Source organism: Eptesicus fuscus, chromosome 1 (assembly GCF_027574615.1).
Source record: "Eptesicus fuscus isolate TK198812 chromosome 1, DD_ASM_mEF_20220401, whole genome shotgun sequence".
Lineage (NCBI taxonomy): Eukaryota > Metazoa > Chordata > Mammalia > Chiroptera > Vespertilionidae > Eptesicus > Eptesicus fuscus.
This window is the reverse complement of record NC_072473.1, coordinates 108,002,576-108,074,664: the sequence shown is the minus strand read 5'-3', so window position 1 is coordinate 108,074,664 and position 72,089 is coordinate 108,002,576. Positions and strand designations below refer to the sequence as shown.

At 42.6% G+C, this 72,089-nt stretch overlaps 2 protein-coding genes across 5 annotated transcripts; both read left to right on the top strand.

The window, feature by feature from the left end:
- Positions 1–4,121: 4,121 nt before the first annotated feature.
- On the top strand, positions 4,122–12,703 carry LOC129149453 (zinc finger protein 449-like). The gene is given in 6 exon segments (XM_054717672.1): positions 4,122–4,474; positions 4,568–4,591; positions 4,593–4,623; positions 6,431–6,626; positions 11,621–11,719; positions 11,988–12,703. Coding segments are annotated over 6 exon segments (1,419 nt in total).
- Positions 12,704–18,102: 5,399 nt separating this feature from the next.
- Positions 18,103–50,170, top strand: ZNF75D (zinc finger protein 75D). 4 transcript variants are annotated; one of them, XM_008161392.3, is made up of 6 exons: positions 18,103–18,367; positions 20,139–20,665; positions 22,121–22,313; positions 23,018–23,109; positions 23,695–23,821; positions 49,250–50,170. In XM_008161392.3, the coding sequence occupies exons 2-6, from the start codon at positions 20,219–20,221 to the stop codon at positions 49,957–49,959; spliced, it is 1,569 nt and encodes a 522-aa protein (XP_008159614.2). In that variant the 5' UTR covers positions 18,103–18,367; positions 20,139–20,218; the 3' UTR covers positions 49,960–50,170. The 4 variants fall into 4 exon arrangements, with proteins under 4 accessions (XP_008159614.2, XP_027994559.2, XP_027994563.1 ...); XM_028138758.2 differs by lacking the exons at positions 22,121–22,313; positions 23,018–23,109; XM_028138760.2 differs by lacking the exons at positions 18,103–18,367; positions 22,121–22,313 and having other exon boundaries at positions 20,620–20,665.
- The last annotated feature ends 21,919 nt before the right edge of the window (positions 50,171–72,089 follow it).

The following is a 72,089-nucleotide window of genomic DNA, read 5'->3' as shown; positions in this document are numbered from 1 at the left end:
ACACACACACACACACACACACACACTAGTGACCTGGTGCACGAAATGTGTGCACATTCAAAGGTGCTTAATTAGAGGAAAAATTTAATATTGCTATTTGCCTTTTCTCTATAATAGAAGTGTCAGAGATGAAAGAAAATTAATAAAATGTATATGAAAACCTTCCTCCTGTCAGAGTCTGGGGCACATCACGGGACCCAGAGTCAAGTCCATGCCCACCCACATGCACCTCAAAATCCCGTGAGACCCAGACCCGGCTGCCCCCCCCCCCCCACCGCATTAGGCTACATCCAGACCCAGCCAGTCCCACCCTTGTCAAGCCCTGCTGGGCAGGGGGCATAGCCTGAGGTCCCTCAGCCCAGACCAGAGCCGGGGGCATGCCTTCATCAAGCCCTGCCAGGTGGGGGACACGGCCTGAGATGCCCTGTCAAGCCCCGCTGAGTGGGGGACATGGCCTGAGGTCACTCTATCAAACCCCGCCAGGCAGGGGGGGGCACAGCCTCAGGTCCCTTGGCCCAGTACCAGGAGGGGGGTGCAGCCTCAGGTACCCCGTCAAGCTCCGCTGGGTGTGGGGTGCAGTCTGAGGTCCCCCAGCCTGGTGCTGAGGTGGAGGGTGTGGCCTGAAGTCCCCTGTCAAGCCCCACCTGGTGGTGGGCACGGCCTGAGGTCCTCCGGCCTGGTGCTGGGGCAGGGGGAGCAGCCTGAGGTCCCCTGGCCCAGTGCTGGGGCTGGGGGCCCCGCCTGAGGTCCCCTGTCAAGCCCCGCCAGGCAGGGGGTGCAGTCTGAGGTCCCCGGCCTGGTGCTGGGGTGGGAGGAGCAGCCTGAGGTCCCTTAGCCCAGGACCAGGATGGGAAGCACACCTTGAGGTCTCCCGTCAAGCCCCGCTGGGCGGGGGGCATGGCCTCAGGTCTCCTGGCCTGGCACTGGGGCAGGGGTGCAGCCTGAGGTCCCCCAGCCTGATGCCAGGGTGGGGGGCACGGCCTGAGGTCCCCTGTCAAGCCTTGTCAGGTGGGGGGCGCAGCCTGAGGTCCCTTGTCAAGCCCCATGGGGTCCAGGGAGGGCGTAGCCTCAGGTCCCTGCTGATTGCTCGTTAAGGCTCCTTATGGGAACTTGGCCTCAGCTGTGGGTGCAGCCATCTTTGTGATGGAGTGATGGTCAATCAGCATATTCCCTCTTTATTAGATAGGATGTGTGTGTGTGTGTGTGTGTGTGTGTGTGTGTGTATGTATGTATGTATGTATGGCTTAGAACAGCACCTGGTACTTAGCGTGCTGAACATGATAACTGTCCTTTGTTATTAATGCAGACCAGATCCTAGTGGCCTGCTCTGGGCAGTGTGTTTTTGTCATGAGAAAAATCCTGGGAATGCATATGAGGTTCCTGATGATGTTGGCTCAACTATACATACCTGAAGTGGAGAAAAATGAGAGATTGATAAGTTGCTGTCTTTGCAGAGCATGGCTCTTGCTAAGATGTCCATAACTGCAGGTGACTGAGGGTTACTAAAAGCTATGTGAACTTTCAGGTTTCCTCACTAGTATAATAAATATTACTCCTGGAATCTAGCTAGGAGATGATATGCTATTTTATTTTATTTAAATATATATTTTTGTTATTGATTTCAGAGAGGAAGGGAGAGTGAGATAGAAGTATTAGTGATGAGACAAAATCATTGATCAGCTGCCTCTCCCACTCCCCACAATGGGGATTGAGCCAGCAACCCAGGCATATGCCCTAACCAGGAATCCAACCATGACCTCCTGGTTCATAGGTCGATGCTCAACCACTGAGCTACGCCAGGCGGGTGATGTGCTATTTTAATAAATTTCAATGTAAATATCCACTGGCTCTAGTGCCTGCCACATTGGATAGAAGTTCTAGAGGTTTTATGGATCAGTTTGGACATTTTATAAACTTTTTGGAAATTGGATTCAGAATTGGAAATGTGCATGTAATTTTCTAGCAAGTGAGTCCATTGCTTTCATCAGATTTTGTTGTTGTTGCTTTATATTATAAGATGTCTCACAATATGTCAAAACTTTTCCTACATATAAATAAGTATATTTCTGGCAATGTGAGTGATTTTTAAACAATATGTCTAACATTTTCATCCAAAGAAATCTTTTTTTTGCCAAGATCACTTTTATTTAAATCATTGCATTTACATTTTTAATATACATTAATTTTCCTTTTTACAGTTTACATTCAACATAGTTTTGTATTACTTTCCATTGCAGAGCATAGTAATTAGACAATCATATATTTTAGAAAGTGTCCCTTCCCCAAATTTCCAGTACCCATTTAGCACCATACATAGTTACTGAAATATTATCGACTATATTTCTTATGCTGTAGTTCAATCTCTGTGATTATTTTGTAACTACTACCTGTACTTCTTAATCCTTCACATTTTTCACCCAGCTCCACAAACTGCCTCCTGTCTGGAAAACATGAGTCTGTTCTCTGTTTCTATGAGTTTGTATTTTGTTTGTTTATATTGTTCTTTTGATGTCACATAAGTAAAATCATATGGTATTTGTCTTTCTCTTACTGAATTATTTCACGTAGCATAATACCCTCTAGGTCCATCCATACAAATAGTAACATTTTCTTCATTTTATGGCTGAATAATATTCCATTATATATATGTACCACCACTTTTTTTAGAAAATAGTTCACTGATTTTTTTCTTTTAGAGAGAGAGAGAGAGAGGAAGAGAGAAGATAGGGACATGGATGGGAGTGCACAACATTGATCGGCTGCCTCATGCACCCACCCCCAACCTGGACTCAAGCCCACAACCCTAGCATGTGCCCTGATATGGAATTGAACAAGCAACCTTTCGTATGCAGGATGACACCCTACCAACTGAGCCACAGCAGCCAGGGTGAACCACCAATTTTTGTATCCATTCTTCTATTGATGTGCACATGGGTGCTTTCCATATCTTGACAATTATAAATAATGCTGCAATGAACATAGTAGTGCATATAGTCTTTCAAATGAGTTTTTTGGATTTCTTCGGATATATACCGGTATGTGGAACTGCTGTATCATAAGGCAATTCCATTTTTAACTTTTTGAGAAATTCCCATGCTGTTTTCCATAGTGTGTGCACTAATCTGCATTTGCACCAACAGTGCACAAGGCTTCCCTTTTCTCCATAGCCTCACCAACATGTATTGTTTGTTGATTTATAGATGGTAGCCATTCTGACAGGTGTGAGGTGTTATCTCATTGAGGTTTTAATTTGTGTTTTCTGATGATTAGTGACGTTGAGCACTTTTTCATATGTCTGTTTATCATCTGTATGTCCTCTTTGGAGAAGTCTCTATTAAGATCCTCTGTATATTTTTAATTGGATGATTTGTTATTTTTTTGGTGTCGAGTTGTATGTGTTTTTTTAAATATAAATTTTGAGTATTAACCCCTTATCAAATATATCACTGGGGAATATCTTTCCACGTTCAGTAGACTGTCTTTTCTTTTTGTTGAAGGTTTTCTTTGCTGTGTAAACACTTCTTAGTTTGATGTAGTCCCATTTGTTTATTTTTTCTTTGTTTTTCCCTCTCCTAGGAACTATATCAGAAAATATATTCCTAAGAGAAATGTCCAAGATTTTACTGTCTATGTTTTCTTGTAGTACTTTTAAGGTTTCAAGTATTACATTTAAATATTTAATCCATTTGGAATTTATTCTTGTATATGGTGTAATAAGATGGTCTAGTTTCATTTTTATTGCATGTATCTCTCCAATTTCTCCAACATCAAGCCCACAATCTGGTCATGTGCCCCAACTGGGAATTGAACCGTGACCTCCTGGTTCAGAAGTAGACACGTGATCTCTGAGCCACTTCAACCACTGAGCCACTCCAAGGGGGCCTTTTAACATTTTTGTCAGATTCTTAAAACTACCCAAAAGAATATTATCTACTACTTTAGGGCTTTTCTAAAAAGCAAGCATTTAAGGGAGATAAGGATCCCCTTTGATAAGCAATGCTGCTTCTCTCATTTGCACTTTCCTCAGCAGTAGGTATCTACCCCAAGGAAATACACAAAGAAACACATTGGAACTTGGGAATTTAGACAGCAGGTAAATTGTACATTGCTGGAAGGCAGCAATGATGACTGTCTTGGGTTCTGCAATCCATGCCTCCTTGAATCCTAGCTCAGTGTTTCAAGAGTATGATAATGACTCTGAAGTCTTCCGTCAGCGCTTCAGGCAGTTCCAGTACAAAGAAGCAGCCAGGCCTCGTGATGTTTTCAACAAACTCCTGGAGCTTTGCTCTGAATGGCTGAAGCCAAAGATGCGTTCTAAGGAACAAATGGTGAAGCTTCTAACTTTGGAACAATACCTAACAATTATGCCCCAGGAGCTAGAGACCTGGGAGACAGAACTATGCCCCGAGAGTACAGAAATAATTCTGTCACTCCTAGAAGAAATACAGATGAAACCTGAGACAACAGAGACAAAGGTGAGAAAAGAGTTTGGGATCTGGGGAACTAGACCAAAAGGGTATCAAAGGCAGGTGGGATTGGATCTGACATTTGTCTCTGTCATTCTTCTGCCCCAAATTTCTGCACAGTCCTTTTCATGTCTCTTCTGCTGGAGAAAACATATGGGTCAGTGGTTTCCAACCTCATCTTAGCCAATTCCCCTCTGTAACAACTATTTTGTAATGTCTCAGTAAATATGCTTAAATGAAATTCATAGATAACATAACCTACTTACAGTTACTCATCAAAAAACACTGGTGTTATGCTTTAGGATCTGTAGACCAGATCCACCCACGGCTGTTTTGTATACCCCTAAGCTAATAATGGATTTTACCAGTTAAAACATTGTTAAAAAAAAAAGAGGAAGAAGGAATGTGGCACACAAAGCCTAAAATATTTACTATATGATCATATTTACAATATGATCTTTGCAAACCAAGTTTGCCAAATCTGAGTCGTGGAATCAAGAAGAAATAGAAAGGAATAGTTAGGTAGTTTATTATAAACTAAAAAACTTTTCAGTGTTCACATGTCTGGGCTTGAGCACATCAGAATACCTGATGAAGTACTCAGATGCTTGCTTCTCTGCACAGAATCACTGTGAAGATGACAGGCAATTATTAAAATGAATCCAGCTTAAACACAATGAACAGTGCTGGTGCTGATTGTATGATTTTCCAAAGGGGAAACAATTGATGAATCTGACTAAATAGTAGTATAGTGTTTTTTTTAAAAACTTTAAAAAATTTATTTTATGTAAATTATATTTATTGAATGACTGATCAATAGAGTCATATAGGTTTCAAGTGTACATTTCTATGATACGTGCATGGTAAGTATATTGCATTGTGTACCCATCACCCAAAGTCAAATTTTGTATTCAATATTGTTTTGTATTAGTTTCAGATGTACAGCCTAGTGGTTAGACAACCATGTACTTTACAAAGTGTTCCCCCTGATATTTCCAGTACCCACATGGCACCGTACATAGTTATTACAATATTATTGACTATATTTCCTTTGCTGTGCTTTACATCACCATGACTTTGATTTCAAAAGGAGTGCTTTCCCAGAAAATGCAAGTCCTGCTAACATTTGCAAAAATATTTTGTGATTATGTGACCAACAGTGTGAGTTTCTTGACAGATTCTTTTTACGTACATGAATATTTGAAGGTAGGTGGGGCACAGGAGCAATTCTGCACTGTGCATTATCTATACTTACGTCTCTGCCCACTAATTCTGCGAGCCACCTCCTGCCATAATTTCAAAAACACCTCCTGGGAATGGTGACCCTGTCCTGTGAACAGAACCATCTAGTAAAACATTTTGGGACATACGATGGCTGAGCACAGGGCAGGATCTTTGGAGATGGGAGGAAGTACTTCTTGTTGGGCATTAGGGGCACTGGAGTCTTGGGTGTAGATGGGGCTCTGCAGTTAGCCTGTTTGAAGGACTCTTCCAAAGTTTCCTGCCTCCAGGATGGAATGTGTTTATGGTTTCCCTTCCTTTCTGTGTTTCCTTGTTTGGTTTTCTACAAGAGATTATTTTCTGCCTGTGGTCTAATCCTGCATTGTCAGTGTGGTAGGCACCAGCCAAGGGTGGGTCTTGAGAACTAGAAATGTGGCTAGTCCAAATTGGGATATGCTATAAGTATAAAATTCACACCCCATTCAGAAGACTTAGGGTGGACAATAAAGTAGGTGAAATATCTCATTAATAATTCTTTATACTGATTACATTATGAAATTATGATATTTTAGATATACTGGTTTAAATAATGCATATTATTAAGATTGACTTTATCTACTTATTTTATTTTTCATATGACCACAGGAAAATTGTTAATGACTTGGGTGGCTTGCATTGTATTGCTACTGGGCACTGCTGATCTACACTGATTTTAGAGTGATGGGTTCTGGCATTTCCTCCAGATTGATAGTCAGGAAAAGCTCTTGGAAGATCCAGCAGTAGTCGGAATAGCAGACATGATACCAAATACCCACCTGGAGGTACCTCCATTCCAAGCAATGGGAACTGTCCCCGAGGCCCCACTGGCAGATGTGTGGATCCCACAGGAGCCATGCTACGGTGCTGCTGGGGAAGACCAGCCCTTTCTGGAACCTCTTGGTAAGGCAAAGATTTTATTTCTCGTCCTTGATTTCTCTTTTGAGAGCTCAGGAGCTCTCCAGGGGTGGGGTTGGTTAGAAACACTGAATAATGGATGAAAATTGATAGCTCTTATAAATAGTAGTAGTAGGAAACATCCCTTGGGGAACAGCTGCCCACAATGGCCATTGTTAGATCGAACAGGATTCAAAATCTCTTAAGATAATGAGCCCACTCAGGAAGGAGTCTTTGACCAAGAATATTATAAAGGAAATTGAGGGGACTATGTGTGATATGAATAAAGATTAATTTCCCCAGCCAATTTTTATCAGTGGAATCTGTGGTGTTGTGGGTCCCACGGGCCTCAGTTGTTCTTATGGCATAAGAGTCCCATTCAAACATGATACCTTATTAATATACTCACTTCAGATCCTTTAAGAGGATTTAATTGCTTGCTGCAGTAAAAGGAATACGTATGTTTCCCATAAAAACCTAGACCAGTGTTTCTCTAGGAATGGTAAGCGGATCCTCCATATCAGGATCACCTTCGGAGCATTTTTAACAGGAGCTCCAGGTGAGTGCTGTACATACTACCTTTTGAGAACCACTGCTCCAGACAATACAAGAGTTAGTTCCGAGTGAGAAAGTCCAGGGGAAGAAAGGCTCATAGAAGTTCATGGATGTCTGGAGGGTGGTCGAGGTCTTTCCAGGATTTTATAGAGTGATAAAGCACAAGGTTCTCTGGGCAGACCCTGGGAGATATCAGCTTAGAAAACATCCTTATGTATGAATTCTAAAATCTGTTAAACTTGCGGGTACCTTGCCTGGGTTCCTTGCTTTCCCATGTCCTAAGTGCATGAGAATGGATATCCTTGACACTTGGACCCATTTGCTCTTGAAGGCAATAGAAATTCTAGCTGTGGTGCTTGCCTATGGTTTTCCTTCTCTCTTGTGATTTCCATTCCAAGTGCAATCTCTCTTCTCTGAGTGTCTGGCAGACAATGGGGAAGGATACATGTGAGACTCTGCCCTCTCCTTGGAAAGGATGGCTTGGTCCATTCCAGGTCTAAGAATAGGACCACATGTGATGTGTGCATTGCCACCACCAGCATAGAATTCAACTCATAATGCCACAGTGTGGTTGTTTGGTCATGAATTTGCCTCATTTTCTGCACTTATTCAATTTGTTCAGGTTCCAAATTTTGTATCTTTCTCCAGTAAGTGCTGGTGATGTAGAGACATGGACTGTGTCTTGTTTTCCATAGAGGTGACCAGGAGGAAAAAGCCCAAAGGACATCTGTATATCCATTAATGTCAAGCCAAACTATATAAAGTATTGCCATTTATATTCCAGTCTCTACCTTACCTACATCTCGGATCTGTTAACAAGTTTTTTAAAACATCTGTATTTCTGTGTGTATGCCTGCAACAAGTGGCAGAGTGTTGTTTTCCATAGAGGTGACCAGGAGGAAAAAGCCCAAAGGACATCTGTATATCCATTAAGGTCAAGCCAAACTATATAAAGTATTGCCATTTATATTCCAGTCTCTACCTTACCTACATCTCGGATCTGTTAACAAGTTTTTTAAAACATCTGTATTTCAGTGTGTATGCCTGCAACATACTAGCAAGTGGTGTTGAATTATACATCTTTCTGCATATGAGTTACCATTACATGTGTGAATTTTCTTCTCTTAGCAACAGTGTCAGATACAGAGATCACATATGATACTGAGAAATACTATTGCTCTTTATTTGAATACTTCAGTCTCCAAAGTACAGGAAATTCCAGTACTAGTATATCAAACAAGGGAGAAAGAGAATGATATAACAAGTAAAATACATCCATTAGGAGGAAAGGAAAGTACCCCTTTCTCATCACTGTTTAAAGTGATATGATATGCTTTGTCCTGTGGACTGGGAGGTCTCCATTTCTACCTCTTGGTCACCAAAGTCTCATCCTCCTTAATACTTGTACAGGGTCCAAGGTATCTGGGGGCTGATCTAGGAAGATGATATGACCAGGAGGTGGCAGTAGCACACACAAGCTTTGTTGGGCAACTCTGTCAGGTGTGCTTGTGGAGGAGGTCAGGGGCCAGAAGGAGAGGAAAACAAGGGAACTTTCCAGGCAGTAAGGGCTCAGAGGGCTGGCTTGCCTGTCTTGGTGAGGTCATAGCCCAGAAGCACACTGGGAGTCTATAGGTCAGGGAGTTCCAAAGGGCAGCAGCAGTTGGGGGTCCCATAACTATAAGGCTCCCATCTTTTCAGTGGCTAGCAGTTGTGGGGTGATGTTTTCTGAGCTATGCATAGGAGGCTGGCTCTCAGTGGCTAAAAATCTGTTTCTGGGGGCTTATTTTTAAATAATTGGATGTGTGAGAATTTTAGTTTGACACCTGCAGGCTTTTGAGTACGGAGTCCCAGGTGGGAGTGAAGAAATGAACAACCCGGGGCCCAAAGCAGAGAGTGCTCGTTCATGACCTTAGGCTCGTTTCCAGCACAATTTCTGGGGTGGTTACTGTGGCCTTTGAGGGTAGAGAAGAGCCCTGCCAGCAGAAGTAGGCATCAAGGCATGACTTCTGACTGATATTCACTCTTGACCAAAATGCCCTGGGGACAAGCTCTCAAACACACAGCATCTTTCCATGGGCATGTGTCAGCAGAACAAATATCTAGATTAGGTATGATTGATTAGGGGGCATATCCATCTAAAACTTTAATAGATATGGTCGAATGTCCTCCAAAATTATTGTAACAATTTACCCTCCGACCACAGCATATGAGTACTAATGTCTGCTCGCCTCCACTCACAGGCTTGCCTTGTGATGAGCGCCATGGCTGTTTCCCTATGTTAGCGTACAGAAGGAGGGCTGATATCTGTGAAAGTCTTTTGAATCAGTGTCCAGTTCATTCAGCATTTGTGACAGTATTTTATTGAATGTGTGAGTAAAGATGGGAACTGAGGTCGGAAGGGTGTGAGATGGATGAAAGGGGATGGTTAGTGTCCTTAGCTGGCATGGTCTGTGAGCATAGGTTGGGGAATGTAAACTAGTGATAGTGCCGGGAGCAGGGCTTTGAGAGTCCGGACAGTGGAGGTTGGGGGGCACCTGATCCTCAAAGATCTGAATGTTACAGAGGAGGGATGTGGGTGGGGTGAGGTTGGTAGCCAGTGACAAAGTGCATGAGGTTAACTACTACCAAGGAGCTCAATTTGGGCCAGCCTCTCTGAAAGCTGTCACCAGGGAGTGCTATGCTGGGGAGAAGAAGTAAGGTGACAGCTCTCAGTCCTCTTTGGTTGGGTGCTGCACAGAAAGGGGCAGCTGTTCTGATGGTAAGTCCATGAGACACAGCTGCCTGGTGATGATACTCCTGGCCGTGTTCTCATGGGTGCTAGAGTCTGCCTCCAGGGCTGCTTTAGTCCTTGACTAGTCTCTTCTTTCACTGCCTTTCACCTGAGAGGCAGGTGTCTGAGTTGGTTTCATGGTCACCTGTGATGAAGTCTACAGCCTGAAGAGTATCTCTATGCTCTATGTACAGGATGGGAACCACCATGTGAACACATCCTGCCACTCTGAACTGGTTTTCAAGTGTCTCTTACTGGGTATATTCTGGGCCTCAAAGTTTCTGGCACCCTAAGGCTGTGCTGCTGTCCACGCCCCACTTTTCAGATCGCTAGCACTTTCACTTGATGGCAGCTCCCTCTGATGCATGACCTCCAGTTTTATCTGACCTGTGCTCCTACCCTCTCATCCTGCGCTTACCTTTGAGATGCAAGCATGAACAAAAGGAAGAGTTGTATTTTAAATTATTTTCATTGTGAAAGTAGAAATAAGGTATTTTAGTCAATGTCCTGTGCTTTGATACAATGTCCTGAGTTAAATTTTCCTCAGCCAGGCGTGTGCCCACTCATAGTCTGGGAGCACTCGAGGGATGTCCGACTGTCAGCTTAGGCCGGCTCCCCCCTGCCTAAGCCAGCAGTCACTAAAGAGGTGGGAGAGGCTTCTGTCACTGCACTGCGCTCCCCAGCCTTGAGACCCGCTCAGAGCTTCTGGCTGAGTGATGCCGCCCATGTGGGAGCGCACTGAGCACCACGGAGCAGATCCTGTGTTGAGCATCTGCCGCCTGGTGGTCAGTGTGCATCATAGCAATCGGTTGTTCCGCTGTTTGGTCAATTTGCGTATTAGCTTTTTATTATATAGGATGTCCTTGTATTTCAATCTGAAATGAGCCATTTCCAACCTACACTTTATTGCAGATCAGTAAACTTGAACAGAGCCGAGGAAGGTGTCTGGAAAGAGGCAGGAGCCACAGCAGCTCTCACTGAGGGGGGCAGTGGTAAGACCCAGGAGAAGAGTGAGTGTAGAAACATCTTCTGGTTGTCCTTAGATTGACAGTGAGAAGCACTTTTTTTAATGATTATTTTGGCTAGTTTCCAGAGAATCAATTTCTAGACTTCTGCTGAAGCAAACATGTACAGATTATTTTTGCTGTTGCTGACCTACTTCAGTTGCCATTTTAACTTGAATTTCTCTTACTAAAATTATTCCAGTTACCATTCCTAGCCCCCACGCTTTGGCCTGTCTCTCTCTGCTTGGCAGTCAATAAGATAGTGTTTGTCAGTTTTAATAGGGTAACACTTCAGAAAGATTGAATTCACGTTCTGTCCCTCACCTACATAATTTCATTCTCAAAACAGATGTGGAACTCATTCAGTGCATTGACTTCACACCAGAATTGATTCACTTCCCTTCCATAGACTGGAGGAAAATATATTTGAAATGAGCACAATAGAATCTCCCCCCCACCCCCACCCTACCATTCGGGTCTTGTTCTTACTGGTATCCTGAAAAACGAAAAAGCACAACAAACACAAAGGACTTGTCAGAGGCTCCTGGTGAAGCAATGCTGAGAAGGTAGTAGGCAGATCTTGAGAGGCTATGTGTCCAAGAAGAGACCTGGACTCTGGAGAAACCTGTGTTGACTCATTCTACCCTTCCTCCCATCTCTCCTATGGCTAGAATACCTGTTGCCAAAGCCTGCACTCGAAGAGCCTTGGGGGCAAGAACTACGGGATTGCAAGGAACTAGATGAACTGGAATTTTTTGACTTCAACCTAGGTAAGTGAGGGTTCATGAAATGCTCGGGAAGAAACTACAGAAAAATTAATCTTTACTCCCAGGGTAACACGGTTTGGGATGGCACTTGGAAGTTTGTATCTTCCCAGCAGCATTGAGTATAACTCTTCTCAGTCACTAGCTCTCCATTCCTCTTGGAACATGGTGACATCTGCAATTTCTGTTCACAGTCTTCATTTTGATATTGGGAGAGAAAATGTGTCAAAGCGGAAAAAACTGGAGAGTATGTATCTATTTTCTGTTTCTTCAGACAGAAATGCACTTCTTAATCCCAATTTTCCAGAAGACTTCGAAGAGCTAAACTACCTAATGGGAAATCCCGCAGAGCAGCTACTCAGAGACCACACATGGCCTCTCTATGACCAGAATCCTTCTGCAGGAAAGAGCGCTGAGGGATCCAACCAGGAAGAACCTCTCAACCCCAGAGGCTATGCACAAAGCAGTGCCCCAAAGAAACTACACCAATGTATTCAGTGTGGGAAAGATTTTCTTTCCAAAAAGGTTTTTAAGGGGCACCTGAAAATTCATTCAGGAAACCTCCCTCATGGGTGCCCTGAGTGTGGGAAAAGATTCCTTCGTAGGTCAAACCTGCAAAGGCATCTTCGAGTTCACACAAGAGAGGCACCCTATAAATGCAGCGTGTGTGAGAAGCGATTCACTCAGTTGTCACACCTCACAGAACACCAGAAAACCTCTTCTAGTCAAGGAGTATCCACTTGCCCCGAGTGTAAGTTGCAATTTTGTAATAGAAAACAATTTATACAACACCTAAAAATCCACACAAATGGAAAACCCCATAAATGCCAGAGTTGTGGAAAAACATTTAGACGCCAAAGAGACCTTAATTTGCACTATGCGTCACACACTGCAGAGAGACCATTTACTTGTGAGTATTGTGGGAAAAGCTATAGGCAGAGATCCAGCCTTGTTTTTCATTCAAGAAACCATTCCAGGGAGAAGCCATAGAAGTGCACCAATTGTTCTACAAGCGTCCTAAAGAAAGCACACTTTAATATGCACTTTAGAGAAGAATTCTTTGAGAATTTCTTGAGGGAAACAGTTCCTAAGCAAAGTGACACGAATCTACCAAAGCTTTAACTTGCACTAGGCTGTCTTGGAAGAACAGTTTTGTTTGAGCTTATGCATTAGAACAACTTTGTATTTTGCTGTGTTTAAAACTCATCTTCCAAGGCACATACATTCTAGAGTATTCACTGACTCTTGCCACTGTTCTACACATGATTGTTTTCTGTCTAGGCAAGTCTTGTTTAATCTTTATGATGAAAATGTCTTTGTGCCCAGCCAACCACGATATCGGTTTGAGTAAGGAGCATATAAATGCTGGCATTCCTTTTGGTTCTAGGGTCAGTATTCCCATAGATGGGGATGTGCCCAATTGACCTGTATCTGTGCAATATTTCAGTCACGTGGAAATGGCTATGCTGTTCCTGTTTGATTGCCACTGACTAGTAGTTGGAGCACTACGCAGAAGCTTCCCTGACAGTGCCAACAAGCACTTCCCTTGACTCCCACTTACACTACATGTCAGAATCCCCTGTGCACCCACTGCTTTGTTTATGCATCATTTGAGCCTTGGACACAGCCCATTTCTGAAATGTGGAGCACTTCCAAAGGATAGGGGCAAGGGAAGATGTCCATCTCATAAAGTACTGGGAAGGACAGAGAACAGTACCCACCACACAAGTACTAGGAATAGTGAGCGGCTTATAGAAGGGTGGAGACCCTACCCCGAATGTACTTCCTGTGAATTCTGTGTTTTCTTTCTTTGCCCTTTGGAATGATGAAAGCATTGAATGCTACAAACTTTAAGCCTAGCTTGGATCACATGCCACAAAACGTATTCAATGTTCTGTTTGTGATTTTATAATTATTTGTTATTAGAGTTTTCATTTTATTTCCTTTCTGCCCCAAGAGTTGAACATTGTCGATAATTTCCTGTGAATTTTTGGTTACAATGCAAAGTTATTAATAAATTTGGTTCATTCTACTTCTGCTTTACGTTTAAATAGATTTTCTTGAAGACTTGTGTCCGATGACTGTGGAGGCTAAGGGTTCCTTTTGTAGGGTACTCCTTAGGACCCTAGGAGATGAATGGTTGTGCCATCAGTTTATACTGGTAGCTATTCACCTTCTCTAAATACTGCCAAAATGTACGACAGATATCTCTTCCCACTCCTTGGCTTCTGGTTTCACTCACTTACTGGTGTCCCTTGATGAAGATAATAGCCCAAGTGTTACATAGTTCAACTTATTACTTCCCCCTTTATTATTAGTGCTGTTTGAATTCTGGTGAAGAAACGTTTTGTCTACCCCAAGACCATGAACCTATTTCTACATTTTCATTTTAAAGTTGTATTTTTTTACCTTACACATTGAGGTCTCATTTTCTGGAGTTGGTTTCTTTTACAAATGATGTGAGGTAAGGTTCAAGATAACTTTAGAATGGAAGGTCCTTGCCACTTGAGATTTTGTCCTCGGCCTTAGGCTCTCAGCAAAAATTGAGATGCTAAGAGGGTGCTTTTGCCAGCCTACACATGGATTTGAGCAAGTGTGTTATGGACAGCATCCCAGGTGAAGGGATGTCTCATACAAAGACCTGATGAGAAGAGCACAGACTGGCTGGAGGGAAAGCTAGAGTGCTAGGCAGAGGCCAGGTAATGGAGGGTCTGGTAATCTAACTGATGGAGTTGGAACCTCATCCGGCAGTCTAGAAAAAAATCATAGACTCCAGTTGAGAAGTACTGGTGAGGTGTGCATTTTAGAAAGCTTACTCTGGCTCCTGGATGGGGATTAGGAGAGACAAGATGGGAGACGGTAAGATTAGTGAGAAGGCTACTGCAGAGGAGAAAGTGGGCTGAGCTAAGGGCAGTGGTGTGCAGATGAAACAGAAGATAAGAATATGGGAGGAATTAAGAGGCTGAATCCACAGTCTCAGATGACTGACTATATATGGGGCGGGGAGGTATGTGACAGCCAGCTCTGTGTCCTGAGCATCTGGAGTTGGGAGACTGGAGGAACAGCTCAGGAAAAGGGAATGAGGGCCCTCTTAGTCTATAAGTCCATGGTCACCCATTCAAACTCATAGACGTTTCAATCCTGTCACCCTGTTTGCTCTCTTGTACACTGTCTCCTGCCCACAGTGTTTCATTTCTTTGATAGTCTTTGGGTGCCCATTATGTTCTAGATAACATCATAGGTCAGTGATGGTGAACCTATGACATGCGTGTCAGCACTGACACACATAGCCATTTCTGATGACACGCGGCTGCATGCCGAGGATGAAACATTTGCTGCTCCTGAGGATGAAACATTTGCGACTAGAGTCTTGGAGTTAGTTTTTTCCTCAAAGTGACACACTACCCGAGTAATGCTCAGTTTTTTGGCGAAGTTTGACACACCAAGCTCAAAAGGTTGCCCATCACTGTCATAGGTACTGAGGATGCAGGGTCTCGGGCTTTAGGAAAATCACAGGTTAGGAAGACAAGACTAAAAGTTAAGCAGAAAATTCTTCATCAAGGTAGTAAGTCCCATAATGAACTAATATGTATAAGTTAATATTGGAGGAAGGTACAAACGTCCAGTTGTAAGATAAACAAGTACTAGGGAGGTAATGTACAACATGATGGCCATAGTTAACACTGCTGTGTGGTGTGTAGGAAAGTTGTTAAAAGAGTATATCCTCAGGGTTGTCATAGTCACACTGTTTAGAATCAGGGTAGAATGGTGGTTACTAAGGGAGGGGGAAATGGGGAGTTGCTACTCTGTGGGATTAAAGTTTCAATTATGCAAGCAGAATAAGTTCTGGAGATCTGCTCTACACACTGGGCCTATCTGAACAATATTGCACTCTGCACTTAAAATTTTTAGGAAGGTAGATCTTGTTCAGTGTTCCAAACATAATATAACTTTTTGTTAACTCTCACCTGAGGTTATTTTTCCATTGATTTTAGGGAGAGTGAAATGGAGAGAGTTGTGTGTGGGGGAGTGGGGGGGAGGAGAGAGAGAGTGAGAGAGATTGGTGTGAGAGAGACACATTGGTTGGTTGCCTCTGCACATGCCCATACTGGTGTGGGGGAATCAAACCTGCAACACAGGCCTATTCCTTTGACCTGGAATCAAACCTTCTGTGAGCAACACCAGCCAGGGCAATCATACTTTTTTAAAAAATAGAAAAGAAAATTACCAAGACTCACATTTACTGAAATAAAATGACATCAAACACACAATTATTCTACAAAATAACATGTCAAACTGTGTTTAAGGAGCGTGATTGATTGGCTTTTTAATTTTTTTCATTCTTAATGTGTAATTTTTAAGAATGTCATTCTTCATGAGTAATCATATCTTTAAATAACCTTATGGCACCTAAGAAATGTTGCTGTTATTCTGAATATGAGCTACAGTAAAAAGTCTCATGTCAGATCACTAAGGAGAAAGCAGTCTGCTATATGTCAGACACTATGTCAGATGGGTGAAAGAGATTTACATAGATTAGTGAGAGGTAGTCCCTTCCCTCTGGCTGGCTGTAGGGGACATGGAGGGCTGTGGCAAGACTTGAGGGGTGGGATCAGATTTTATCCTTCTGGTCCCTCGAGACATGGAGTCTAAGGCGCATCCTGATATCAAGATAGCCACACTGCTGTAACAACTGGCATGGAAGTCTCTGTCTTGCTCTCTACACTTTAAGATCAAACCCTAGTGCAGGGTCTGACATATATGGAACCTATGTCATGAGGTTAAAACCTATCTAACAATAATAAAGTAGTAATAGTTGAGAAGAACGTGCCAGTGAACCAGAAAAGTTTTTTAAAAACATAAAGGACAAAGAACAAACAAAAAAAACCCATAAAGGACTGTGGTTCCTAATCAAGGGAGGAGCCTGCCCAGGACCAAACTGCCTCTTACTAAAGGAGGCTCTGGACAAGCCTAGTGACAACTTTTGGGGCGGTGGCCCTCACCGGGGAGGTTCCCTGTAGAAAGGGCAGCCAGCAGCTGGAAAGTGATGTAGGAATAATCTGGACTAGCAACACTTTACTCAAGTCAGGGAGAGATTAAGCCCTGGCCAGTATCGCTCAGTAGTTAAAAGTGTTGGCCTGTGCACTGGGTCTCGGGTTCATTCCTGGGAAAGGGCATGTACCTGGGTTGCAGGTTGATCCAGGCCCAGACGAGGGCTGCATCTGGGAGGCAACCAATTTATGTCTCTCTATCCCTCCCTCCCACTCCCCCCACCTTCCCTTCCACTCTTTCTATCATCAATGGACTAGTGCAGCCATTATGGAAAACAGTATGGAGTTTCTTCACAAAATTAAATATAGAACTGCCATTTGACCCAGTGATCCCACTTCTAGGAATATATCCTAAGAGACCCAAAACACCAATCAGAAACAATGTATGCACCCCTATGTTCATAGCAGCACAATTTACAACAGCTTAGATCTGGAAACAGCCCAAGTGCCCATCAGTAGATGAGTGGATAAGAAAGCTGTGGTACATTTACACCATGGAATACTACGCTGCTATAAAAAAGAAGGATCTCTTACCCTTTGAGACAGCATGGTGGGACCTGCAGAGAAATATGTTAAGCAAAATAAGCCAGTCAGAGAACTATAAACATCACATGATCTCACTCATTTGTGGAATCTAATGAACAAAACAAACTGATGAACAAAACAGATCCAGAGACATAAAACCATGGAACAGACAGTTGAATCTCAGAGGGAAGCCAGGGGGGTGGGTGGGAAGAGATCAACCAAAGAACTTGTATGCATATATGCATAACCCATGGACACAGACAATAGGGTGGTGGAGGCCTGGAGTGGGGGGGGGGGGCGTTGCAGGCTAAAAGGGATTAATGGGGGGGGGGGAGGGACATATGTAATACTTTAAACAATAAAGATTTAACTTAAAAACAAAGATTTAAAATATGGGGGCTGGGGAAGGTCAATGGGTACAAAAGGAGATATATGTACTACTATATGTAATACTTTAAACAATAAATAAAATTAAAAAATAAAATGCACTAAAAAATGAAAAAATATCCGTGTGTGTGGGGAGAGAGAGAGAGAGAGAGAGAGAGGAGAGAGAGAGAGAGAGAAGAGGGATTGTGGGGATTATGGCACCCTTTGTCAGCTGGTCTGGAGACTCAATGGGATTAACTTTTTTTGCATCAGGGGCTGAATGGGAGAAGAAAGGCAATCCTTCTAGGTTGGAGGTTGGAAAGGACCCGAGGGATTGTTCCTAGCAGGCTGGGCTAAGACTGCACAGGTGGAGGAAGGAAGATAGATGGCTGGGCGTGGTTGTCACAAAGCCACCGGAAACGAGTCTTCCTTTTCCGGTTGGGGCCCGGTCTACACCCCGCGACCTTAAAATGGCGAGTCGGGGTACAGTCTTGGGTAGATAGAGGGAACGGATGGGAGACTGAGCTTCCAAGTTCCCTGCGCTTTTGAGTCTTGGCGCTCCTCTGGCCAGGCGTCACAGGCTCCCGACACCGCCTCCGCAGTGGCGCAGGCGCGGAGAGCTTTCTTCCCAGAGTACCCCGGAGGCGTGGCGACTTCAGAGTCTAGTGAGGAAGAGGGAAGTGGCGTCCACGGAGGCCAGAGCCGCGTGAAGGTAATCGAGAAGCCCGATTTTCCCTTTGCATTTGGTCTAGACAGCTCGAGAGATAAGGGCCGCACGTGCCAGTTGCAGCCTGCAAGGCGGTGAGGGGGTGGGGGTGGGGGTGGGGATGTGGGGGATGGGGGATGTAGCCTTCCCCAGTTCGCGGTGGCGTCTTTGCCCGGCGGCCGTCTGCCTGAGTTCAGGCAGGACCTTTTCTCTGTGAGGCCGGTATTCAGGTTCCTATTTCCACATCTAACCTCCGGAAGTGATCTCTTTGTACTCTGTGCAAATATCATCCAGGGTTGCTGCTGAAGCACACTCGGAGGCTGCCCACGTGCACAGGGCTTATTGTCACCCTTGTGGTCGACATAGAAGGTGTAGCGAATTAGTGGTGGGGGATGGGGCAGTGATGACTACCAGTGCACCCAGGGAAACTTTCCGGTTTTTGCTGGCTTATGGTCATATCCCTGGAGGAAGGGTCATTACAGCTTCTGCTGCTAAAAAATATAGGAGGTTGCCAGAGGGAGGGAGGATGGGAGAAGGGGGTCCTAATATGAGGTGACAGGAGAAGATTTTACTTTGGGTGGTGGACACATGGTCCTATATACAGACTGTGTAACTTAGTAATTGACACATGAAACCTATATGTTCATGTTGACTAATGTCACCCCAATAAAATTTAATACAAAAATAAATAAATAAATACATAAGTGTAAAAACAACAAAAAAAAAATCCACAAACAAACGAAATATATAGGAGGTGTCCCTGTACCTCCTCAGCCTGTATAAGCAGCAAAGAACCAACCATTTCTTTGAATACCAGTGGTATCCTCGAAATAAATTTGTTGCTCTTTTTGTGGATCACCTCAGGGAAAATCAGACTTTCCAGGCTATCCTCAGCCTTGCTTAAAGATCTGTAATGACCCTGAAGAAATGTAAAGTCAGGAGAAGGAGTAACTTTACTAGACCCTTCCTGTCTCAAGAAATTTAACCATCACTATTTATTTCCTTTTTTTAAAAATCTGCCATTTAGATATCTTATAAACAAATGGAAGTTTTTCCAGTAAGTAAACAAGAAATTGAATGCACAGTTACACATTTGCACAGAGTCCTTTATAAATTTCCCCTATAAGTACCAACAAAAAATGTTGTGGACATCTGGTTGCTTAGTCGGGGGATATTTGCTGAGAGGAATAAGGTTACTTTTTTTCCTGAATACTTTACTTCTTTTCTGATCTTCCTGTCTCAGTTCTCCTGCCCATGTTAATGTAATGGAAAGAAAACTATCAAATGTTCCATGAAGTAAAGGCTTCAGTCTTCTTAAGAGAATGAAGGGACATAGAAGTTATTTCCCCCCTGACTAAAGACAAAAGATTGAATGATCTGTTAAAATTTAGAGAAACTCAAATATGCCCTATTTGTGAAGATGGGTTAGGAAGAACACAGATTAAGTATTAAATAGTCTTAAAGCTCCTTTTAGCAAATGGGTGCCAGTTTTTTTCACCTACCAATTGTTCCTCAGCCTTTGAGCAAACAGTTTTCAGTTGACATCTGTATTCTCTGAGCTGTTCTTTGTTTCAAAGTTGAGTAACAGAAAAGGAGAGAAACATGTTACTTTGAAGTAATCTGCCATCATGAATGTCCTAATTCTTGGCAGTTGATTTTAAGGAGGAAGCAGGACAGAACTTTTCTGTTCATTCTTCTCTGATAATTATAAAGAGCAAATAAATATATATCATGTGGCTTTTATCTTGACTTTCACTTTTTTCCTCTCCTCCCTCAGTGCCCTTGGGGAGAAGATCCATTCATTGGTTTTGTACCAAACCTGACAAGGCCTCAGTTGTCAAAGGTGGCACCAGGAAAATGTCACAAATAGGAGAAAAACAGTTCCAAGAGCAAATTATGATGAGACATCTGAAGATGAATGCATGTTCATACCCACACGTGGAGTCTTTGTGGGAGACTAAGGAGTCTGTGAAAGAGAGCTCCAGTCAGAGTAAGAAATTCAGCCCACACATGGACAGTCTTGGTCTTGAGAATGCTCGCCAGCAATTCCGGAGTTTCTGTTACCAGGAAGCACCTGGACCCCTCGAGGCTGTCAACCAACTTCAGGAATTATGCCATCAGTGGCTAAAGCCAGAGATCCACTCAAAAGAACAGATCTTGGAACTGCTGGTGCTAGAGCAGTTCCTAAACATTCTGCCCAGGGATATTCAGAACTGGGTACAGAAGTATCATCCACAGAGCATCAAAGAGGTTGTGGCCCTAGTGGAATGCTTTCAGAGAGAACCTGGTGGAATAAGTAATGAGGTGAGAAAAAAAGATTCCTCACCCATACAATGAAATAGGATAAGGGTGGGTATGTTTATGGGTTGGGAGATTAATGGGGGAATGATTTTGGTTAGGTCACTCTTCCATTGTTCCTTTAGGACAGTGGTCGGCAAACTCATTAGTCAACAGAGCCAAATATCAACAGTACAACGATTGAAATTTCATTTGAGAGCCAAAAACCGACTTCTGCGCATGGGCCACGAAGTTTCAATCACACTGTACGTGCGCACCCGCCTGCACGTGGTATTTTGTGGAAGAGCCACACTCAAGGGGCCAAAGAGCCGCATGTGGCTCGCGAGCCGCAGTTTGCCGACCACTGCTTTAGGACAATTAGGTGAGATCTGAAATCACGTATATGCAGCAATAGTCTACAGGTTTCAGAGCTCCTGGCAGTCTTTCCTGGCCTTAGCAAAAAGAAATGCATTTTTCCCTATTTAGGGCCAGTGCAAATTGAGTGTGGTGAGCCTAGTCTGGCATGGCCAAGGAGATAGGACTTGATTTCCTAGAAACAGAACTAAAAGGCAAGAACAAATTGGGAAAGGGGAGAAAATCGGGAGGGGGCGGGCAGACAGCACTTAGAGACCAAAGGAGAGCAAGGGTAGCAAACAGAAGTATAAATCAACTCTGGGGAGACTGCAGAGGAGGAGAAGAAATAGAATAAATGGGAAGCAAGGACATGGAAAGAAATAAAATGCCAAAAGAGAAGTGGAGAGAATCAAGATGCTGAGGGGTAGTGCCCTCTGTATTGGGAATACACATCTCTGGGCTAGGAAAAGAGCCTCCATTACCCTCCCTTAGTGATCTATCCTTGGCTTTGCTGGTGAGTGGGGGACCAAGGTATGCCCTGGGGAGATGGCAGCACACTCCCTTTCTTCAGGAGCTCACCTTGAGGAACACAGGGCAGGATATATTTTTGTGTCTTACTACAACTGAATCCTGAGGAGGGAGGTTAGAGCTGAACTTTGCCCAGTTTTTTCCCCATTGCATCCCCTTTCTCCATGAAATCCTTTCCTAACCATGAGGAGATTAGAAAATCTGACAAAGAGGGAAAACCTTTTTTATTTAATGCCTTAGATAAGACTAAAATATAGAAATCCACTCAGGCAAGTGTCTAAGTCAAGGAAACAAGCCAGTGAAGGCAGCATAACAGGCAGCCTGCACCCAGTCTGCTAGTAGCCTGAGCTGTGGCTGTACTAGTATGTGGAGGGGTGGAGGCTAGCAGCAGTCACAGCCTTTTTTATTTTATCCTAATTTTCCCACGTGATGTATATAGTTCTTTGTGAGAAAAGGGTAGCACAATACCTTTACGGTTTTTTAATACTTCCTTTAATGTCACACACTCCCTAAATCTGGGCTCTATTCTTGTTCGTTCCTCCACCACAGCCTAAAACTGCAAGTAAGTTCTGTGCTAATGAGGATGGGGATTATTTCTAGGTCACAGTCCATGACCTGGGAAAGGAGGCAGTGATCTTGGGAGGAACAGCAGAGGTCCCAGGCTTTAAGTGGAAGCCAGCAGAGCCCCAAGCAATGGGTGTGTTCCAGAAAGAATGTTGGAATGCATACCAGGTACTACAAGAACAGCTGGGCTTGAAAACTCACACAGAAACCCAGCCTGTATATGAAAGAGGTGAGGAGCTTCATAATAATTCTCTTCTGGGAGCTGTGATAGTAATCGATTCAACTAGAATATCATGGGAATTTTCCAGGTGCCCAGCCATGCTAGCAGTTAGGATGTCTCATATGGGACTACAATAGGTCAGTGGTGGGTGAAGGTGAGGAGCAGTGTGGTGTACAGAGATATCCAAACCATGGAACCCTGGTATTCATATCATGGACCTTGTTCCTTAGAAATTGGAGAGAAAATGGAATAGGGACTGGTGGGGTCATCTGACCCTTGTAAGTTAGAGGAGAAAGTAGATCAGAAATGAGCTGTAAGTGACAAAAGAGGAAGAGAATTATGCACCAGGAAAAAATAATAATAGACAAAAACATTTCACATTTCCTACCATACACTGGAGAACTTGAGTCCCTCATTTTCAAACATCTCTAATTCTTGCCCAGCCCAATGAACAAACTATTTTATGATAGGAAAAAATAATGAATTTCCTTTAATAATTTATCTCATGAAATCTGGGGAACCGGTTCTATGGAGTGGTGGATATTCGGTTCTTATTTACCATGAAAAGGCCACTTTTGGCATTACATACACATTCATACACATGAAGGTGAACTATCTTTACTGAAGGTGTCCTGATATTCTATATTTTACAAATCAGCTCAGGATATTCATAAACAGAAAAGAGAAATTTTCTGGCTCCTTTCCACCCACAGCTGTGCCTGCTCAACAGATTCTAGCCTTTTCTGAGCAGAAAAGCACCCCAAACTGGAAGATGGCAACTGAGCTCGTCTTGCCTGAATCCCAGGTGAGCTGTACATTCCAGATTTTTCAGGCAGCCTGAATGTGACCTTGTCTGTGCTTTTCTCTGCTGCCCAAGACCCACAGTGCCCAGCAGGTATTCTGAGCCGAGTTAGCCTCAGATGTCCTTTACACAGCTAGGCTTGGGACAGTGGGAATTGGGCACCTCCCAAGCTTGTTTACTGATCTCTTTTCTTTCTTTTCTGCCACTCACTTTTCCTCTCTAAATTTTGTTTTTTTGTTGTTGTTGTTGTTTTTTTAAAAAATATATTTTATTGATTTTTTACAGAGAGGAAGAGAGAGGGATAGAGAGTTAGAAACATCGATGAGAGAAACATCGATCAGCTGCCTCTTGCACACCCCCTACTGGGGATGTGCCCGTAACCAAGGTACATGCCCTTGACCGGAATCGAACCTGGGACCCCTAAGTCCACAGGCCGACGCTCTATCCACTGAGCCAAACCAGTTTCGGCTCCTCTCTAAATTTTATACATTTAATTTCAGTGACTGACCTACCATGTAATTCAGAAATGAGTGACAGTACGATTTCTGTGGTGGCAAATACTGAACTAAAACCCATTCTCTTCTTTAGAGTTTGTTGACATTTGAAGATGTGGCTGTGCATTTTTCCGAAGAAGAATGGAAATTACTGGCCCCTACTCAGAAGATCCTCTATAATGAAGTAATGCAGGAAAACTATGAGACTGTCATCTCTCTAGGTAAAAATTCTTCCTTTCCTTTGTGTAGAAGTTGAATAATCTGTTATGTCCTCAGTTTATGGAAAATGCATTCCTGTAAGAGAGTCCCTATGTTCCAGTAGCTGGTTGGTTCTCAACTTGGTGATGTGGAGAAAAAGAAAGGCATATCCAAATCACCTAGAGCAGCGATTTTCAACCTTTTTCATCTCATGGCACACATAAACTAATTAATTATTAGAATTCTTTGGTACACCAAAAATATCTATTATATTTTTTGTCAATCTGACAAAAAAAGTAGGTTTAAGTTTGATTCACTCACACCGGACGGCTATTGTTATGTTGGCTGTTATATTTTTTTTAATTTGACAGGGAAAAGAGGTCAGTGCTGCTGACTAAATAGTCAAGTACTGAATGTTTTACATTTTTTTGTGGCACACTAGTATGCCTCCTGTGGCACACCTGTTGAATATCGCTGATCTAGAGAACTTTTTTTAAAAATATATTTTATTGATTTTTTACAGAGAGGAAGAGAGAGGGATAGAGAGTTAGAAACATCGATGAGAGAGAAACATCGATCAGCTGCCTCTTGTACACCCCCCACTGGGGATGTGCCCGCAACCAAGGTACATGCCCTTGACCGGAATCAAACCCGGGACCTTTCAGTCCTCAGGCTGACGCTCTATCCACTGAGCCAAACCGGTTTCAGCTAGAGAACTTTTTACAAATACACATCCCACTTCTTTATTCTAAATAGAAATCTTAATCCATCATATCATACTTCTGCCCCACTCTGCAAATCTGCTACTCTCATATCTTTTCCATGTCATGAAAGGGCATCATATATTTGGCCCCCTTTAACCTTTTACTACCCACCCCACCCTCTTTCCTGTGGTCTGTGTCTGTGAGTTTCAGTTTTATATCCCACATATTGAGTGAAATCATATGGTTCTTAGCTTTCTCTGACTTACATATTTCACTTAGCATGATATTCTCAACCCTCTTCCACTCTTAATCATCCTAGTGTAAGCCACCATCAGCTCTAACCAAGTATAATTCAATAGCACTGAGTTCTCATTCCCCATATTGTTTTGATTGGTCCTCCTTAGGTTTAGTTCTTAGCTTCCTCATTGCATATTTGTCCACAACCACAGTAGAGTATAAAGAAGATATTGAATCTAAGATTCTGCCCATTTAAACATTTGGAGTACATGAAAGTATAAAAGATACTTCACTCTTCCTGACAGTAATCTAGAATTAAGATGGTAGTTTGTGACCTTAAGGTTTTATTTTCAGAACATTATTGCTTTCTAAATTTAAAGTGATCTGTTAGAACAAGTAGAAGAGCCATAGATCTAAGGTCCCCATAGTTCAAGGACAGTTTTCTACAGGTAACTATATACATGGGAAGAGGAGAAATGTTTCTTGATAGGAGTCTTTACAGGGATTTTTAAGATTCTGCTCCTGTATTTTTTATTGAACTTTTTACTGAGATTATTACAGATTCACATGCAGATTTAAAATGTAATACAAAGGATATCCATGTACACTTTTCCCAGTTTCCCTCAATGATACTTTTTGCAAAAGTATCATATCACAACTAGACTATTGATGCTGATATAATTCACTGACCTTATTCATATTTCCTATTTTACTTATATTTGTTTATGTGTGTGTATATTTAGTTCTTCAAAGGTTTATTATATGTATAGGTTTGGGTATTTACTACCACAATCAAGATACTAAACAGTTGTATTACCACAACAATTCCTCCTGTTACCCCTTTATAACCACACACACTTCCCTCCCACACCCTACCCCATCACCAGCCCATGCCAACCACTAATGTGTTCTACATTTCTAAAATGTTGCAATTTCAGTAATGTTATATGAATGGAATGTAAACTATGTAAACTTTTGGGATTCACTTTTTCTTTCAGAATTATTCTGAATAATTCCAGAATTATTCCCTGGAAATTCATCAAGTTGTTGCATGTTTCAGCAGTTTACTACTTTTTACTGCTGAGTTATATTCCATAGTATTGATATACTAGGTGAATGCTTTGTTTAACCATTCACCTACTGAAAGATATCTTTGCTATCTTCAGTTTTTGGCTATTGAAAATAGAGCTGCTATGAACATTTATGTATGTGATTTTATGTAGAGATAAATTTTCATTTATCTGGGATGAATGCTTTAAGAGTGCATTTGCTGGTTCATTTGGTAATTGCATGTTTAGTTTTATAAGAACTTACCAAATTGTTTTTTTCATAATGGCTGTAAAATTTTACCTTCTCACCTGCAATGGGTGAGTGATTCAGCTTTCCCACATCCTTGCCAGTGTTTAGTACTGACATCTTTTTTTATTTTATTTTTTGCCATTCTGTTAGGCATGTAGTGTTATCTCCTTGTGGTTTGGATTTGCATTTCCCTAATGGCTAATGATGTTTTATCTTTTTCATGTGTTGAATTGCCATCTCTCTATTTTCTTTAGTGAAATGTCTTTTGCCCATATTTTAATTTAATTGTTTTCAACTGTTGAGTTTTGAGAGTTCTTTATATCTTATAGATCCTAGTGCTTTGTCAGATAATATGGTTGGCAAATGGTTTCTTCAAGTCTGTATATTATCTTCATCTTCTTCCCATGGGCTTCCACAGAGTGAAACTTTTTAATTTTGATGAGAACCAATTTTTTAAAAAATTTATTTAAGGTAGCCACGGTCTTTAATAGAATCCAGGTAAAGGGAAAGAGATGCTGCGGTCACGCAGGGGGCCATATGCGATCCAGACTTGTACTGCTGGTTGCTAGCGTGGGAAGTTCTTGTGGGGTACAGCTGGAAGAGCTTGTCCTCCTGTGTGGGCTCGAAGCTGTGCTTCTCCAGGCACTCGGGATCATCCCTAAAGTCTTTCTTGATGGCGGCCACCACCTCACAAAAGAGCTGCTCTGCCAGCCATCAGGGGCCTGTCGGTGCCCGGTGCCCACCAGGGCGAGGTATTTCACATAGGGCTTGAGCTTGAAGCTGGTCAGCTCGGGCACTTTCTCCTTGACCAGCCAGTGCTCTTTGCACCGTGGCTCTTGTAGAAGGTGTGCAGGGCCCCACTTGCTGGTCCACTTGCTCATCGGGTCGGCACTGTGGACCACACAGCACACCCCGCACCTAGGAGCCCCATGTTGCTGCCACCAGACCTCATGCAGGGCCCCGACCCATCCACGGCCTGCTCCCATTTTTCCTTTAATGGATTGTGTTTTTGGTATCAAGGCTAGAACTCTGAATAACTCTAGATCCCTAAAATTTTCTCTTATGTTTTTTCTTAAAAGTTTTATAATTTTACACTCAAGACCGTGATCCATTTTCAGTTACTATATAAAGTGTGACTTTTAGGTCAAGGCTCATTTTTTTTCCTATGGTGGTCTAATTGATTCAGCCCCATTTGTTAAAAAGGACATCCTTTTACCATTGAATTGATTTTGTACTTTTGTCAAAGATCAGTTGGGCATATTTTTATTCATCTGTTCTGTTCCATTGAGCTATATGTCTATACCTCTGCCAATATCACACTATCTTGATTACTATCCTATATAATAAAAGTCCAGCCACCATAAGCGAAATGACCAGAGACCAGAACCACCACAGCCCCTCGCCGGGCTGGCCCCACCCCCAAGCAAGTGGTTAGGGGCAATCAGGCAGGCAGGCAGAGTGGTTAGGGATGATCAGGTAGTCAGGCCAGCAGTTAGGGGCAATCAGGTAGGCAGACAGCCCCTCACTGGGCTGGCCCCACCCCCAAGCAAGTAGTTAGGGGTGATCAGGTAGTCAGGCCAGTGGTTAGGGGTGATCAGGTAGGCAAGCAAGTGGTTAGGGGCGATCAGGTAGTCAGGCCAATGGTTAGGGTTGATCAAGTAGGCAGACCAGTGGTTAGGGACAATCAGGTAGGCAGACACCCCTTCGCCGGGCTGGCCCCTCCCCCAAGCAAGCGGTTAGGGGTGATCAGGCAGGCAGGCAGAGTGGTTAGGGGTGATCAGGTAGGCAGAGCCACAGTTAGGGGTGATCAGATAGGCAGGCAAATGGTTAGGGGCGATCAGGTAGGCAGACAGCCCCTTGCAGGGCTGGCCATGCCCCCCAACAAGCAGTTAGGGGCAATCAGGTAGGCAGGCCAACAGTTAGGGGCGATCAGATAGGCAGATGGCCCCTCGTCCCCCAGCAAAGGAAGAGGGAGGCCCAGGCCAACGGCGGTGACTCTGTGGCAGGTGTACGGCCAGCCAGTGATCACCCCGCAGGGGGAGGCCCGGGCCAGCCAAGCCATTGCACCCCACGCCTGTCACCTGCAGAGGGAGGCCACCAGTGGCAGGGTTGGGGGGCAGCACTGCCCAGATGGCAAGCAGTAGCAGTGGTGGGAATGGGGCCAGCTGCATGCAACTGGGGGAAGGAAAGCCCCGATAGGCCCTGGTCTCAGGCCAGGCCCAGGGAACCTACGCCAGGGGTCCTGGATTGTGAGAGGGTGCAGGCCGGGCTGAGGGACACCCCCCCCCCCCCGCCACCGTGCACGAATTTCGTGCACCGGGCCTTTAGTCTCTTCTAATAAAAGCCTAGGTGGTCCTCATGCCCTTGCGCGAAGCCCTCATGTCATCACAAGATGGCTGGCAGGGGAGGGTAGTTGTGGGTGACCAGGCTGGCAGGGGAGGGCATGTGGGGGCGAACAGGCCAGAAGAAGAGGGCAGTTGGAGGCGATCAAGCCAGCAGGGGAGGGCAGTTGGGGGCGATCGGGCTGGCAGGGGAGCAGTTAGGCATCAATCAGGCCGGCAGGGGAGCGGTTAGGGGGCGATCGGGCTGGCAGGGGAGCAGTTAGGCTGGCAGGCAGAAGCGGTTAGGGGCAATCAAGCAGGCAGGCAGGTGAGCGGTTAGGAGCCAGCAGTCCCAGATTGTGAGATGGATGTCTGACTGCTGGTTTAGGCCCGATCGGACATCCCCCGAGGGGTCCCAGATTGAAGAGGGTGCAGGTCGGGCTGAGGGACACACACCCCCATGCACGAATTTCGTGCACCAGGCCTCTAGTAGCTATATAATATACTAGAGGCCCAGTGCATGATTAAATCATGCACGTGTAGGGTCCCCTAGGCCTAACCTGCCATCCAGGCCATATCCACTGCCCCACAAAGCCTAGCATGCTCCGCGGACACTGCTAGCAGCCTGCTCCCCACTTTTGATGGCAAGGGGTCCGCTGGTGCCGGAGTGGACACACAGCTACCTGCTTTCAATCGCGGGGGAGCTGGGTGTCTGTCCGCTGGTGCAACAGGCCTTTCAAAAGCCTCCAGTGGAGGCTTTTGGCCTGGTGCTGGAGCGGACAGACACCCAGCTTCTCTGCTTTTGTTTTCGATCGCGGGAGAGCTGGGTGTCTGTCCGTTGGTGCACCTGGCCTTTCAAAAGCCTCCGGCAGAGGCTTTTGGCCTGGTGCCGGAGTGGACAGACACCCAGCTCCCCCACTTTCACTTTTGATCACGGGGGAGCTGGGTGTCTGTCCGCTGGTGCCAGAGCGGACACCCAGCTCCCCGCTTTTGATGGTCGGCGGCAGGATGTGGGCTTTCTGTGCCACAGTACAGCCATGGCGCAGATGCTGAGCTCACGCTGCCGCTGGCGACGCGAGCTCAGCGTCCCACCGGCCCAATCGGCCACCCCGAGTCCCGCCCCCCGGCGCCTCCTGGCCAATCATGGGCATAGCAAAGGTACGGTCAATTTGTATATTACTCTATTATTAGGTAGGATAAGCCTTAATATCTATCAAGTATAAGTGATTCTTCCCACTTTATACTTTTTTGTCAAGATAAAATTTTATTTTAGATATTCTAGGACCTGGGCTTTTCCACATAAATGTTAGAGTAGGCTTATCTATATGTATAAAAGGATAATATGCAAATTGTCCCCTTGGGAGTTTGATTGCTCGCTATGACGTACGCTGACCACCAGGGGGGCAGCACAGAATAAAGGGAGGCCCTGGCAGGCAGCCAGCAACCTGGGAAGGAAGGTTCTGGCCAGGCCTGGGGACCCTACCCGTGCATGAATTTCGTGCACTGGGCCTCTATGTCTATAAGAAGCTATGTTGAGATTTTGCCAGAAATCACATTAAACTTATATATTAGTTTGAAGAGGATAGATATCTTTACTATGTTGATTTTTCCAGTCAGTGAACAAAGTATGTCTTTCTATATAGGTCTGTGATTTCTTTCAACTTTTTGTAATTTTCAGTATAAATATCTTCTACATGTTTTGTTAAGTATATGTCAAAGCATTTCATTTCATTGGAGTAATTATAAATGGTAATATTTTTAATTTTGGCTTCAACATGGTCAGTGTTTTTATATAATAACTAGAGGCCCGGTGCACAAAATTCGTACACTCAGGGGTGGGGTCCTCAGCCCGGCCTGTGCCCTCTCGCAGTCCAGGAGCCCTCGGTGGATGTCTGATTGATGGCTTAGGCCCGCTCCCCACGCGAGAGGCTCCTGCCACCACCACTGCACTTGCCTGCAGTAAGCCCGGCTCAGGGCTTCTGGCTGAGCAGCATTCCCCCTGTGGGAGCGCACTGACCACCAGAGGCAGCTCCTGCATTGAATGTCTGCCCCCAGGTGGTCAGTGCGTGTCATAGTGACCGGTCGTTCCACTGCTTGGTCAATTTGCATATTAGCCTTTTATTATATAGGATTACATATTACTTTAATGTCTCATTTCCCAATATATGAGTCACTTTTTAACCTTTTGCACTCGGATGTCGAGTGTGACTTGACACGGTTAGCATCGGTAGCAGCTCTTTTTATACTCTTTGAATGTATCAATAATTTGAAATATAAAAAATTCCAAATAAATAAGTTTGTATGAAAAGAAACTCCAGTTTTTTATTCTACTGCCACGCTTTGTAAAATCTGGGGTATTTCAAAATTAAATCCTGAGTAGAATAAAGGAATCGAGAAAAAAGCAAGCGAGTGCAAAGGGTTAAAGTATGTTTAGGCTTCCTGGCTGGTGTTTCTCAGTAGTTGAGCATCAGCCTATGAATCAGGAAGTCACAGTTTGATTACTGGTCAGGGCACATGCCCGAGTTGCAGGCTAGATCCCCAGTGTGGGGTATGCAGGAGGAAGCCGATCAATGACTCTCATCATTGATGTTTCTATCTTTCTCTCTCTCTCCCTTTCTCTCTAAAATTAACAATAAAAATATATTAAAGTATGTTTATGCTAAAAATTTACAGTCTTTAAATTTACAGGTATTACCCAAACAATTTAAATATTTGTAGAAAAAGTAAACACCTACTTTTTCAATAGTTTATCAGTATTACTACTGAGTCCACAAACTGAGAATAACAAAAGGCCTACTCTTTTACTTCCTCTTAAATTCCAATTATTGAATCATAAATGGTACTCCATTTGAGATGATATTTTATGCAGAATATTTGGTGAATTATATTGAATTGTTAGTATGATTTCTTCAGAATTCTTAATCAGGATAAATCCTCTTTCATTTTTCAGGGTTACTGAGCTGTAGAATTAGACCTTGATGGCACTATTTATCTTCAGATGGTAATATGACATAATGGAGATTAGCATGGACTCTGAAAGTTGAGGAACCCAAGCTCAAATAATAAGCGACTTTCAGTGCTAGAAAACACTTATATTTAACTCCACCTGTGCATGAAACGTAAATGTAGAGATCAAACTTGTTTACATATGTAACATCCAATATAAGATGTAGAATCTTTTTCAAGATTTTAGAAGTTTCTTTCATCCCCCTTTCTGACTACTACCCTCAGAATTTCTTAATTTTCTGACCTTTATAATCATTGATAGTACCATCAGTTCATGAAATTCATATCAGTGGATTTATATGATGTATTCTCATTTGTGTCTCACTTCTTTTGCTCAGCATAATATCTATGAAATTAACCCATATTATTTTTCATATCAGGATTTTTTCTCTTTTTTTTTAGGTGTGTAGTATTCCATTATTTGAATTTACTACCATTCTTCCATTTTCCTGTAGGCAGATTTGTAAGTTGTTTCTAATTTAAAAATATTATGAATAAAGGTATGCTAAACATCCTTTCACATATGATTTTGAGGACCTATATGCCCATGTCTTTTATATATATAAAGCAGTAAATTTAATGACTCATGCTATAGGCATATGTTTAGTTTTAGTAGATACAGTTTTGCATCCTTTTATCCAAGTTATACAACCACCTGCAGTGAATGAGAGTTCCAGATCCTGCAGATGCTTGCCAATAATTAATATTATAAATCTATTTAATTTTAGCTATCCTGGTAAGTAGTAGAGGAATAAATTTGAGTTTATCTGGATAGATGATATTGAATATATTTCATATTTTTTGAGATTTGGATATTCTTCTTTATCAATTCTTGTTTACATTTGTGTTTTCTCTTTCCTGAGGTGCCCTGATTTTCCTCATATTGCTAAAGGATATTTTCATTGGAAATAGGACTCTGTTGACAGTTCCTTTATTTTTAGACTTTATGGTTTCTAATGGAAAACCTATTGTCATGAGAATTACTTTTTCCTTATAGATAAAGTGTTATTTGACATTCAGAAATTTCAAGATTTTTTTTCTTTTTTTCTTTTTTTTTTTCCCCCCAGAAGTTTGACTATGATGCCAGTGTTGATATCTTTGGGTTTATCTCATTTTGTATTTGCTCACCTTCTTAAAATTGAGGATTTCTTTCTTTTGACCAATTGAAAGAGTTTTCAGCCATTATTTCTTCAAGTACTCTTTCAGCTCCATTTCCTTTAACCCTTTGCACTTGCTTGCTTTTTTCTCGATTCCTTTATTCTACTCGGGATTTAATTTTTTAAATACCCCAGATTTTACAAAGCGCAGCAGAGAATAAAAAACTGGAGTTTCTTTTCATACAAACTTATTTATTTGGATTTTTTTATATTTGAAATTATTGATACATTCAAAGAGTATAAAAAGAGCTGCTACCGATGCTAACCGTGTCGAGTCACACTCGACATCCAAGTGCAAAAGGTTAATTTCTTCCTGGACTCCAAATGTTACAGTTTGATTTATTTACTTGTTTGTTTGTTTGTTTGTTGTTATGACTCCAGTGGTTCTGTGGTTCTGATCTTTTTCTGTTGTTGTTTTCAAGCCTATATTCTCCCTATTCTCATTGGATATTTTTATTGTTATTGTTATATTTTCTAGTCCCCTGAGTGTTTCCTCTGTTCCATCCATTCTGCTTTGTTATTCACTGAGTTATTTATTTCAGTTATTACATTCTTCTGTACTATATTTTTCATTTGGTTCTTCTTTATAGCTTCATTTTCTTTGAGTTATTTATTTCAGTTATTACATTCTTCTGTACTATAATTTTCATTTGGTTCTTCTTTATAGCTTCATTTTCTTTGCTGAGACTTTCTTTTTTTTTTTTTTAAATATATTTTATTGATTTTTTACAGAGAGGAAGAGAGAGGGATAGAGAGCTAGAAACATCGATGAGAGAGAAACATCGATCAGCTGCCTCCTGCACACCCCCTACTGGGGATGTGCCCGCAACCAAGGTACATGCCCCTGACCGGAATCGAACCTGGGACCCTTGAGTCCGCAGGCCGACGCTCTATCCACTGAGCCAAACCGGCCTCGGCATTTTGCTGAGACTTTCTATTTACTTGCCATAACTTTTTTTTTCCCATTTAAGGATGTTCAAAATTACTCATGTAAAGATTATTTTGATGGCTGCTTTAAACTTATTATCAAATAACTCTGTCATCTCTACTATCTCAGTGTTAGTATCTATTCTTTTTTATTCAGTTTTAGATCTTTCTGCTTCTTTGTATGAATAATTTGATAATTGAAACCTAGAAATTTTGAGAGCTTGTTTGGAGGTTCTAGCAGGGGAGTGCAGCTACTCGTATACCCTTGACCGAAGACCAGTCCTCTCCTCTGGGGGGAAAGTCGTCCTCTTTGACCGAGCAGGGAGGAGGGGGACACCCGCCTAGCCAGCCAGATCAGCCGAATCAACCCTGGCGATCAGTGGGGTGACAGATGTCACAGCCAGATCGCCCTCACATCCGAAACCTAGAAATTTTGAGCATTATGAAACTCTGGATCTTTTTCAACCCTGTTTTATCTGCCTTTGCTTTGATACTGCTCTGGTAAGGGACGAGTGAGATGCCACCTAATTATTTCAAAAAGAGAGTAGAAGTCCAGGTTCCCCACTTGGCCCAAGGTTTGTAGGTGTGTGTGTTGGGGGAAAAGAGTGGGTATTCATTATTGTTATGAGATGGTGGGAGTTCTGGCTCCCTGCTATTCTTCTGCCAATATCTCCCCATGTGGAGGGATAAGTCTGCTTTGTTTCTATTTCTTACGGTTTCCACTTACATGACCCAGGACTGCCTCCTGCTGGTGCGGCCAGGATCCAGGACTGACTCCCGCCCGGAACGGCTGACCCGCAGCCACGGCAACCCAGCACTGACTTCCAGTCTGGTCGAGCCTCCAGTCGTAATGGTCATTAAGACCCTGGCTCTTTATTATATAAATGCCATTGATTTTGTTTTGGTCTTGTATCCTGTGACCCTACTGAAATCACTTATTAGTTCTAAGAGGGTTTTTTTTGATTTCTTGAGATTTTTCCATATAGACAATCACATAATATGTAATTCCTTTTATTTCTTTCTTGTCTTCTCCATTTTTTGATCATTTTTATTTTTCAATTACAGTTGACATACATTGTTATATTAGTTTCAGGTATACACCTCAGTGATTAGACATTACATAATTTACTAAGTGATCATCCCAATAAATCTAGTACCAATCTGTTACCATACATATTTTATTAAAATATTATTGACTATACTAGAAGCCCGGTGCACGAAATTCGTGCACGGCGGGGGGTTGTCCCTCAGCCCAGCCTGTACCCTCTCCAATCTGGGACTCCTGGAGGGATGTCCGACTGCCCGTTTAGGCCCGATCCTGTCCAGTCGGACATCCCTCTCACAATCCAGGACTGCTGGCTCCCAACTGCTTGCCTGCCTGCCTTCCTGATTGCCCCTAACCACTTCTGCCTGCCAGCCTGATCACCCCCTAACCACTCTGCTGCCAGCCTGGTTGATGCTTAACTGCTCCCCTGGCAGCCTGTTTGCCCCCAACTTCCCTCCTCTGCCAGCCTGGTCACCCCTAACTGCCCTCTCCTGCAGGGTTGATCACCTCCAACTGCCCTCCCTTGCAGGCCTGGTCCCTCTCAACTGCCCTCCCTTGCAGGCCTGGTCCCTCTCAACTGCCCTCCCTTGCAGGTCGGGTGCCTCCCAACTGCCCTCTCCTGCTGGCCATCTTGTAGTGGCCATCTTGTGTCCACTTGGGGACAGGATCTTTGACCACATGGGGGCAGCTATATTATGTGTTGCAGTGATGACCAATCTGTATATTACTCTTTTATTAGATAGGATAGAGGCATGGTGCACTGGTAGGGGGCCAGCTGGTTTGCCCTGAAGGGTGTCCCGGATCAGGGTGGGTGTTCCCTTGGGGCGTGGGGCGGCCTGAGCGAGGGGCCTGTGGTTGTTTGCAGGCCGGCCATGCCCCCTGGCAACCCAAGAGGAGGCCCTGGTATCTGGAATTTATTTTCCTCCTACAATTGAAACTTTGTAGCCTGGAGCGGAGCCAAGCCTGCTGCTCCCTCTGTGGCCGGCAGCCGTTTCTGTGGCAGTTAATTCACCTTCTACAATTGAAACTTTGTAGCCTTAAGCAGGTGAGCCCGGCCAGGGTGTGCGGAAAGCTTTGCTTCCCCTGTTGCCGCCGGCAACCCTGGCCTGCTCTCTCAAGCTCCATTCTGCCGCCATTTGTTTGAATTTGTTTACCTTCTATAATTGAAACTTTGTAGCTTGAGTGGAGGCTTAGGCCTGCAACGGCTATGGAAAGCTTGGCTTGCTCTGTTACCTGGGAAACCTTGCTCTCTATGGCTGTAGCCATCTTGGATGGAGTTAATTTGCATACTCGCCCTGATTGGCTGGTGGGCGTGGCTTATGTAGCAGAGTGATGGTTAATTTGCATATTACCATTTTATTAGAGAGGATTCCCTGTGCTGTACTTTACAGCTCCATGACTATTCTGTAACAACCAATTTGTACTTCTTTTTTAAAAAATACATTTTTATTGATTTCAGAGAGGAAGGGAAAGGGAGAGAGAGATAGAAATATCAGTGATGAGAGAGAATCATTAATCGGTTGCCTCCTGCATGCCCCCCACTGGGGATCGAGCCTGGAACACAGGCATGTGCCCTTGACCGTAATCGGACCTAGGACCTTTCAGTCTGCAGGCTGACGCTTTATTTACTAAGCCAAACCTGTTAGGACCCAGTTTGTACTTCTTAATCCCTTCACCTTTTTTACCCATCTCCTAACCCCCCTCTCATCTGACAACCGTCAAAATGTTCTTTATATCTATGAGTCTGTTTCTGTTCTGCTTATTCATTTATTTTGTTTTTTAGATTCAATTGATCATAGATACATATTTATTGCCATTTTATTGTTCATATTTTTTATCTTTTATTCTTACTATTCTTAAAGAAGATCCTTTACTATCTATATATATACTAGAAGCCCGGTGCACGAAATTCGTGCACGGCGGGGAGTGGGGGTAGCAGGGTGTGTTGTCCCTCAGCCAAGCATGCAGTCTCTCCAATCTGGGACCCCTCAAGGGACCTTCAATTTTCCTTCAAGAGTGTGGTGGAAAAACCCTAGATTACCTTCTTGGATTCTTATAACCCAAATTACCAAGAACACTGCAATTGGTGGCCTACAGGGAGCTTAGCCAATGAGTTGTCAGAAAAGGTATTTACTCTCAAAATGGTTTGACTCAGTGGATAGACCGTGGGCCTGCAGACTGAAGGGTCCCAGGTTTGATTCCTGTTAAGGGCATGTACTTTGATTGGAGGCATATCCCCAGTGGGGAGTGTGCAGGAGGCAGCTAATGGATGTTTCTCTCTCATTGATATTTCTGACTGTCTATCCCTCTTCTCTGTAAAAAAAATAAAAAATCAATAAAAATTTTTTTAAAAGGTGTATCCTCTGCAGCTCATGCAGCCCCTGGGTTGTGTCCACTGGGCTAGGGCATGTCCCTGCCACCCAGTGGTGGCTGCCGGGGTCTCCACACACCCCAGAGGCCAGCAGACATCCCCCTGTGGAGGGTGCTAGGCTTGGGGCATGGACACAATCTGCCACTTGGTGCTTGGAGCTTGGAAAGCCTCTGGGGTGGGACGGGAACATCCCCATCTCCAAACGCCCCAAGGCCAGCAGCCAGCCCCACCATGGGCCTCAGGCTTGAGGCTTGCAGGGACCCTGGGCAGCACGCAGTGGTGGCCGCCAGGGTCTTAGCAAACCCAGGAGGCCAGCAGCAGCCCCTGGTCCTGGGCGCCTGGCTAGAGGGGTGGCCCCAAACTGCTTGCAAAGGCTCCTGCACAAAGCGGCGGTTTGGGGCCATGCCCCCAGCCAGGCACTCAGGCTCGGGGCTTGCAGGGACCCCAGGCAGCACACAGCAGTGGCCGCCAGGGTCTGGGCACACCCCGGAGGCCAGTGGCAGCCCCCGGTCCTGGGCGCCTGGCTGGGGGCGTGGCCCCAAACCGCTTGCAAAGGTTCCTGCACAAAGCAGAAAGCGGGGATTTGGGGCCATGCCCTCAGCCAGGCGCTCAAGCTCGGGGCTTGCAGGGATCCTGGGCAGCACACAGCAGTGGCCGCCAGGGTCTTGGCACACCCCAGAGGCCAGCGGCAGCCCCCGGTCCTGGGCGTCTGGCTGGGGGCGTGGCCCCAAACCGCCGCTTTGTGCAGGAGCCTTTGCAAGCCACTGGGGGCGGGGCGGAACATCCCCGCGTCGATGCGAGGATGTTCCGCCCACCAGGTTGCTTGGCGCCTACACCCATAGGCTCTGAGTGGCCAGGGGGCATTCTGGGACCCCTGCCGCTCAGGACCTAAGCACGGGCCTACAGGCTAGGAGCGGCCTGGGTCCGGAGGATGTTTCCTGGACCCAGGCCACTCAGCGCCTGCATATGCAAATTAACCGCCATCTTGTTCACTCTGATTGGCTGTGGGCGTAGCGGAGGTGCGGTCAATTTGCATGTTTCTCTCTTATAAGGTAGGATAAGGCTAATATGCAAAGTGTCACCTCGGGAATTCAGCCGTGAGACTGGGAGTTCGATCATTCGCTATGATGTGCACTGAGCACCAGGGGGCAGCAGCAGGGTGCTGAGGGAGTGAAGGAAGGAGGAGGTGGAGGGAACTGCCTGGTGGTGGCGTGCAGGTGGTGAGGGAAGAAGGAAGCAGGGAGGTGAAGGAACCGTGCGGTGGCAGCATGTGTGTGGTGAGGGAAGGAGGAGGTGGGGAACCTGATTGGCCCTGATCGCTGGCCAGGCCTACGGACCCTACCTGTGCACGAATTTCATGCACCAGGCCTCTAGTTTTATATAAGGCTGGTTTGGTGGTGATGAATGATGGTTGTTCTGTAGTTTAGTTGTATCTTTTATGTGTTTGTGCAATGAGGCGAGTACTGCATTTACCTAAAGGCCATCTTGCCCAGAAGTTACCTTTTATTTTTATTGCAATAGTCCCAACTTCCAGTATTATGCTGAATAAGAGTGATGAGAGTACACATCCTTGCCTTGTTTCCAATCTTCATGAAAACATTGTCTTTCACCATTATCTTTTTTTTTTAAATTTTTTTAAGGTTATTTTTTTTTATTGAGGTATTATATGTGTACATATCTTACCATTACCCCCCCCACCCCACACCCATACATGCCCTCACCCCCCAGAGTTTTGCGTCCATTGTTTATGCTTATATGCATGCACACAAGTCCTTCGTTTGATTTCATAACTCCACCACCTCTCCCTAACCCTCCCCCTGTAATTTGGAAGTCTGTTTGATGCTTTACTGTCTCTGTATCTATCTTTTTGTTCATCACTCTATAATGTTCTTTACTATCCCTAAATGAGTGAGATCATGTGGTATTTTTCTTTCATTGACTGGCTTATTTCACTTAGCATAATGTTCTCCAATTCCATCCAGGTTGCTGCAAATGATGAGAATTCCTTCTTTTTTATGGCAGCATAGTATTCCATTGTGTAGATGTACCACAGTTTTCCGATCCAGTCATCTGCTGATGGGCACCTAGGCTGTTTCCAAATCTTAGCTATTGTAAATTGTGCTGCTATGAACATAGGGGTGCATATATCCTTTCTGATTGGTGTTTCTAGTTTCTTCGGATATATTCCCAGGAGTGGGATTACTGGGTCAAATGGGAGTTCCATTTTCAGTTTTTTGAGGAAACTCCATACTGTTCTCCACAGTGGCTGCACCAGTCTGCATTCCCACCAGCAGTGCACGAGGGTTCCTTTTTCTCCGCATCCTCGCCAACACTTGTCATTTGTTGATTTGTTGATGATAGCCATTCTGACAGGTGTGAGATGGTACCTCATTGTTGTTTTGATTTGCATCTCTCGGATAATAAGTGACTTTGAGCATGTTTTCATGTGTTTCTTGGCCTTCCTTCTGTCTTCTTTTGAAAATATTCTGTTTAGGTCTGTTGCCCATTTTTTTATTGGATCATTTATCTTCCTCTTATTAAGTTGCATAAGCTGTCTGTAGATGTTGGAGATTAAAACTTTATCAGTGATAGCATTTGCAAATATGTTCTCCCATGCAGTGGGCTTTCTCGTTGTTTTGTTGATTGTTTCTTTTGCTGTAAAAAAGCTTTTTATTTTGATGTAGTCCCATTTGTTAATTTTCTCTTTAGCTTCCATTGCCCTAGGGGCAGTATCAGTGAAGAAGTTCTTTTGGCATATGTCTGAGACTTTGTTGCCTGTGGATTCCTCTAGTATTTTTATGGTTTCCCGTCTTATGTTTAAGTCCTGTATCCATTTTGAGTTTATTTTCGTGTATGGTGTAAGTTGGTGATCTAGTTTCAGTTTTTTGCATGTATCTGTCCAATTTTCCCAACACCATTTATTGAAGAGACTGTCTTGACTCCATTGTATGTTCATGCCTCCTTTGTCAAATATTAATTGAGCATAGTGGTTTGGGTCGATATCTGGGTTCTCTATTCTGTTCCATTGATCAATATGCCTGTTCTTGTGCCAGTACCAGGCTGTTTTGAGAACAGTGGCTTTGTAATACAGCTTGAAATCTGGTATTGAGATCCCACCTACTTTATTCTTCTTTCTCAGGATTGCTGTGGCTATTCGGGGTCTTTTTTAATTCCAGATGAATTTTTGGAGAGTTCTTTCTAGGTCTGTGAAATATGCTGTTGGTATTTTGATGGGGAGTGCATTGAATCTGTAGATTGCTTTGGGTAGTATGGACATTTTAATGATGTTGATTCTACCAATCCATGAACATGGTATGTTCTTCCATCTGTTTACGTCTTCCTCTATCTCTTTTTTCAGTGTCCTGTAGTTTTCTGCGTATAGGTCTTTTACCTCCTTAGTTAAGTTTCTTTCTAGGTATCTTAATTTTTTTGGTGCGATGGTAAATGGGATTGCTTTTTTAGTCTCTCTTTCTGTAAGTTCATTATTGGTGTATAGAAAAGCCATAGATTTCTTGGCGTTAATTTTGTATCCTGCTACATTGCCAAATTCATTTATTAAGTCTATTAGATTTTTTATGGAATCTTTTGGGTTTTTTATGTACAATATCTTTCACCATTATCTTGGATGTATAGGGATTTTTGTTGATAATCTTTATCAAGTCTATATAATTTCTATGTTCCTTAGTGTTTTATAATAAATGGATGTGGAATTTCTTAAATACTTTTCTGTGTAAGTTTATAGGGTTGTGATCTTACAAAGCTTATTGATATGGTGGGTTGTATTGATCAATTTCATATGTTGAACCAGCTTAGCATACCTGCAATAAATTTGACTTGATTATGTTATATAATACTTAAATATTGTTACATTCAGTTTACCAATATTTTGGTGAGGATCTTTGCATTTAAGTTCACGGGAGATGTTAGTCTGTAGTCTTCTTTTTTAGTGTACTGTCCTTGTATGATTTTGCTATCAGGGTAATACTGGCCTTATTTTTAATTTATTTATTTACTTATATGTATTTTATTTTTACATGCAATAAACATTAATATTTAAAGGAAAAATGATTTTAAATATAATATTACATGCAATAAAAATTAATATTTCAAGTAAAAGATTTTAACTATAATAATATTACCAAAACTGTACTAACATAGTATAATATCACAAAAGTTGTAGGAAATATTAAAGATACGCAAATAACAGGGTTACTTCTATTATATTCTAAAATATTTTATTTTCTCTGGCTCTATTTTGGTTCATCAGTTTATGTTGTTCATTATATTCCACAAATGAGTGATATCATGTGATATTTATCTTTCTCTGACTGGCTTATTTCACTTAGCATAATGCTCTCCAGGTTCATCTATGCGTCGGAAATGGTAAGAATTTCTTCTTTTTTATAGCAGTGTAGTATTCCATTGTATAGATGTACCACAGTTTTTTAATCCACTCATCTGCTGATGGGCACTTAGGCTGTTTTCAAATTTTAGCTATTGTAAACTGTGCTGCTATGAACATAGGGGTGCCTATATGCTTTCTGATTGGTGTTTCTAGTTTCTTGAGATATATTCCTAGAAGTGGGATTACTGTGTCAAATAGGAGTTCCATTTTTAATTTTTTATGAAAACTCCATACTGTTTTTCACAGTGGCTGCATCAGTCTGCATTCCCATCAGCAGTGCAAGAGGGTTCCTTTTTCTCCACATCCTCGCCAGAACTTGTCATTTGTTGATTTGTTCATGACAGCTATTCTGACAGGTGTGAGATGGTACCTCACTGTCATTTTGATTTGCATCTCTCAGCTGATTAGTGACTTTGAGCATCTATATATATATATATATAAAAGGCTAATATGCTAAGTGTCTGACCGTCCAACCAGTCACTATGACACGCACTGACCACCAGGAGGCAGACGCTCAATGCAAGACCTGCCATGTCGCACACAGAGAAATAGCACCGCGGACCTGGCGCCCACAAAGCAACACTTGGCATCCCCCAAGCGGGACACAGGTCCCGCCACCACCCTGAGCAACAGCCCACCAAATCGCAGTCGACACTGCCGAGACCCCATGGGTAAAAATGCGGCCCATGGCCCAGCCCAGCCCAGAAACAGTCGCTATGGGCACTAGGTAATGATGTCACGTAGCAACACCTGGCTTCCTCTCCCCTAGCGACAACTAGCCTCCTTGGAGTTTCTTCAGCCCAGGAACACAACTTGCTTTATAGCCAGGTGCAAACATTTCACACTTTAACCAAATGTCTGTGAAGTGTTTTCCCATGCATCATCTCATTTGATCCACACAGAAGTCCTGGAGTAAGTAGATAGGAGACTCAGTGGAATCCTATTTTCTTTTCATTAGCTGGAAAACAGAGATTTAGAAAGTTTAGACACTTCACCCAACTGAAAAGAAGTAAGAAATGGTCAACCTTGAAAATGACTTCAGGTTTTTCACTGCGCAAAATATAGTCAAACACTGCTGCAGTTAAATATTTTACCCTTTGTTCCCCCTGCATGAACGAGAGTAATAATCTGCTTCATGTTGATGTTTACTGCTATGTTGCTGACAATTACCTGAAAGAGAAGTTGGGGTGCTTCACTGGGCTGGAACAAGTTTAGCTAAATCAGAAAGCAAGTCTAATTAAGCAAGTTTATTATCTACACTAAAAAAAGAGAAACATGCAAATTGACCATCACTCCACTATGCCCACCAGCCAATCAGGAGTAAGTATGTAAATTAACCCAACAAAGATGATGGTGGCCACGGAGCTGGAGCGAGCAGGAAGCTTGGGTTGTCCCCCGTGATGGAGGAAGCCAAGCTTCCTGGCTGGCCCTGGCCTCTGCTCAAGGCTACAAAGTTTCAGTTATAGAAGATAAATAAATCCCAGATACCTGATTCCAGCTGGCCCTGGCTTCCGCTCAAGGAGTACGACGAAAAAAAAAAAGAAAGAAAAGAAGAAACTAGAAACACCAATCAGAAAGGATATATGCATCACTATGTTCATAGCAGCACAATTTACAATAGCTAAGATTTGGAAACAGCCTAGGTTCCCATCAGCAGATGACTGGATCAGAAAACTATGGTACATCTACACAATGGAATACTATGCTGCCATAAAAAAGAAGGAATTCTCATCATTTGCAGCAACCTGGATGGAATTGGAGAACATTATGCTAAGTGAAATAAGCCAGTCAATGAAAGAAAAATACCACATGATCTCACTCATTTATGGATAGTAAAGAACATTATAAAGTGATGAACAAAAAGATAGATACAGAGACAGTAAAGCATCAAACAGACTTTCAGGTTGCAGGGGGAAAGTTGGGGAGAGGAGGGGAAGATGTGAGGTCGAGCGAAGGACTTGTATGCATGCATATAGGCATGGACAATGGACGCAGAGCTCTAGGGGGTGGGGGCATGTGTGGGTGTGGGGTGGTGGGGTAATGGTAAGATATGTACACATATAATACCTCAATAAAAAAAATGTTAAAAAAAAAAAGAAAGAAAAAAAGGAGGGGCTGGGAGCCTGGATTGCCAAGTGGGCGTGGCCAGCCTGAAAACAGCCCTCAGCTCCTCACGTAGGCTGGCCACATTCCCATGGGGTGAGGGTCCCCACTGAGGGGCTTCACCAGCCTGCAAACAGCCATTAGCCCCTCACCCAGGCTGGCCAGGCACCCCAGCGGGGACCACCACCCTGAAGGGGGTGTGGCCAGCCTGTAAACCGCCCTCAGCCCCTCACCCATGCTGGCCAGGCACCCCAGCAGGGACCCCCACCCTGAAGGGGCTGTGGCCAGTTTGAAAATATCCCTCAGCCCCTCACCCAGGCTGGCCACGCCTCCCCCCACCAGGGACCCTCACCCCATGGGGGCATGACCAGCCTGCAAACCACCACAAGCCCCTTTCCCAGGCCGTCCCATTCCCCAAGGGAACCCCCACCCTGATCCAGGACACCCTTCAGGGCAAACCAGCCAGTCCCCACCCATGCACCAGGCCTCTATCTATACTAATAAAATGGTAATATGCTAATTAGACTGGGAGACCTTCTGGACGTTCTTCTGGACAAGCGGGGCTGAGGTAGAGGCAGTTAGAGGCCAAGAGGGGAGGGCAGTTGTGGGTGATCAGGCCAGGGTGGGACGGCAGTTGTGGGTGATCAGGCTGGTGGGGGGTGGGGCCGTTGGGGGGTAAGCAGACCAGCAGGGGGGCCAGTTGGGAGCGAGCAGGCCGTCAGTGGGGGCGGGCCAGTTGGGAGTGAGCAGGCCAGCAGGGGGGCAGTTGGGGACAAGCAGGCCAGTGGGGAGGGAAGGTAGGGGTGAGCAGGCCAGGGTGGGACGGCAGTTGTGGGTGATCAGGCTGGTGGGGGGCGGGGCCGTTGGGGGGTAAGCAGACCAGCAGGGGGGCCATTTGAGAGCGAGCAGGCTGTCAGTGGGGGCGGGCCAGTTGGGAGTGAGAAGGCCAGCAGGGGGGCAGTTGAGGGCAAGCAGGCCAGTGGGGAGGGAAGGTAGGGGTGAGCAGGCCAGCAGGGGGGGGCAGTTGGGAGTGTGCAGGCTGGTGGGGGGCATTTGGGGGCGAGCAGGCCTGCAGGCAGAGTGGTTAGGGGCAATCAGGCAGGTGAGCGGTTAGGAGCCAGCAGTCCCAGATTGCGAGAGGGATATCTGACTGCCAGTTTAGGCCCAATCCCTGTAAACCAACAGTAGGTCATCCTTCGAGGGGTCCCAGATTGGAGAGGGTGCAGGCTGGGCTGAGGGACACCCCCTCCCTCGTGCACGAATTTCATGCACCAGGCCTCTAGTCTATATATAAAAGGCTAAGTTGACTCACGCATGCACGATATATATAAAGCTTTTGCTGGCGCAAATCGCACATGTGTGTTTCGATCTGTTATTGTCTATTGTAAATTAGGTTGACACTTCTATTATAAAGAGCGAATACCGATACTAAAATAGTTCTTCTAATTAATTTCCTTTCAATGGCCACGAATTCTTACACTGGGCCACTAGTGTTTTCACATGTCTCTGTCCTTCTGTAGGTCCTCTTTCAAAAAGTGTCTATTGAGTTCCTGTGCCCATTTTTTGATTGGATTGTTTATCTTCCTTTTGTTAAGTTGTATGAGTTCCCTATAAGTTTTGGAAATTAAACCCTTATCGGAGATAACATTGGCAAATATGTTCTCCCATGCAGTGGGCTTTCTTGTTGTTTTGTTGATTGTTTCTCTTGCTGTGCAGAAGCTTTTTATTTTGATGTAGTCCCATTTGTTTATTTTCTCCTTAGTTTCTATTGCCTTAGGCGTTGTATCAGTAAAGATATTTCTAGGACATATGTCTGCTATATTGCTGCCTATAGCTTCTTCTAAGATTTTTATGGTTTCCTGTCTTACGTTTAAGTCCTTTATCCATATTGAGTTTATTTTTGTGTATGGTGTAAGTTAGTGGTCTAGTTTCATTTTTTTGCATATATCTGTCCAGTTTTCCAACACCATTTATTGAAGAGACTGTCTTATCTCCATTGTATGCTCTTGCCTCCTTTGTCAAATATTAATTGAGCATATTGGCTTGGGTCAATTTCTGGGTTCTCTGTTCTGTTCCATTGGTCTATATGTCTGTTTTTGTGCCAGTACCAGGCAGTTTTGAGGACAGTGACTTTGTAATATAGCTTGATATCTGGTATTGTGATCCCTCCAACTTTGTTCTTCTTTTCAAGATTGCTGCAGCTATTCGGGGTCTTTTTTTTATTCCAGATGAATATTTGGAGAGTTTGTTTTAGTTCTGTGAAATATGCTGTTGGTACTTTAATGGGGATTGCATTGAATCTATAGATTGCTTTGGGTAGTATGGACATTTTAAAGATGAAAGAACTTTGTTTGATTGTGATTTCTGCTCTGATATTTATTACTTTCTTTCTTCAACTTGATTTGGGTTTATTTTGCTTTTTTTTTATTTTCTAGTTTCTTGGGGTAGCAACTTAGATTATTGATTTGAGACCTTTCCCCTTTTCTATTGTAAGCATTTTGGCTATATATTTTCCTCCAAGCACTTCTTTATTTAAAAATTTATTTTAATGTTTAAAGTATTACAAAGAGTAGCACATATGTCTCCTTTTTTCCCCCATTGACCTTCCCCCAGTCTCCCCTACCCCCCAGTATCTTGTATCCATTGATTATGCTTATATGCACACATACCAGTCCTTCAGTTGATTTCTTACCTCCCCCCAACCCTCCCCAGGCTTCCTGCTGTATTTTGACAGTCTGTTCAATGCTGCTCTGCCTCTGTATCTATTTTTGTTCATCAGTTTATAATGTTCTTTATCATCCATAAATGAGTGAGATCATGTGGTGTTTTTCTTTCATTGACTGGCTTATTTCACTTAGCATAATGCTCTCCAATTTCATCCATGCTGTTGCAAATGGTAAGAATTCCTTCTTTTTTGTAGCAGCATAGTATTCCATTGTGTAGATGTACCACAGTTTTCTAATCCATTCATCTGCTGATAGGCTGTTTCCAAATCTTAGCTATGGTAAATTGTGCTGCTATGAACATAGGGGTGCATATATCCTTTCTGATTGGTGTTTCTAGTTTCTTGGGATATATGCCTAGAAGTGGGATTACTGGGTCAAATGGGAGTTCCATTTTTAACTTTTTGAGGAAACTCCATACTGTTTTCCACAGTGGCTGCACCAGTCTGCATTCCCACCTGCAGTGACGAAGGGTTCCTTTTTCTCCGCATCCTCTCCAGCACTTGTCATTTGTTGATTTGTTGATGATACCCATTCTGACAGGTGTGAGGTGGTACCTCATTGTTGTTTTGATTTGCATCTCTGGGATGATTAGTGACTTTGAGCGTGTTTTCATGTGTCTCTTGGCTTTCTGAATATCCTCTTTTCGAAAAGTGCCTATTTAGGTCCTTTCCCCATTTTTTTATTGTGTTGTTTATCTTTCTTTTGTTAAGTTGTATGAGTTCCCTATAAGTTTTGGAAATTAAACCCTTATCGGAGATAACATTGGCAAATATGTTCTCCCATGCAGTGGGCTTTCTTGTTGTTTTGTTGATGGTTTCTCTTGCTGTGCAGAAGCTTTTTATTTTGATGTAGTCCTATTTGTTTATTTTCTCCTTAGTCTCTCTTGCCCTAGGATCTGTGTCTGTAAAGATATTGCTATGGCATATGTCTGCAATTTCGCTGCCTATGGAGTCTTGTAGGATTTTTATTGGTGCCCCGTCTTACATTTAAGTCCTTTATCCATTTTGAGTTTATTTTTGTGTATGGTGTAAGTTAGTTGCCTAGTTTCATTTTTTTGCATATATCTGTCCAGTTTTCCAACACCATTTATTGAAGAGACTGTCTTGTCTCCATTGTATGCTCTTGCCTCCTTTGTCAAATATTAATTGAGCATATTGGCTTGGGTCAATTTCTGGGTTCTCTGTTCTGTTTCATTGGTCTATATGTCTGTTCTTGTGCCAGTACCAGGCAGTTTTGAGGACAGTGACTTTGTAATACAGCTTGATATCTGGTATTGTGATCCCTCCAACTTTGTTCTTCTTTTTCAAAATTGCTGCAGCTATTCGGGGTCTTTTTTTATTCCAGATGAATGTTTGGAGAGTTTGTTCTAGGTCTGTGAAATATTCCATTGGTACCTTAATGGGGATTGCATTGAATCTATAGATTGCTTTGGGTAGTATGAACATTTTAAAGATGAAAGAACTTTGTTTGATTGTGATTTCTGCTCTGATATTTATTATTTTCTTTCTTCAACTTGATTTGGGTTTACTTTGCTTTTTTTTTCTAGTTTCTTGGGGTAACAACTTAGATTATTGATTTGAGACCTTTCCCCTTTTCTATTGTAAGCATTTTGGCTATACATTTTCATCCAAGCACTTCTTTAGCTTCATTCCACATATTTTGATATGTTGTAATTTTGTTTTCATTCAACTATGTATGTTTTTTGTTGTTATTCCTCACCCAAGTATTTTTTTCCCATTGATTTTCTAGAGAGAGTGGAAGGAAGGGGGCAGAGAGAAAGGGAGAGGGAGAAGGAGAGAGAAAAAGAGAAACTGATGTGAGAGAGACACATAGATTGGCTGCCTCCTGTATGAGGCCAGGACTAGAACCTGCAACTCAGGTACATGCACTTGACTAGGAATCAAACCTGAGATCCTTTGGTGTGCAGACCAATGCTCCAACCACTGAACCACACTGGCCAGGGCTCAAATATATATTTTTACCTTTCTTTTGAGACTTTCCCTTTAAACCATGGACTATTTAGAAGTATTGTTTAATTTCATGTATTTTTAGATTTTCTGGTCTTAGATTTTTTTTGAATTCTAGTCTGATTTCATTTTTATCAGATTGCCTTTTCTCACTTAAGTTGTGAATTTGTTTGTTTGTTCTCATTCTGATGGGTGCATTTTTATTGTGTCCTGCTCATTTTGTCTATTATGTTAGGAGAGTCTGGGTCCTATTTAAATAATTTAATGGGCAGTCACCATGTTTTAGTTTATTACATATGTTCTTTCCTACTTTTATGGGATATGCTCCAGTGACAATTTTAATTTTCAGAGACTTTTTGTTATTTCCTTGGTTTATGTGGCACTGATAGGACTCCCATGTGTCTCTCCTGGTGCTCCCTGAGGGTAAGGAAGGTATTTACTTAGGCCAGAGTATCTCTCAGTGAGAATTGGGAGTCTTGGACCCACAGGGATGAAAGGCTTCCTGGGCCAGGCCACTTGTGCCTAGGCATCTCGCTAGTTCTGCCTGCCCATTTTGTAATAGGTTCTTATGTTGTCAGAAGGTTTCCCATGAAAACTGGGGAAGGAAGAAGCCTATTCAGGAAGGCTTCTGTTGCTAGGTTGTGAGTTAGAAAACATTAGATCTGGGTTGCCTTCTTCTGTTGGATGTGGGTATGTAAGAATCCTTGCTATGTTATTCTCCTAGTCCTGGGGTCCCAAACTATTTTCCCACTTTTTATAATTCTCTGTTGGTCCCTGGCTGGCGTGGATCAGTTGTTTGGGTGTCGTCCCATGCACCAAAGGTTGCCAGTTTGATTCCTGGTCAGGGCACATGCCCTGGTTACTCGCTCAATCCGAGTAGGGGGTGTGCAGGAGGCAGCCACTTGATGTTCAGCTTTCACATCGATGCTTCTCTCTCCCTCTCCCTTGTCTCTAAAAATCAATTTTTAAAAATATTTTTAAAATGTTATTAAAATTCTCTGTTGGTTTGTTGTTGGGCCTAGTAGGGAGGATCAGGGAGAAATAGGTCTATGCAATTTTGTGTGGATTGGACTAGAAAACACTTGTTCCTGTATTTTTTTTAAAATCATTGATTTTTTAAGCTCCATTCCTAGTTTTGTTGTATTGGGACACAGATGACTGATTCTTCTGTTTATTCCAACAGGGTTAAAGCTCAAAAATGACACTGGAAATGACCCACCTATGTCTACTTCTACATTAGAAATACAAACAACAGGATGCAAAGTATTAAGAAAGGCCAGAATGAAAGTTGCCCAGAAAACAACAGGCAAAGAAAATCATGGTAGTACACATAAGGTACGGAAACGGCCTCGAGCTTTTCTGGGGAGGAAGAGAAAGAAACTTTCAACTTGTAAACAAGAGCTTCCAAAACATATGGATCTTCATGGGAAAGGCCATGCAGGAGAGAAACCTTTTAAATGTCAGGAATGTGGGAAAGGCTTCAGAGTCAGCTCTGATCTAATTAAGCACCAGAGAATTCACACTGAAGAGAAACCCTATAAATGTGAACAGTGTGATAAGAGGTTTAGATGGAGTTCAGATTTAAATAAGCACTTAATGGCACACCAAGGAATAAAACCATATAGATGCTCATGGTGTGGGAAAAGCTTTAGTCATAATACAAATCTACACACACACCTAAGAATTCACACAGGAGAGAAGCCCTTTAAATGTTATGAATGTGGAAAAAGATTCATTCAGAACTCGCACCTTATTAAACACCAAAGAACCCACACAGGTGAGCAGCCTTATTCCTGTAGCATATGTAGGAGAAACTTCAGCAGGCGGTCAAGCCTTCTTAGACACCAAAAGCTCCATGGGAGAAAGGAATCATGTCCAGAATCTCCAGTCTGAAGAAAGTCACCATATGGAGCTTGACCCTAGAGGCAATAAAAGAATACAAAATCATGCACCTAGGATTATGTCATCAACAGAAAATTTGGGAGGGGTACATGTCATGCTTCACATAAAGGAATCTAAGTTGTCTCTCTTATTCAGCATTGTATCTTCATTGCCTACCATAAGACTGATAACATAATGGGTACTTTATAAATAAAAGAATGAAAATATAACAATCATGTCTATAGTTTATCTATCTATCTATCTATCTATCTATCTATCTATCTATCTATCTATATTATTACCTTCCCAACCCTATGTGATTTAAATTCTTCAGGTAGGTATCAGGTCCTCAGATAATGTATGATGGCCATTAGTCCTACTCTCATTCTCAGGAGAGGTGGAAAATAAGAATATTCAGGTTCTCTGAAGGGAGCTCAGAGAGTATTACTAAGTTAGACTTTCTAGGGCTATTATTATTTGTGGATGAACAACCAAGCCCATGGCTCAGGGAACTTTATTCTGGAACAGTAAGAGAGGATTCACTGTTTGCCCTGGAAGAAGTACACCCATTCTAGTTGCTCCTCCCATGAACACTACTACAATGTTTTCTGTCAAGGAATTCCAAGTCACATGTGAAGGCTTAATATCAACACAGACCTTGGGACCTTGTAAGCACTTGATATATCTCCTCCTGCTGATCCTTTCAACACTGAGGTATATAGAGTGTAATGGTGAAGGAGGCAGTCTGGGCCCTCATTCTGTTATCTTCAAAAGCACAGAGCAGTGGTTATTGGTCTTTTTTTACTTTAACTTTGTGGATTTGAGGCTTTCAAATTGGTGCCACACTGCTCCAGGGCCTAAAGGAAGGCCCATTATTATAGCTGTTCAGCACAACCCCATACACCTAAATGCTCTGCAGAAGATCTTGAGATTTTGTAAACTACTTGACTGTGCAATGCAAGGATAGCCCTGTGACCTAACCTCAATGCACATATCAGGAGGAAACATCCAGAAGTGTCAGAGCAAGGTAAGGCCTGTGGCTTATAATGATGGCCTCATGAGAGTTTGGTCAGATGGAAACTTTTTTGACATTGGTGGTTTCTATTCCTTCCCCATTGGCCTCAGTGATTATCTTCTGAAAAGCAATGTTATGTCAAGGGAAGCTGGAAGACATGGATTTATATCTTCGTCCAATCCTAGTTTATGATGTTGACCAAGGCTTCTATATATTGATTCATAAAATTGTATCTTTTTATGAAAGTGGCATGTTGTTGCATATTAAATTTGAACATTAAACAAAACATTGTTACCAAATTACGTAGATATGGCCAATGTTCACTTTTTTGAAATATATACAGCTATATTTTTTTCATCAAGAGACTTCTTTAAGCCTGTTTTCAGTTTTGTAAAATGGAGATAATTCCTTCTCAGGGCTGCTGTGAGGATTAAATGAGACATGTGAGCATGCCTAACACTGATGGGCCACATAACTGTTCCATAAACATTTGGAGCATTCTTCCTTCATCTTTCACCTAGTTTTTTTTTTAATTTTTAAACATTTTATTTATGATTTTTTTCCCAATGTCAGTTTACATTCAATATTACTTTGTATCCATTTGGGTGTTTTATTCCTCACCTGAATATATGGATTTTTAATTGATTTTTTTTTTCTAAACAGAAAGGTAGTGAAAGAAAACGAAAGAAACATCCATGCAGGGATCAAACCCAAAGTCTAGGTATGTGCCCTTACTAGGAATAGAACATGAAACTTTTTGGTATATGAGACAGTGTTCCAACCAACTGAGCCACCTGGCCAGGGCACTAGTTATTTTTTTTAAATCAACTTTATCTAGTCCAGATTTTAAGCATCCCTAATTAATGGGGTTTTTAAGCCTGTTCGTGATGTTCTGAATGGTCGCCTTCTGGTATAACATTATTTTCTGAGGTGCTTCTCTCTAGGCTGTTAAACAATTAGCTAATGTCCCTATTCAGCTAGTTACACTTTTAATGAGTGACAGAACCAAAATATACTAGATGCCTGGAAAAGGAAGGGGAAGGTGAAGGCTGGATTGGAATTTTTATGGATAGTATTTACACTGTTAGGTGCATCCTCAAACTAATGAAAGAAGGAAACGGTGAGTGTACAATGGTAACTAAAAAGAATGAAAGTGCTAAGCCTGGAGGAAGAAGTTGCCTGGAAGGAAAAGATCCCACTATATTCCTAAAACTTGAAGACTGACTGCCCCACCATCCTTTCCAGAATTTAATGAGATTGTGTCCTTGGAACAAAGGGGACATTAAACTTCTTGCAGAGGGTACTCTCTTTGCATGAATCCATTTTTAGTAGCACCCTGGATAGCTGCTATCATCACTATTCGTGTAACATTTAGAACAGTGACTCAAAAATGGAAGGAAGTACTGCATCAATGGAGCCAGCAGTTACTGTCCACTCGGGAGATTCAGCAAAGTTCCTAACAACAGGTCAGCAAAAGGGCACTCCATTTTCACGTAACTGCCAGTCCCTGTTACAACACCTGTTAGCTTGAAAGCTCATTTTGCAGATTCCCATCTAGCATTCCCAGGAGAGGTAAAAACAACACCAAAAACAGGGTATATGGGTCCCGTTACAGAAATCGGTTAAGGTAAGTGTCAGGAAGGCCTTTAGATATGAATGGCCAGAAACAGGAAGAGAATTGAGGATTCTTGATTCCAAGTTCAAACTACATTGCCCTTTGACTACAAGAGCTCCAGGAAAAAAGACATTCTTCTCATGGTGTGGAACACTAGAAGTTGGGGGTTCCTCGCTGACACATCAGTACCTATTCTTTCCTTTCATCCCTCTTGACACAGCCTCAGAGGGGCCCGTTTTTCCCATGCATCCTGACCACTTGTATCAGCACTCACCATAAAAAAAAAAAAAGACATGAGCACTAAGAAAAAAGTGGCAGAATGGAATAAAGGGGAGAGCTGTCACTGCTTTTTACTTGCCTGTTACCTCCACAATACATGGCTAAGATGTAAACTCCACTGCCTTTCTAAAGACAACAGGAAGACAGCATAAGAAAACTCAGGGACTGGAGAAGCAGGCCGATTATTTTTTCAGGGAACTGAAGTGGCAGAGTGTTCCAACTTCAGATCCAACAGGAGACAAAAGCTTGACCTGAGCCAGGTGTGAGTTCACATCCCAGTCTCTGTGCTCCTATCTTCGGGAAGTGAACGACATCAGGGAAAAGATTAGCTGGACAAAGAACATGAGAAAGGAGCTGGGATAGTAGAGGACAGCAGTCCTTTCCCGCTCGGGTCTGCATTTGTAAGGCCTGTGGTAGGAAGTCATGGGCTCAGCAAGCAGAAATCTGCTGCTTGCTGTGGTTGAGGCACAAGAGCATGCCATTGACACCAGGCCATTTCATGCAGGGCCCATGTCTTTACATTCTCCCTCCAAGCAAATGACATGGCTTCTAACCCAAATCCTGTTCAGGACCCTTTTCACCAACTCACTCCCCCTACCACAGGCCAGCTCTGCTCCTGACACTGCCAATTCCTTTCCCACAGCACAGAAAAGGTGCCCAGGGCATGAGCCCATAATGGTAATTGTGTTCCACCGTTCCAAGAGGAATGGACACAATAACTAAGAATGGCTGAGGGTGGAGAGAGCTGTTTTTAATTTAAATGAGGGTATTCTCTAAAAAAGTCCTGTTCTTGGCTGGACAGCTGTACACAGTTGCTGCTAAGCCCTTCCATTTTTATTCTTGTCTTTGCCTTCTCTCTGTTGCCTGTTCCTTACTACTCTGTGGATTTAGGCAAGGGACACAGCTATGGAAGAAGGGTCAAGGAGTCAGGGAAACTCCTGAAGACCAGCAATCATGCACATTTGAGGGGAGAGGGCAGTAGCCATGGTTGAGTGGAGCATGGTGAGTGCCATATAACCCTCAGCTCTTCTGGACAAACCAGGGAAGGGAGGGAGGAAACGAGGCCAGGCCACCTTTGGGAAGCAGTTCTGCTCTAGGGCTGGGATTTAGTGATGAAGTAGAAAGGAAGAGCTAGGAAACACCAAGAAAGATTTCCCATGCACCTCAGGCTTGGTTTGTCTAAACAAGACTAGGAGTGGCAGGAAGGAACTGACTCCCAACACAAGGGCTGCAGACACCTCAGAAGAATTCAGATTTGGTAGCACAAGATCTCATGTCTGAGGAAGTTATCTCTTCAGGTAGTGTCTGGTAATCTGCCCATCCCCAGGCCTCCCTTATGGAGGCCCTCAGCTTCCCTGAAGGGAGTTATTCTGGTTTTTCTTCATCTTGTTCCCCATTTGACTGTAAGTGACAGGAGTGCAAGGACCTCATTTTTATGGAGGTTATGTCATGTAGGCATGATAGGTCATTAACTTCGTTTCCAGCCTCTCTCTCCCCAGAGGTTTTGTCTGTGTGTGTGTGTGAAGCTAAATGTTCCAAGCTTCTAATCATAGCTTGGTCTTTCTGGTGAACAGCCACCTTTCTGAAGCTACTCAGAAGCACAACTAGAATCACCTCAATAGAACAAAAGACACTCTTTTTAAAAAATTTTTCTTTATTGATTAAGTTATTACATATGTGTCCTTATCCCCCCATTACCCTCCCATCCCCCCACCCCACTCATGCCCTCACTCCCCCTGTTGTCTGTGTCCATTGGTTAGGCCTATATGCATGTATACAAGTCCTTTGGTTGATCTCTTCCCCTTACCCCCACCGTCAAACCTCAGAGGGAAGGAAAGACACTCTTATTACCCAGGAAATTCCAAGGGATTTAGGAACTCTTTCAAAAACTGGTCCTGCCCTAGGCAGTTTGGTTCAGTGGATAGAGTGTCAACCTGTGGACCAAAGAGTCCCAGGTTCAATTCTGGTCAAGGAAGGGCTCATACCTTGGTTGCAGGCTCCTCCCGGGCTTGGGCCCTGGTCAGGGTGCGTGCAGGAGGCAACCAATTGATGTATTTCTCTCACATCAATATTTCTGTCTTTCCCTCTCCCTTCCACTCTCTAAAAATCAATGGAAAAATATCCTCCTCAGGTGAGGATTAAAAAAACAACAACTGGTGCCAAAGACCAAATATTACAATAAAATATGCTTCTAGTGTTCTTATCGCTTAGGACATTACAAGGGTTTTAGGAGCTTCGTGCCAAGAACTGGGATTTCTTTCTTCAATGTCTATAGTTTTTAGAATACAGGTCTTTCATCTCCTTGGTTAAGCTTATCCCTGAGTAATTAGTCTTTTTGATGCAATTGCCAACATATCCTGCTTTGACTGGAAAATTCCACTTTCCTCCTGATCATCTCATATTAATTTATAGGTGCTTTAGATTCTGCTCAGAAGACTTCCCTGGCCTGTTATTAGGAAGTCAGCAACTTGAAGAGTCCAGTTTTCTGTGTGTAACTTTCATCACATGGTCCTTTGCTCCATATTTTCATTTGCCTCAGGCACCAGAGGTTGGCTGTGAGGCAGCTGCCTTCAAGATCCTTACAGTGCCTGCAGGTCTGCTGAGAGCCCAGTAAGCCATTTCTGATTCAACCTGAGAATTTCACATATCTGGAATTTGTGCTATCAATATGCTTAGGGGTTGATCCATTTTGAGGGAATATACCGAGCCTGGGTGTTATTGTATTAACACAACCCAAGGAAGTCGGTATTGAAGTTATTGACAAAAACACAAAAAGATTGTGTCCTCAATGAAATATTAAACAGCTGTTCTATGTTAACAGTAGATAATTCAACCAACTGGAACTCATGGAAAACCTTGATTCCTGCTCAGTCACATACAGGGCTTTCTGTCCATCCAGGTATCAGAACTTTGTAACTGACCAGTAAGAATCCCTGGTAATTAAGTACTCAGCATGGCCCATTTTGAGATTCATATATCAGCAGAAAAAAATGACACCCATAGTCAGAGGAGAGAAAATAAGAAATTGCCAAGAAGGGAAATAAGTGAAAAGGAAGCATGCAACATGACAGAAAAAGAATTCAGAGTAATGGTCATACAGTTCATATACCAGATGGACGAGAAAAATCAACAGATGCAAAAAACAGGAAGAAATCAAAAGTGATATAGCTACAATAAAAAATACTATGAAAGGTTTCAACAGTAGACTAGAAGAAGCAGAGGACCGATTTAGTGAGTTAGAAGATAAGGTACAGAAACAAGCCCAATCTGAACAGCAACTGGAGAGAAAAATTAAGAAGCAGGAGGAGAGTCTAAGGGAGCTTTGGGACAACACAAAACAAAGTAACATATGCATAATAGGGCTGACAGAAGGACAAGAAGAACAGCAAGGATTAGAAAATCTATTTGAAGAAATAATGACAGAAAACTTCCCAGATATGGGGAAGAAAAAAGTTACACAAGTACAGAGAGTCCCAAGCAAGATGAATCCCAAAAGACCCACACCAAGACATGTCATAATTACAATGGCAAATGTTAATGACAAAGAGAGACTATTTAAGGCTTCAAGAGAGAGACAGAGAGTTACCTACAAAGGATCCCCCATCAAATGATCAAATTATTTCTCAACAGAAAAACATCAAGCTAGAAGGGAATGGCAGGAGGTATACAAAGTGATGCAAAACAAAGGACTGAATCCAGGAATACTCTATCCAGCAAGACTATCAATTAAAATTGAAGGGGAAATCAGGAGCTTTGCAGACAAAAAAAGGCTAAGGGAGTTTATCACTACCAAGCCAGCAATGCAAGAAGTGCAAAAGGAAATGCTGTAAAAAGAATAAATAGAAAGGGAGGAAGGAACACAGGTATAAAATACAGAAATGGCTACAAACAAGTACCTATTGATAATAACATTAAATGAAAATGGATTAAATGCTCCAATCAAAAGACATAGAGTGAATGAATGGATAAGAAAACATGACCCATATACTGTTTATGCTGTCTATAGGAGACCCACCTCAGAATATGGGACTCATTCAGACTGAAAGTGAAGGGATGGAAAGTATCTATCAGGCAAATGGACATGAAAAAAAAGCTAGGGTAGCAATACTTATATCTGACAAAATAGACCTCAAATTGAAGACCATAACAAGAGACAAGAAAGGCCACTTCATAATTCTAAAGGGATTGATACAAGAAGAGGATATAACTCTAGTAAACATTTATGCACCCAATGCAGGAGCACCCAAATACATAAAAAAACTTCTGGAAGATATCAGGGGTGAGATTGACAGCAACACAATTATAGTAGGAGAATTTAATACCCCATTAACATCATTGGATAAATCCTCTAGACAAAAAAAAAATAAAAAAAAAAAATAGCAAAGCAACTTCAATCCTAAACAACTCACTAGATCAGATGGACTTAATCATCTTTAGAACATTCCACCCGAAACTACAGAATATACATTCTTCTCAAGTGCACATGGGACATTTTCAAAGATAGACCACATATTGGGACACAGGCAAAGTCTCTCCAAATTCAAGAGGATTGAACTCATATCAAGCATCTTCTCAGATCACAATGGCATAAAATTAGAAATCAACTACAGTAAAAACAATCACAAAACTTTAAACACTTGGAGGATGAATAGCATACTATTAAACAATTAGTGGGTTACCAAAAAGATCAAAGAAGAAATAAAACACATCCTGGAAACTAACGACAATGAAAGTACAACAATCCAAAATCTTTGGGACACAGTGAAAGCAGTACTAAGAGGGAAATTCATAGCATTACAGGCCTACCTCAAAAAAACAAGAAAAACTGATAATAAACCATCTAATTTTGCAACTTGAAGAATTAGAAAGAGAGCAATAAGAAAAGCCCAGAGTGAGCAGAAGGAAGGAAATAATAAAGATTAGAGCAGAAATAAATAAATAAGTGACATACAGACAAAAAACAAACAAACAAACAAAAAAACACCAATAGAAAACATCAATGAAACCAAGAACTGGTTATTTGAAAGATAAACAAGATTGATGAACCTCCAGCCAAGCTCACCAAGAAGCAAAGAGAGAGGACCCAAATAAACAAAATCAGAAACGAAAGAAGTGAAATAACAACAGACCCCACAGAAATACGAAGAATCGTAAAAAAAATACTATAAGCAACTCTACTCCAACAAACTGGTCAACCTATAAGAAACTGACATATTCCTAAAAAAAGTATGACCCTCTAAAACTCAGCCAGGAGGAATCAACAAATTTGAATAGGCCAATAACTATGGAGGAAATTGAAGCAGTAATCAAAAATCTTCCAACAAACAAAAGCCCTGGACCAGATGGCTTCGCAGGGGAGTTTTATCAAACATTCAAAGAAGAAATAAAGCCTATCTTCCTCAGGTTATTCAAAAAATTCAAGAGGAAGAAGCACTTCCAAGCTCTTTCTATGAAACCAGCATTACCCTAATCCCAAAACCAGATAAAGACAATACAAAAAAAAAAAAAAAAAAGAATTACAGGCCAATATTCCTCATGTACATAGATGCCAAAATCCTCAACAAAATTCTAGCAAATTGAATCCAGCAATACATTAGAAAGATCATACACCATAACCAAGTGGGATTTATTCTGGGGATGCAAGGATGGTACAATATCCACAAATCAATAAATGTGATACACCATATAAACAAACTGTGAATAAAAACCATATAATCATATCCATTGATGTAGAAAAAGCATTTGACAAAATGTAACACCCTTTCTTGATAAAACCCTCAGCAAGGTGGGAATTGAAGGATCACATTATACTCAATGGGCAAAAACTAAAACCATTTCCACTAAGAACAGGAACAAGAAAGGGATGCCCACTCTCATCACTCCTGTTCGACATAGTACTGGAAGTACTAGCCATTGTGATCAGACAAGAAGAAGAAATAAAAGGCATCCAAATTGGAAAAGAAGAAGTAAAACTGTCCTTATTTGCAGATGACATGATACTGTACCTAGAAAACCCCAAAGATTCCATCAAAAAACCACGAGACTTAATAAATGAATTCAGCAATGTAGCAGGATACAAAATTAACACCCAGAAGTCTATGGCTTTTCTATACACCAATAATGAACTCACAGAAAGAGAAATTAAAAAATCAATCCCATTTACCATTGCAACAGAGAAATTAAGATATCTAGGAATAGTGCTCACTTTGGCAGCACATATACTAAGATATCTAGGAATAAACTTAACCAAGGAGATAAAGGACCTGTACTCAGAAAATTTCAGAATGCTGAAAAAAGAGATAGAGGAAGACATGAACAAATGGAAGAATATACCATGTTCATGGATTGGTAGAGTCAACACCATTAAAATGTCCATACTACCCAAAGCAATCTATAAATTCAATACAATCCCCATTAAAATACCAACAGCATACTTCAAAGACCTAGAACAAATTCTCCAAATATTCATCTGGAATAAAAAAAGACCCCGAATAGCTGCAACAATCTTGAGAATGAAGAACCATTTTGGAGGGATCACAATACCAGATATCAAGCTATATTACAAAGCCATTGTTCTCAAAACTGCCTGGTACTGGCACAAGAACAGACATATAGACCAATGGAACAGAACAGAGAATCAGAAATCAACCCAAGCCATTATACGCAATTAATATTTGACAAAAGAGGAAAGACCATACAATGCAGTCAAGACAGTCTCTTCAATAAATGGTGTTGTGAAAATTGGACATATACTTGCAAAAAATGAAACTAGACCAGCAATTTACACCATACACAAAAACAAACTCAAAATGGATGAAAGACTTAAACGTAAGATGGGAAACCATAAAAATCTTAGAAGAAGCCATAGGCAGCAAAATAGCAGACATTTGTCATAGCAATAGCTCCTAGGGCAATTGAAACTAAAGAGAAAATAAACAAATGGGACTACATCAAAATAAAAAGCTTCTGCACAGCAAAAGAAACCAGCAACAGAACAACAAGAAAGCCCACTGCATGGGAGAACATATTTGCCAATGTTATCTTTGATAAGGGTTTAATCTCCAACATTTAGAGGGAACTCGTACAACTTAACAAAAGGAAGATAAACAACATAATCAAAAAAATGGTACTGGAGTTGAAGGCAAAAGAGCAGACTTAGCCAGGGACAATTCTCTACCCTGTTTGTGTCTTTGACAGATTCTCATTTGGGAGGCAAAGAAGAGGTGAAGACACCCATCCTCCAGTCTCTGAGACTCCCTGGGCCTCCCTGTTTTACCAAGAATACAGTAATGAGAGTCACAACACCAGCAATACCAGACCTCTGCTCAGGGTGTCTGCCTGCCAGGCACTTCTCCAAGGGATGTACATACAGTAGCTCATTTAACCTCGAACAGCTTTGGTGGGCAGGCACAGGAAAGGTATGTAACAAGCCCAAAGTCACATAACTGCATGTGGCAGAACCAGGATGTGAACCCCCCTGTCTGGCTTCAGAGCCCCAGGCTCCACCCCATCAGAATGCCTCCTCTTGATCCTTGTGGGAGGCCAGGAAACCATTCTCCACCTCCTATTTGTTTTGCTTTTACATGTTTCTACATGGGATGGAAAGAAACCCGGAGGACTGAGCCCTCCCTGCCACTCAAGAAAAGGTAATGTGTGGTCTGGGTCCCTCTTACAGGCATCTGTGCCTCAACTGCCTCAGTTATGTGAGACTGAGTGGGGCAGCAAGTCACATCTCATAATCTGTTTTAGTTCCTCAGAGAACAGCACTAAAAAAGCCACAAAGCCCCTTCCTCACCATTAGTCCTCTCACATGGTATAAAAATCCATGTCCTACCCCTACACCGTACCTACATGGGTCACATTCTGATATTAAGCATATGGTTGCTCTATATCAGAGACTTGCTAGGTAATATGGCATGAGAAGTGTGACTATTCACAGGCATATTTTCTACAACGAAGCACCCATTTATTTGAATTGACATTTTAAAAAAGTAGTAATTTAAGAGTCATGGCCGAGGTTGAATCCAGACTGAGAAAGAGTAGAAAATCCTACCTGAGCCTGAGTTCTTCTGTAATTTTCTGTTTGTAGTTGGATCTTGAAGCCAGTGTTGCTGACCACTGCCCAGTGGACCTTTTGAAACACAATGAACACTGTTAGGACATTTTGGTAATTCCTCCCTCAGGAGTTTTAAGTGGAGAGATTTTGCTCAAGCCAACGCAGAGCTCTGAGACCACGATAACCAATGTCCAGGGAACAGATAAGTAAGCAGACGGTACCCAAACCAAGGTAATATCTTCTCTCTCCTCCAGCACCGCTCACTCACCATTTTCAGCCATGATCATGCAGTAACCCAAGTAGTAGTGGTCATGCTTGGACCTTGTAAAAGCTTGTGGTTACTATGTCCTAAAGAACATTGTGAGTTGTAATGACACCTCTTGGTGTCTAACCAATCAGATCCTGGGACTCAGGGAAAGAGTGTGGGGAGGGGAGAGGGAACTCCTTTCTTTTCCTTCCTGGTCAGTTGCTGCTCTAGTAGGAAATGTGGCTGTTCAATGTTGTGGGAGTTTGAGCATCCAGATGCACTAAAATAATGTGGCACCTGTCTCTGTCATCAACAAACTAATTGAACTGATCAACTGCAATTTTGATGTGTAATGACAGGGTGAGGACTGTCATTTCTCCAATTTAGTAAAATTACATTATATACAGAAGTGGTTAGGAATACAGGCTCAAGAGAAAGGTGGTCTGATTTCCAGTCCCAGTTCTGTGTGTGCTTGGGCAAATCCCTTAAACTCTCATTCTCAGGTTCTTCCTTGGTAAAGTAGGGATGCCAATAGTAACTCCACTTGTAGGAGTTTGTGAGGATTAAATGAGATGATACTGTAGTATCTTTTTTTTTTTTTTTGTAAACCCTCACCCAAGGATATTTTTCCATTGATTTTTAGAGAGAGTGGAAGAGAGAGGGAAAGACAGAGAGAAAAATATCAATGTGAGAGAAACACATCAATTGGTTTGAAACATACCCTGACCAGGGCCCAGGCCAGGGAGGAGCCTGCAATTGAGGTACGTACCCTTGACAGGAATCGAACCCGAGACCCTTTGGTCCACAAGCCGACACTCTATCCACTGAGCCACACCAGCTAGGGCTGTGGTATCTTTTTATCTGCAGTTTCACTCTCAGTAGTTTCAATTATCCTCTCATACAGTAACTAAAATGTTAAATGGGAAATTTCAGAAATGAACAATTCATGAATTTTTAGTTGTGTGTTTTAGTAATGTGATGAAATCTTGCACCATCCTGCTCCATCACACCTGGAATATGACTCATCCCTTTCTCCAGGGTCTCCACACTTTAGACTCTCCCTGCCCATTAGTTAAGCGCAGACTTGCTTATCACATTGACTGTCACAGTATCACAGTGTTTCTGTTCAAGAGACCCTTATTTTACTAGTACTTATTAATGGCCTCAAAGCATAAGAGTGTGGATGAAAGGGGCCACATGCTAACCTGACAGGCTCAGGGAAGGCCTGCATGGCAGTCTTGCAGTCTCAGAGACCTAAAGTAACCACAAAGGATGGTCTAAAATTAAACTTTGACTAAAAGTAGTTATGGTGGGTAGTCACCTCCTAGGCTGGTATCTTCACTGATAAGGTCAACCTTTACCTTAACTGAGCCTATCTGTCTTTTGCATCTATAATAACACTAGAGGCCCAGTGCATGATTGAATCATGCACATGTAGGGTCCCCTACATGCTTTCGCTTTTCGCGGTGGAGCTGGGTGCCTGTTGCTGGTGCAACAGGCCTTTCAGAAGCCTCCGGACTCCTGCCCCCTGCGTCTCTCAACGGCTGCTGAGGGGGGCTGCCGCGGACACCTGGCTACCCTGCCATTGAGAGGCGCAGCTGGGTGTCCGCGGGAGGCCCCCTCAGCCGCCGCGGATCTGGCCGTTGGGAGGCGCAAGGGGTGGGAGTCCCGCCTCCTGCGCCTCTCAACAGCAGGGTAGCCCCCCTCAGTGGCAGCAGATCCGTGCCTCTCAATGGCCAGATAGGCCACCCCGAGTCCCGCCCCCCAGCCTTCCACTGCCCAATCGTGGGCATAGCGGAGTGATGGTAATTTATATGTTACTCTATTATTAGATAGGATACCCTTTGAAATGTCTAGGTAACTTGTAACTTCCCTTTTTCCAGACCCCTTGGGGCACAACCTAATGTGCTGGGTGCCAGGACAGATACCACAAATTCCTTCATTATCATGTTAATTGTTCCTGCACCCACCTAAGTTATGTGTCCGTTATTTTACTTTTTATCCAATCCCAGGGGTTTCCCAGCTTTGATTTCTCCCGCCTCTCTAGTCTATCACCAATGGATTTCATGTAACCCACCTACGTCCCTTTCCTTTGATTGCAATGTATAAATACAAATGTAACCCGCCAATCTTTGGAAAATTATCTCAATTCGTTGAGGTTCTGCTTCCTGGCATATGTTGACAGTTTGGCTCAAATAAACTCACAAAAATTCTTTACAGGTTTCAATGGTTTTGATGTTAACAAGAGTAATGATGCTGGCAATTTAGATATATAAGACAAGCTATCAATTGCTTCTTCCTTAAAGTGATAAGGTAAACGCTCTTGATTTAATAAGGAAAGAAAAAAATTGCATGCTGAGGTTGCTAAGATATATGGTAAGAAAATTGTGATGGAGGTAAAAGAAATCCTTGCTAATTTTGCTGTGGCAACTCAAACTTCAGAAGATATAGACACAGTGTGTGATAAGTGCTTAGTTTAGATGGAAATCAAATTTGTGGGTGGACAACATGAAGAGAATAAGTGTTTCAATCTATGGCAACATGTTGTGCCAGAAAACATTGAGCCTATACAAAGACTTCAGCAAGGGACCCTCTGAAATGAGTGACACTAAGCCATTTACTGCAAGTAAGGGATGGTTACACAAATTCAGGATTAGGTTTAGACTGAAAATTCTTAAAATTACTGGACAGGATGCTCTGCCAATGAAGATGTTGCTGCAATATTTCCAGCATGCTGAAGGAATTTATTAGGGTTAGGTACTATCCACAGTTTCAGGCATCCACTGGGCATCTTGGAATGTATCTCCTGCAGATAAGGGGGACTACTGTAGTGCTGGGGTCATTCTCAGCATCTAGAAGGGTTCAGGAATCTGGAGAAGGGGCTGCGAGTAAATTACATAAACTAGACATGAAATATAAATTTGAAAGGCATTTGGGGGGAGCCAGAGGAAGCTTAGTTCTAGTGACTAAGTTCTCCCTGAATCTCCGGACCCAGGGCTTTTTATTCACACATTTTTGTCCTAAAGCAGTGGTCGGCAAACTGTAGCTCGTGAGCCACATGTGGCTCTTTGGCCCCTTGAGTTTTTAGCAAAGGCCAGCTTAGGAGTACCCTAATTAAGTTAATAACAATGTACCTATCTATATAGTTTAAGTTTTAAAAATTTGGCTCTCAAAAGAAATTTCAATCTTTGTACTGTTGATATGTGGCTCTGTTGACTAATGAGTTTGCCAACCACTGCCCTAAAGCAAAGCAAACACACATATCAAAGGTAAAGTTTGGCCCTAACTGGTTTGACTCAGTGGGTAGAGTGTTGGCCTGTGGACTGAAGGGTCCCAGGTTCGATTCCGGTCAAGGGCATGTACCTTGGTTGCAGGCACATACCCAGTAGGGAGTATGCAGGAAGCAGCTGATCAATGTTTCTCTCTCATCGATGTTTCTAACTCTCTATCCCTCTCCCTTCCTCTCTGTAAAAAAAATCAATAAAATATATATTTTTAAAAAGGTAAAGTTTGGTAAGCAGTAAAGTATCAGGTTGGGGGAACTGCCTTCAGCTTTTCAGCTGTTTGGCCAGCAGCAGGTAATAACATGTAGATTTTCAGGTTTGGGGAAATGCTCTCAGCTGTGTGGCAGCAGGCAATAATATGTATCTTCAGCCCTGCTGAAGCCTCAAGGTTCACCAACCTTTTGATGAACTTCTTGCGTTTATGACCTGCTGGAATTAGCCCCCAGCAGTGTAGTAACTTTATTAAGGAGCTAAAAGACCCAAGTTCTCTTCTTCTGCCATGTGAGGACATAGCAAGAAGACCTCTGTGTATGAATCAAGAAGCAGGCATTCACCAGACACCAAATCTGCAGGCACCTTGAGCTTAGACTCCCAAGCCTCCAGAACTATGAGCATTAAATTTCTGATGTGTATAAGCCACTGGTATATGATATCCTGTTAGAATAGCCTACAGGTACAAAATCTATTGGTAAATGCCTCTCAAAGTGGGCCAAGTGAACCTCTTTTTGCTGGTTTTCATTCACAGAGTCTTTCTCCTCTCTGTTGCTGCTACCTATGCAGTGGGTTCAGGATGACTTACAGGAGGGCCAATTACACAATCAATACACTATACTCAAAATATGAATTTTGAAGTCATTGGGGGGCCAGGTGGAAACCTCTTTTGTGAAGAGGCTCACTGAGTCTGAGTCTGGGTCCTGCCTGCTTTTATTCACTTTGAATACACATTTACCCTTTAGCAATGCATACAGGCAGATCAAAGGTAAAGTTTGGTAAACAATGTAAGGATTATCAGGTCAGGAAATTGCCTTGAGCCATCGCAATCACAGGAGCAAAACTTGTGCTGATATTCAAAGTCCATGGGCCTTTCTTTTTTTTTTTTTTTAAATATATTTTATTGATTTTTTACAGACAGGAAGAGAGAGGGATAGAGAGTTAGAAACATCGATGAGAGAGAAACATCGATCAGCTGCCTCCTGCACACCCCCTACTGGGGATGTGCCCGCAACCAAGGTACATGCCCTTGACCGGAATCGAACCTGGGACCCTTGAGTCCGCAGGCCGACGCTCTATCCACTGAGCCAAACCGGTTTCGGCATCCATGGGCCTTTCAATGTCTCTTTTGCATTTTTGTGCAAATGCTTGTTATACTTTGGCCTCTGGCACTCTGTGTTGTCCATCTTGTTTAAAAATATATTTATAAGAAAAATTGAGTCCTAAATGCAAGCATCTTATTCCAGGTAAGATTTTCATTCGTTTCTGCCAGATGCCTGGGGCCATTACTAGATAGGGTCCAAGAAAACCAAGTGTAAAACTTGAGGTCCCCTACACAACACAGAGTACATATTTGAAACTAAGCTATAATTGCACCTCATAATAGGTTTACTTCCTGTTCTTAAAACCATTAGGTTGTCACAACCTTGGGACCGAGACTATTACTGGCAAGGTTAGAATCCCCATGTGTGGTTCTGGTTTCTTTCACCTTGTCAAATAAGGATGTCAAATTTCACAGGTTGATAATTTTCCTTAGAAAAGTATTAATTTCCATGCTATTTACCTGATCAGATTTCTATTTTTGTTTCCATTTTTAAATTTAAAATTATCTAGAAATTTAAATATACAGAGAAATGGAAAGAATAGTACCATGAACACCCAAATATTCATCATCTAGACTCAACAAACATTAACATATTTCCCTGAACATTGTACTGAATCTTTCCATAGACACTTTCCAACCTCATGACACTTTATTACTAAAATTTTCAGCATATATGACCTAAAATCAGAACACTATCCTACATAAAAATAAAACCAGATTCCCTGCCCATCAGGTAAAGAGCTTGGAATTCATTATTCTTATCCTCACAATAAGAAAAAAAATTAAACTGAATATTAACAACTCTTTTAAAATATATCAGAGAATTGATGCCACAGGGCAAATGACTGCACCAAAAGTAGAAATAAAAGGCAAACACAGAGAATCACAGCTTAAAAAGAGCAGAAGCCCAGGAAAAGAAGCTAGCTCTTTAAGCCACACACACAACCCAGACCTCCTCCCGATCTGTCAACCAACCTATCTTTCAGGGGTCTTTACCTCTCCTGTGGGGAGTGTTTCTGGAATGAAAGGAGAAATAGAAGGTTGGGTATTTTCACTTGGCTGGTCACCAGGTTCTGGCCACTGAGCATGCTTATATAAAGGAGAGCTGACTTATATAGAGAGAAGTCCCCTGATCCCTGATTTATCTGTCTCAAATGTGGACTCCAAACCCTCACATTTTATTAATCCAGAAAACACTGTTCTGATTGTTCACAATGAAGCCACTCTGGTTGGTTGGTGAAGATGCTAATGTACTATAGCTGCACAGCTCCTATTGTACAGGGAAAGTCTTATTCCTATTGGTTGAAATATGATTCCAAGAACTCCTTTGAAAGGGCTGACTCAGATGGCAGGAACATACTGCAGGCAGGTCATTCAGTGCAGGAGGCAGGCAGCTTAGTGCAGGCATCTCCCTGAAGCACAGCTTGTGTGAGAGGCCCTGGTTTAGAAATGGCTCCTATGATCTGCTTTTAAATTTAAGCCCATTTAGCAGCAGGATCCCTTCCTGATAGGTATCTTCTTTCTTTGGGTCAACAAAGGGAAGGGTTGGCGGACAGCACCATCTTCACTGGGTACCTAAGAGCTGGGCCTGCATTGACTGACTTCTGAACTCTCTTGTCCAAAGTAGTGATGGTATAAACAGAAAAAGCCCATGGGAGGCCATACAATCACTCCTGAACTTCCCTAGGTGCCTTTGGAACTTACCTAATGCAGTTGTCATGTGAATATGCAACACATTCCTTTTTATATTCCCCATACTAGTAGTTCTCCCTGACTTGAAGGTCAGTTCGATTTTGTTTCTGAAATGTGTAGGTCTTTTAAAGCCGGGTGGACAAGTCATATATCTGTCACCTGGCAACAGTCTGCAGTCAAATTTAATTTCCTCATCTTTGAATTCTGAAAACCTGACCCAGAGTCTGGCACTCAGTGGATACTTTTGAAAACATGCATTTTGTTGGTGGGAGTCCATCAAAATTTGATATTTTTTAGGTGGATCATATCCCTCCTATGAATAGCACTAATGTCTAAGGGGTGTCAAGTGTTTATATGTGGCAAACTCCAGACTAAGGGTCTTATGAACATTAATCTTCACACACACACACACACACACACACACACACACACACACACACACACACCAATGAGGAAGGTAGTAATATTATAATTCCGTTGTAAAGCCAAGTCATGGAGACATAGAAAGGATAATGAGGACACTTAGCAACCCTATGTCCCAGCAGAATTCACATCCAGGCAGTCAGGTCCAGCATTCATGTTTTTAATCTCTGCTCTTCAGGCTATAGAAGCAGTTCCTTCTACTAGAGTATTACAATGAAGTCAAAACAGTACTTTGGCCCAAGTACCCATCAGGAGATGAATGGATAAAAAAGCTATAAGACATTTACACTATGGAATACTATGTAGCTGTAAAAAAAAAAAAAAAGAAATGAGGGATCTCTTACCCTTTGGGACAGCATGGATTGACCTGGAAAATATTATGCTAAGTGAAATAAGCCAATCTGAGAAAGACAAATATCACATGATCTCACTTATTTGTGTAATCTAATGAACAAAATGAATTGACCAACAAAATAAGACTCGAAGCATGGAGGCATGAAACAGACTGACATACCCCAATGTGGGGTTGGGAGGATGAGAAGAGATAAACTAAAGAACTTATATGCTTACTAGAGGCCCAATGCACAAAATTTGTGCAAGAGCCTTGGCCCCAGCCCCCACCCACCACTGCTGCCGTGGCCGGGGGCCTCTGCTGCAGCCCCTGCCCATTGCAGCTTTGTCCAGAAGGAAGGATGTCTGGTCTAATTAGCATATTATGCTTTTATTATTATAGATATGCATAGCCCAGGGGCATAGGCAATAGGGTAGTGAAGACCTGGGGAGGAAGGGAAGGGGCTAGGAGAATGGGTAAATGTGGTGGGGGGAATGGGAGATATCTGTAATACCATCAACAATAATGAATGCTTAAAACTCTGTGGACGCAGATATGATGTTAACAATGACCAGGAACATTTACACTCTAACTGTGGGAGGCCTCACAGTTCTAAGCAATTTAACTGTGTCAGTTAATACAACAAACTTATTAAGACACTAGCATTCCCGTTGCAGGAAAAATCCTGCAATAGGATTTCCTGCTGCACTCTACCCCGCCTCCGTTCCTCCCTTGTTGCCCGCCCCGCCTTCTCCGCCAGCCCGCCTGCGTTTCCCTTCGCCCCGGCCCTGCCTTCTCCTCCAGCCTGCCTGCGTTTCCCTTCGCCCCCGGCCCCGCCTTCTCCTCCAGCCCGCCTGCGTTTCCCTTCACCCCCAGCCCCGCCTCCGCTCCGCCCTTGTCGCCCGCCCCACCTTCTCCTCCAGCCCGCCTGCTCCTCCCTTCTCCTCCCCCCCCCCCCCGGCTTGCTTGCTTCTTCGAAGCTTTACTCCCTTCTGCAGCTCTTGGCTTCTTTCGACGCTGTCTTGATATGCAAATTAGCCGCCATCTTTGTTGGGGTAATTTGCATACTTGTCCTGATTGGTTGGTGGGCGTGGCTTGGCTGGTGGGCGTGGCTTAGGTGTAGCGAAGGTGCGGTCAATTTGCATATTTGTCTATTATTAGATTAGATTGTTTTGTTCTTTGTTTTACAGATTAAAATAGGCTTAGAAGATTAAGTAATGTACCCATGGTTATACAGATGATAAAAGGAAGAACTGTGATTCAAAGCCAGTCAGTCTGACTCCAGACTAAGTGCTCTTAACCATGGCACTGCACAGCCTTGGGCACAGTCAAACCAACGTTTGAACCTGAACATTCTCCCTCCATAATCCTGTGCATTTAAATACCAAGCTCTACTGTCAATGTCATCTGTATCTCAAATCCACACCATTGTGTTTCTAGGTTCACATCCTTGTCTAGCATAGCGTCTACTTTTAGAGTTTTTATTTTTAGTGTGTGTTTGCTTTTGAGATTACTTAATATAAATTTTTGTTTAGCCATCTCATGGGTGACACTAAGTTGAAAATTGCAGGAACTTGTGACAGGGTGCTGTAATAATTACGGCTGGATTAATGAGTTGATCTATCAAGCAGTGATGTTTTGTCTGGCAATGTCTCCTGAAAGTTGGACAAAAAGACACCATGGTTGTAGAAGAAGATAAAACATCTCATAAATTAATATCAATCAAAGTGAGAGTTGCATGAATTTGGGGACAGTTTCTATTCTTTGTGGGCTCGCTTTTATTGTCTTCATTCTGTTTGTTGTGGCTTGCTGTTTTATTTTTATTTATTTATTTATTTATTTTTAAATTTCTTTATTGATTAAGGTATCACATATTTGTCCTCGTCCCCCTATTCCCATCCCACACCCCTCCCCACACATGCCCCCACCCCCCTGTGGTCCTTAACTAGTGTAGTGAATATAGAGTGGTATTTGAAGTCCTACTTGCCTGATAGTATGGGCGCTTCTGTCCTTATCTTTGTAGTCTTTTCCATTAATAAAACTATAAATTGTGAATCTGTTCTTCTATCATTTAAAAAATATGGCTAACAGTGATAGTTACTGTAGTCTATTATCCTGCAAAGTCCTTTGCTCACATAAGAAATTAAATTCTATAGCGTGTATTCCTAGAAGTGGAATTTCTAGGTCAAAGCACATGCATTTTAAACACTTTTTAAAACAACTTTATTGGGGTATATGGACATGCAACAAAATCCTCCCATTTTAAGAGTACAATTCAATGACTTTTTATTTTTTTAAATATATTTTATTGATTTTTTTACAGAGAGGAAGAAAGAGAGTTAGAAACATCGATGAGAGGGAAACATCAATCAGCTGCCTCCTGCACACCTCCTACTGGGGATGTGCCTGAAAACAAGGTACATGCCCTTGACCGGAATCGAACCTGGGACCCTTCAGTCTGCAGGCTGACGCTCTATCCACTGAGCCAAACCGGTCAGGGCTCAATGACTTTTTATATAAGTCTACAGAGTCCTGCAACCATCACCACAGCCCAGAGGGATACCGTTTTAATGGGTATCATCAAATTATTCTTTAGTTATATTGTAGTAGTTGACACTCTGAGCAGCAGACTGTGGATTGACTGTTCACCAATATTTGCAAGCACTGAATTACTATCAATCTGAAATCTTTGCCAGCCTGAGAAGTGAAAAGCCGTCTCATAACTTTACTTTGCGTTTCATTTTTTTGTACTACATACACCTTTTGTTTGGTTTTTATTGTTTTGTTTTTACACTCCCTAAACATCCTTACATTATTTTGTATTTATTTAAATGTTACAGAAAATAAAGCAACTTTTCTTAGAACTACTTCTATATAAGGAACATTATAACTAATTGGTAAATTAATTAGAGTTTTATTAGGAAAATTATCATATAAAGGTTTTGTAAACATTTCCTCCAAGGCAGTTGTTTTATGGAGTGTGATTTTTATATAACTTTAAATATGTTTACCTTGTCTATATGGTCTTTGGTTTTAGTAAGATTCCTTAGAGAGGATTCTTTTCCTTTATAATTTTCACAAGTATTCAGATAGATTTTCCTCAGAAAGGTATTTATTTTGTCTGATCATTTGCCCTGCATGGAATTAATTTAGGTGAAAAGACTGAGAGAAGGATCCAGATCTTATTTTGCTAATGGCCATCTAGTAGTTTCCATACCATTAAATGAGTAATCAAGTTTTTCCTGAAGTTAAAATGGTATCACCGTGAGCATTTGAATCAAATGGGATTTCCTATTGTGTCCTATTGAGTGTGTAGTTTTACCTTGGTGAGATGATCAAATGTTGTGGGGTTTTTTTGCATTTTTTTCCATTTTTTAATTAAGGTATTATATGTGTACATATCTTACCATTGCTCCCCCACCCCACTCCCATACATGCCCTCACCCCCCAGAGTATTGCGTCTATTGGTTATGCTTATATGCATACATAGAAGTCCTTCGGTTGATCTCTTATCTCCCCCACCTCTCCCTAACCTTCTCCCTGTAATTTGACAGTCTGTTTGATGCTTTACTGTCTCTGTATCTATCTTTTTGTTCATCAGTTTATAATGTTCTTTATTGTCCATAAATGAGTGAGATCATGTGATATTTTTCTTTCATTGACTGGCTTATTTCACTTAGCATAATGTTCTCCAGTTCCATCCAGGTTGCTGCAAATGGTAAGAATTCCTTCTTTTTTATGGCAGCATAGTATTCCATTGTGTAGATGTACCAGAGTTTTCTGATCCAGTCATCCGCTGACGGGCACCTAGGCTGTTTCCAAATCTTAGCTATTGTAAATTGTGCTGCTATGAACATAGGGGTGCATATAGCCTTTCTTATTGGT

What these genes read in the sequence shown, in the direction of transcription:
- ZNF75D (XM_008161392.3), top strand. Translation starts at nt 20,219, where the DNA reads ATGTCACAAATAGGAGAAAAACAGTTCCAAGAGCAAATTATGATGAGA. An exon ending in CTGGTGGAATAAGTAATGAG is followed by an intron (nt 20,666 to 22,120) that starts GTGAGAAAAAAA and finishes GATTATTTCTAG; the next exon opens with GTCACAGTCCATGACCTGGG. An exon ending in TGAGACTGTCATCTCTCTAG is followed by an intron (nt 23,822 to 49,249) that starts GTAAAAATTCTT and finishes TTATTCCAACAG; the next exon opens with GGTTAAAGCTCAAAAATGAC.